The sequence below is a fragment of the Lagenorhynchus albirostris genome, chromosome 1, assembly GCF_949774975.1.
Source record: "Lagenorhynchus albirostris chromosome 1, mLagAlb1.1, whole genome shotgun sequence".
NCBI classification, from domain to species: domain Eukaryota; kingdom Metazoa; phylum Chordata; class Mammalia; order Artiodactyla; family Delphinidae; genus Lagenorhynchus; species Lagenorhynchus albirostris.
This window is the reverse complement of record NC_083095.1, coordinates 103,478,275-103,550,363: the sequence shown is the minus strand read 5'-3', so window position 1 is coordinate 103,550,363 and position 72,089 is coordinate 103,478,275.

The following is a 72,089-nucleotide window of genomic DNA, read 5'->3' as shown; positions in this document are numbered from 1 at the left end:
GGGGAAAGGTGAGTTAGGGTGCTGCATAAAACCAGAGATTGAAATTAGTACAGTTACCGTTCCATAAGCCAAATATGTAATAGACAAGAGCTACTCCTTGCTCAACGAAGTGGACTCAACACCCCATATTAAACACCTAAGAATATACCTGACTAGTAAGAATCTTAAAACCTATGGATTTACATGTCTCCGAAAGAGAATCAAGCGTGTGTACAGCAGCATAAACGCAGCAGTGATAGGATTGGTGAGTTTCGGTGAGCAAATGCAGACCCTTTGAAGTCATATTGCATGGTACCCATTCCATGGGTCTCAACTCTCCAGGTTTAAGGGATTCTTCCTTCAGCTAAAACATGCATGTGGAACCCAGAGTATGATCCACCGTGTGATCGGGAAACGTGTTCAAATATGTCTCAGTTTAAGTCCCCTGGTACTCGGGTGGAACATTCCAGACACTTTACTAACACTCTCCCCACTTGGAGAGTCAGTGCCTTTAACCTCCTGTTTGGCCCAGTTTGCAATTTCTGCGGGAAATGAACAGGAATAGGGAGAACCAATGAGAGACTAGCTGGAGGTGTCTGGACGGGCAAATTTAACTCTCATTTCCCACCAGGAAGAGGAATTAACCAAAGGCTCAGCTTGCCGTGCCGGAACCACACTAGGGCCTGAAGCAATCTTGCAGTGTTGCGGCCAGGTCACAAGAAAGCGAGTTGAACAAAGGAGCTCAGGGGCACTGTCATTCACAAACCTGCAGAGTTATAAATGACAGCTATCGTCCAAAAATATATTGAAGTAAGGCTGCCAAGAGGACTTGAAAGCGGGGCAGAATTGCAGGAAACCGATTTCAGGAGGTAGACTGGAATTGCATGAAAAGCATAGGAAAAGAGGCAGAACGTCCACAATGATGCACTTGGCCAAAAAGGGCGTATGCGTTTTTTCCTGAATATATTCAGGAAAAAACGCATACGCCCTTTTTGGCCAACCAAGCAAGCTTGCAAAGTAAATCTTCACTACAATGAAGTCTCACTGCCCCACGGGCAAAAGGGCCATCTGAAAAAAGTGTAAAATCCAGAAAGGCAGGACAGGCCATGGAGAACTGGGAGCCTTGTTATGCTGATGGGCGGGATGTAAATTGCCAACAGCCACTCTGGAAAAGTGTATGGTGTTTCCTGAAACATCTAAAAAACAAAGCAACAGAGCCTAGGGCACTTCCACTTATGCTCCTATAGCTTAGGGAAATTAAAATCAAAAAGACACAGGCACCCCAAAGTTTGGAACAGCTCTGTTTACAAGATACTCGTTTATGGTACAAGTTCAATATCACAGAAAGCGAAAAATGAATAAAGAATTTGTGGTATTTACGTACAATGCAATATCACTCAGCAATGAAATCTATGTCATCAGGCCCGTAGCACCATAATGAGTGGATTCAGATACGATGATTCTAAGTGAAATAAGTCACACAGAAAAATAAACATCATAAGATATCACTAATACACGGAATGTAAACTTGGCTACACAGGAACTGAATTACAAAACAGAACAGGGTCTCAAATGTAGAAAACCAACTTATGCTTGCTTAAGGGGAAATGTGAGTTGGGGTGCTGCATAAAACCAGAGATTGAAATTAGCACAGATACCGTTCCATAAGCCAAATATGTAATAGACAAGAGCTACTCCTTCCTCAACGAAGTGGACTCAACACCCCATATTAAACGCCTAAGAATATACCTGACTAGTAAGAATCTTAAAACCTATGGATTTACATGTCTCTGAAAGAGAATCAAGCATGTGTACAGCAGCATAAACGCAGCAGTGATAGGATTGGTGAGTTTCGGTGAGCAAATGCAGACCCTTTGAAGTCATATTGCATGGTACCCATTCCATGGGTCTCAACTCTCCAGGTTTAAGGGATTCTTCCTTCAGCTAAAACATGCATGTGGAACCCAGAGTATGATCCACCGTGTGATCGGGAAACGTGTTCAAATATTTCTCAGTTTAAGTCCCCTGGTACTCGGGTGCAACATTCCAGACGCTTTACTAACACTCTCCCCTCTTGGAGAGTCAGTGCCTTTAACCTCCTGTTTGGCCCAGTTTGCAATTTCTGCGGGAAATGAACAGGAATAGGGAGAACCAATGAGAGACTAGCTGGAGGTGTCTGGACGGGCAAATTTAACTCTCATTTCCCACCAGGAAGAGGAATTAACCAAAGGCTCAGCTTGCCGTGCCGGAACCACTCTAGGGCCTGAAGCAATCCTGCGGTGTTGCGGCCAGCTCACAAGAAAGCGAGTTGAACAAAGGAGCTCAGGGGCACTGTCATTCACAAACCTGCAGAGTTATAAATGACAGCTATCGTCCAAAAATATATTGAAGTAAGGCTGCCAAGAGGACTTGAAAGCGGGGCAGAATTGCAGGAAACCGATTTCAGGAGGTAGACTGGAATTGCATGAAAAGCATAGGAAAAGAGGCAGAACGTCCACAATGATGCACTTGGCCAAAAAGGGCATATGCGTTTTTTCCTGAATATATTCAAGAAAAAACGCATACGCCCTTTTTGGCCAACCAAGCAAGCTTGCAAAGGAAATCTGCACTACAATGAAATCTCACTGCCCCCCGGGCAAAATGGCCATCTGAAAAAAGTGTAAAATCCAGAAAGGGAGGACAGGCCATGGAGAACTGGGAGCCTTGTTATGCTGATGGGCGGGATGTAAATTGCCAACAGCCACTCTGGAGAAGTGTATGGTGTTTCCTGAAACATCTAAAAAACAAAGCAACAGAGCCTAGGGCACTTCCACTTATGCTCCTATAGCTTAGGGAAATTCAAATCAAAAAGACACAGCCACCCCAAAGTTTGGGACGGCTCTGTTTACAAGATCCTCGTTTATGGTACAAGTTCAATATCACAGAAAGCGAAAAATGAATAAAGAATTTGTGGTACTTACGTACAATGCAATATCACTCAGCAATGAAATCTATGTCATCAGGCCCGTAACAGCATAATGAGTGGATTCAGGTACGATGATTCTAAGTGAAATATGTCACACAGAAAAAGAAATATCATAAGGTATCACTAATACACGGAATGTAAACTTGGCTACCCAGGAACTGAATTACAAAACAGAACAGGGTCTCAAATGTAGAAAACCAACTTATGCTTGCTTAAGGGGAAAGGTGAGTTAGGGTGCTGCCTAAAACCAGAGATTGAAATTAGTACAGTTACCGTTCCATAAGCCAAATATGTAATAGACAAGAGCTACTCCTTGCTCAACGAAGTGGACTCAACACCCCATATTAAACACCTAAGAATATACCTGACTAGTAAGAATCTTAAAACCTATGGATTTACATGTCTCCGAAAGAGAATCAAGCATGTGTACAGCAGCATAAACGCAGCAGTGATAGGATTGGTGAGTTTCGGTGAGCAAATGCAGACCCTTTGAAGTCATATTGCATGGTACCCATTCCATGGGTCTCAACTCTCCAGGTTTAAGGGATTCTTCCTTCAGCTAAAACATGCATATGGAACCCAAGTATGATCCACCGTGTGATCGGGAAACATGTTCAAATGTGTCTCAGTTTTCGTCCCCTGGTACTCGGGTGCAACATTCCAGACGCTTTACTAACGCTCTCCCCACTTGGAGAGTCAATGCCTTTAAACTCCTGTTTGGCCCAGTTTGCAATTTCTGCGGGTAATGAGCAGGAATAGGGAGAACTAATGAGAGACTAGCTGGAGGTGTCTGGACGGGCAAATTTAACTCTCATTTCCCACCAGGAAGAGGAATTAACCAAAGGCTCAGCTTGCCGTGCCGGACCCACACTAGGGCCTGAAGCAATCCTGCGGTGTTGCGGCCAGCTCACAATAAAGAGAGTTGAAGAAAGGAGCTCAGGGGCACTGTCATTCACAAACCTGCAGAGTTATAAATGACAGCTATCGTCCAAAAATATATTGAAGTAAGGCTGCCAAGAGCACTTGAAAGCGATGCAGAATTGCAGGAAACCGATTTCAGGAGGTAGACTGGAATTGCATGAAAAGCATAGGAAAAGAGGCAGAACGTCCACAATGATGCACTTGGCCAAAAAGGGCGTATGCGTTTTTTCCTGAATATATTCAGGAAAAAACGCATACGCCCTTTTTGGCCAACCAAGCAAGCTTGCAAAGTAAATCTTCACTACAATGAAGTCTCACTGCCCCCCGGGCAAAAGGGCCATCTGAATAAAGTGTAAAATCCAGAAAGGCAGGACAGGCCATGGAGAACTGGGAGCCTTGTTATGCTGATGGGCGGGATGTAAATTGCCAACAGCCACTCTGGAGAAGTGTATGGTGTTTCCTGAAACATCTAAAAAACAAAGCAACAGAGCCTAGGGCACTTCCACTTATGCTCCTATAGCTTAGGGAAATTAAAATCAAAAAGACACAGCCACCCCAAAGTTTGGGACGGCTCTGTTTACAAGAACCTCATTTATGGTACAAGTTCAATATCACAGAAAGCGAAAAATGAATAAAGAATTTGTGGTACTTACGTACAATGCAATATCACTCAGCAATGAAATCTATGTCATCAGGCCCGTAGCACCATAATGAGTGGATTCAGGTACGATGATTCTAAGAGAAATAAGTCACACAAAAAAGAAATATCATAAGGTATCACTAATACACGGAATGTAAACTTGGCTACCCAGGAACTGAATTACAAAACAGAACAGGGTCTCAAATGTAGAAAACCAACTTATGCTTGCTTAAGGGGAAAGGTGAGTTAGGGTGCTGCATAAAACCAGAGATTGAAATTAGTACAGATACCGTTCCATAAGCCAAATATGTAATAGACAAGAGCTACTCCTTGCTCAACGAAGTGGACTCAACACCCCATATTAAACGCCTAAGAATATACCTGACTAGAAAGAATCTTAAAACCTATGGATTTACATGTCTCCGAAAGAGAATCAAGCGTGTGTACAGCAGCATAAACGCAGCAGTGTTAGGATTAGTGAGGTTCGGTGAGCAAATGCAGACCCTTTGAAATCATATTGCATGGTATCCATTCCATGGGTCTCAACTCTCCAGGTTTAAGGGATTCTTCCTTCAGCTAAAACATGCATATGGAACCCAGAGTATGATCGACCGTGTGATCGGGAAACGTGTTCAAATGTGTCTCAGTTTAAGTCCCCTGGTACTCGGGTGCAACATTCCAGACACTTTACTAACACTCTCCCCACTTGGAGAGTCAGTGCCTTTAACCTCCTGTTTGGCCCAGTTTGCAATTTCTGCGGGAAATGAACAGGAATAGGGAGAACCAATGAGAGACTAGCTGGAGGTGTCTGGACGGGCAAATTTAACTCTCATTTCCCACCAGGAAGAGGAATTAACCAAAGGCTCAGCTTGCCATGCCGGAACCACACTAGGGCCTGAAGCAATCTTGCAGTGTTGCGGCCAGGTCACAAGAAAGCGAGTTGAACAAAGGAGCTCAGGGGCACTGTTATTCACAAACCTGCAGAGTTATAAATGACAGCTATCGTCCAAAAATATATTGAAGTAAGGCTGCCAAGAGCACTTGAAAGCGGGGCAGAATTGCAGGAAACCGATTTCAGGAGGTAGACTGGAATTGCATGAAAAGCATAGGAAAAGAGGCAGAACGTCCACAATGATGCACTTGGCCAAAAAGGGCGTATGCGTTTTTTCCGGAATATATTCAGGAAAAAACGCATACGCCCTTTTTGGCCAACCAAGCAAGCTTGCAAAGTAAATCTTCACTACAATGAAGTCTCACTGGCCCACGGGCAAAAGGGACATCTGAAAAAAGTGTAAAATCCAGAAAGGCAGGACAGGCCATGGAGAACTGGGAGCCTTGTTATGCTGATGGGCGGGATGTAAATTGCCAACAGCCACTCTGGAGAAGTGTATGGTGTTTCCTGAAACATCTAAAAAACAAAGCAACAGAGCCTAGGGCACTTCCACTTATGCTCCTATAGCTTAGGGAAATTAAAATCAAAAAGACACAGCCACCCCAAAGTTTGGGACGGCTCTGTTTACAAGAACCTCGTTTATGGTACAAGTTCAATATCACAGAAAGTGAAAAATGAATAAAGAATTTGTGGTACTTACGTACAATGCAATATCACTCAGCAATGAAATCTATGTCATCAGGCCCGTAGCAGCATAATGAGTGGACTCAGGTACGATGATTCTAAGAGAAATAAGTCACACAGAAAAAGAAATATCATAAGGTATCACTAATACACGGAATGTAAACTTGGCTACCCAGGAACTGAATTACAAAACAGAACAGGGTCTCAAATGTAGAAAACCAACTTATGCTTGCTTAAGGGAAAGGTGAGTTGGGGTGCTGCATAAAACCAGAGATTGAAATTAGCACAGATACCGTTCCATAAGCCAAATATGTAATAGACAAGAGCTACTCCTTGCTCAACGAAGTGGACGCAGCACCCCATATTAAACGCCTAAGAATATACCTGACTAGTTATAATCTTAAAACCTATGGATTTACATGTCTCCAAAAGAGAATCAAGCGTGTGTACAGCAGCATAAACGCAGCAGTGATAGGATTGGTGAGGTTCGGTGAGCAAATGCAGACCCTTTGAAGTCATATTGCATGGTACCCATTCCATGGGTCTCAACTCTCCAGGTTTAAGGGATTCTTCCTTCAGCTAAAACATGCATGTGGAACCCAGAGTATGATCCAACATGTGATGGGGAAACGTGTTCAAATATGTCTCAGTTTAAGTCCCCTGGTACTCGGGTGCAACATTCCAGACGCTTTACTAACACTCTCCCCTCTTGGAGAGTCAGTGCCTTTAACCTCCTGTTTGGACAAGTTTGCAATTTCTGCGGGAAATGAACAGTTTGCAATTTCTGTGGGAAATGAACAGGAATAGGGAGAACCAATGAGAGACTAGCTGGAGGTGTCTGGACGGGCAAATTTAACTCTCATTTCCCACCAGGAAGAGGAATTAACCAAAGGCTCAGCTTGCCGTGCCGGAACCACACTAGGGCCTGAAGCAATCCTGCGGTGTTGCGGCCAGCTCACAATAAAGAGTGTTGAAGAAAGGAGCTCAGGGGCACTGTCATTCACAAACCTGCAGAGTTATAAATGACAGCTATCGTCCAAAAATATATTGAAGTAAGGCTGCCAAGAAAACTTGAATGCGGGGCAGAATTGCAGGACACCAATTTCAGGAGGTAGACTGGAATTGCATGAAAAGCATAGGTAAAGAGGCAGAACGTCCACAATGATGCACTTGGCTAAAAAGGGCGTATGCGTTTTTTCCTGAATATATTCAGGAAAAAACGCATACGCCCTTTTTGGCCAACCAAGCAAGCTTGCAAAGGAAATCTGCACTACAATGAAGTCTCACTGCCCCCCGGGCAAAAGGGCCATCTGAAAAAGGTGTAAAATCCAGAAAGGGAGGACAGGCCATGGAGAACTGGGAGCCTTGTTATGCTGATGGGCGGGATGTAAATTGCCAACAGCCACTCTGAGAAACTGTATGGTGTTTCCTGAAACATCTAAAAAACAAAGCAACAGAGTCTAGGGCACTTCCACTTATGCTCCTATAGCTTAGGGAAATTAAAATCAAAAAGACACAGGCACCCCAAAGTTTGGAACAGCTCTGTTTACAAGATACTCGTTTATGGTACAAGTTCAATATCACAGAAAGCGAAAAATGAATAAAGAATTTGTAGTATTTACGTACAATGCAATATCACTCAGCAATGAAATCTATGTCATCAGGCCCGTAGCACCATAATGAGTGGATTCAGATACGATGATTCTAAGTGAAATAAGTCACACAGAAAAATAAACATCATAAGATATCACTAATACACGGAATGTAAACTTGGCTACACAGGAACTGAATTACAAAACAGAACAGGGTCTCAAATGTAGAAAACCAACTTATGCTTGCTTAAGGGGAAATGTGAGTTGGGGTGCTGCATAAAACCAGAGATTGAAATTAGCACAGATACCGTTCCATAAGCCAAATATGTAATAGACAAGAGCTACTCCTTCCTCAACGAAGTGGACTCAACACCCCATATTAAACGCCTAAGAATATACCTGACTAGTAAGAATCTTAAAACCTATGGATTTACATGTCTCTGAAAGAGAATCAAGCATGTGTACAGCAGCATAAACGCAGCAGTGATAGGATTGGTGAGTTTCGGTGAGCAAATGCAGACCCTTTGAAGTCATATTGCATGGTACCCATTCCATGGGTCTCAACTCTCCAGGTTTAAGGGATTCTTCCTTCAGCTAAAACATGCATGTGGAACCCAGAGTATGATCCACCGTGTGATCGGGAAACGTGTTCAAATATTTCTCAGTTTAAGTCCCCTGGTACTCGGGTGCAACATTCCAGACGCTTTACTAACACTCTCCCCTCTTGGAGAGTCAGTGCCTTTAACCTCCTGTTTGGCCCAGTTTGCAATTTCTGCGGGAAATGAACAGGAATAGGGAGAACCAATGAGAGACTAGCTGGAGGTGTCTGGACGGGCAAATTTAACTCTCATTTCCCACCAGGAAGAGGAATTAACCAAAGGCTCAGCTTGCCGTGCCGGAACCACACTAGGGCCTGAAGCAATCTTGTGGTGTTGCGGCCAGCTCACAAGAAAGCGAGTTGAACAAAGGAGCTCAGGGGAACTGTCATTCACAAAGCTGCAGAGTTATAAATGACAGCTATCGTCCAAAAATATATTGAAGTAAGGCTGCCAAGAGGACTTGAAAGCGGGGCAGGATTGCAGGAAACCGATTTCAGGAGGTAGACTGGAATTGCATGAAAAGCATAGGAAAAGAGGCAGAACGTCCACAATGATGCACTTGGCCAAAAAGGGCGTATGCGTTTTTTCCTGAATATATTCAAGAAAACACGCATACGCCCTTTTTGGCCAACCAAGCAAGCTTGCAAAGGAAATCTGCACTACAAAGAAATCTCACTGCCCCACGGGCAAAAGGGCCATCTGAAAAAAGTGTAAAATCCAGAAAGGCACGACAGGCCATGGAGAACTGGGAGCCTTGTTATGCTGATGGGCGGGATGTAAATTGCCAACAGCCACTCTGGAGAAGTGTATGGTGTTTTCTGAAACATCTAAAAAACAAAGCAACAGAGCCTAGGGCACTTCCACTTATGCTCCTATAGCTTAGGGAAATTCAAATCAAAAAGACACAGCCACCCCAAAGTTTGGGACGGCTCTGTTTACAAGATCCTCGTTTATGGTACAAGTTCAATATCACAGAAAGCGAAAAATGAATAAAGAATTTGTGGTACTTACGTACAATGCAATATCACTCAGCAATGAAATCTATGTCATCAGGCCCGTAGCAGCATAATGAGTGGATTCAGGTACGATGATTCTAAGTGAAATATGTCACACAGAAAAAGAAATATCATAAGGTATCACTAATACACGGAATGTAAACTTGGCTACCCAGGAACTGAATTACAAAACAGAACAGGGTCTCAAATGTAGAAAACCAACTTATGCTTGCTTAAGGGGAAAGGTGAGTTAGGGTGCTGCATAAAACCAGAGATTGAAATTAGTACAGTTACCGTTCCATAAGCCAAATATGTAATAAACAAGAGCTACTCCTTGCTCAACGAAGTGGACTCAACACCCCATATTAAACACCTAAGAATATACCTGACTAGTAAGAATCTTAAAACCTATGGATTTACATGTCTCCGAAAGAGAATCAAGCGTGTGTACAGCAGCATAAACGCAGCAGTGATAGGATTGGTGAGTTTCGGTGAGCAAATGCAGACCCTTTGAAGTCATATTGCATGGTACCCATTCCATGGGTCTCAACTCTCCAGGTTTAAGGGATTCTTCCTTCAGCTAAAACATGCATGTGGAACCCAGAGTATGATCCACCGTGTGATCGGGAAACGTGTTCAAATATGTCTCAGTTTAAGTCCCCTGGTACTCGGGTGCAACATTCCAGACACTTTACTAACACTCTCCCCACTTGGAGAGTCAGTGCCTTTAACCTCCTGTTTGGCCCAGTTTGCAATTTCTGCGGGAAATGAACAGGAATAGGGAGAACCAATGAGAGACTAGCTGGAGGTGTCTGGACGGGCAAATTTAACTCTCATTTCCCACCAGGAAGAGGAATTAACCAAAGGCTCAGCTTGCCGTGCCGGAACCACACTAGGGCCTGAAGCAATCTTGCAGTGTTGCGGCCAGGTCACAAGAAAGCGAGTTGAACAAAGGAGCTCAGGGGCACTGTCATTCACAAACCTGCAGAGTTATAAATGACAGCTATCGTCCAAAAATATATTGAAGTAAGGCTGCCAAGAGGACTTGAAAGCGGGGCAGAATTGCAGGAAACCGATTTCAGGAGGTAGACTGGAATTGCATGAAAAGCATAGGAAAAGAGGCAGAACGTCCACAATGATGCACTTGGCCAAAAAGGGCGTATGCGTTTTTTCCTGAATATATTCAGGAAAAAACGCATACGCCCTTTTTGGCCAACCAAGCAAGCTTGCAAAGTAAATCTTCACTACAATGAAGTCTCACTGCCCCACGGGCAAAAGGGCCATCTGAAAAAAGTGTAAAATCCAGAAAGGCAGGACAGGCCATGGAGAACTGGGAGCCTTGTTATGCTGATGGGCGGGATGTAAATTGCCAACAGCCACTCTGGAAAAGTGTATGGTGTTTCCTGAAACATCTAAAAAACAAAGCAACAGAGCCTAGGGCACTTCCACTTATGCTCCTATAGCTTAGGGAAATTAAAATCAAAAAGACACAGGCACCCCAAAGTTTGGAACAGCTCTGTTTACAAGATACTCGTTTATGGTACAAGTTCAATATCACAGAAAGCGAAAAATGAATAAAGAATTTGTGGTATTTACGTACAATGCAATATCACTCAGCAATGAAATCTATGTCATCAGGCCCGTAGCACCATAATGAGTGGATTCAGATACGATGATTCTAAGTGAAATAAGTCACACAGAAAAATAAACATCATAAGATATCACTAATACACGGAATGTAAACTTGGCTACACAGGAACTGAATTACAAAACAGAACAGGGTCTCAAATGTAGAAAACCAACTTATGCTTGCTTAAGGGGAAATGTGAGTTGGGGTGCTGCATAAAACCAGAGATTGAAATTAGCACAGATACCGTTCCATAAGCCAAATATGTAATAGACAAGAGCTACTCCTTCCTCAACGAAGTGGACTCAACACCCCATATTAAACGCCTAAGAATATACCTGACTAGTAAGAATCTTAAAACCTATGGATTTACATGTCTCTGAAAGAGAATCAAGCATGTGTACAGCAGCATAAACGCAGCAGTGATAGGATTGGTGAGTTTCGGTGAGCAAATGCAGACCCTTTGAAGTCATATTGCATGGTACCCATTCCATGGGTCTCAACTCTCCAGGTTTAAGGGATTCTTCCTTCAGCTAAAACATGCATGTGGAACCCAGAGTATGATCCACCGTGTGATCGGGAAACGTGTTCAAATATTTCTCAGTTTAAGTCCCCTGGTACTCGGGTGCAACATTCCAGACGCTTTACTAACACTCTCCCCTCTTGGAGAGTCAGTGCCTTTAACCTCCTGTTTGGCCCAGTTTGCAATTTCTGCGGGAAATGAACAGGAATAGGGAGAACCAATGAGAGACTAGCTGGAGGTGTCTGGACGGGCAAATTTAACTCTCATTTCCCACCAGGAAGAGGAATTAACCAAAGGCTCAGCTTGCCGTGCCGGAACCACTCTAGGGCCTGAAGCAATCCTGCGGTGTTGCGGCCAGCTCACAAGAAAGCGAGTTGAACAAAGGAGCTCAGGGGCACTGTCATTCACAAACCTGCAGAGTTATAAATGACAGCTATCGTCCAAAAATATATTGAAGTAAGGCTGCCAAGAGGACTTGAAAGCGGGGCAGAATTGCAGGAAACCGATTTCAGGAGGTAGACTGGAATTGCATGAAAAGCATAGGAAAAGAGGCAGAACGTCCACAATGATGCACTTGGCCAAAAAGGGCATATGCGTTTTTTCCTGAATATATTCAAGAAAAAACGCATACGCCCTTTTTGGCCAACCAAGCAAGCTTGCAAAGGAAATCTGCACTACAATGAAATCTCACTGCCCCCCGGGCAAAATGGCCATCTGAAAAAAGTGTAAAATCCAGAAAGGGAGGACAGGCCATGGAGAACTGGGAGCCTTGTTATGCTGATGGGCGGGATGTAAATTGCCAACAGCCACTCTGGAGAAGTGTATGGTGTTTCCTGAAACATCTAAAAAACAAAGCAACAGAGCCTAGGGCACTTCCACTTATGCTCCTATAGCTTAGGGAAATTCAAATCAAAAAGACACAGCCACCCCAAAGTTTGGGACGGCTCTGTTTACAAGATCCTCGTTTATGGTACAAGTTCAATATCACAGAAAGCGAAAAATGAATAAAGAATTTGTGGTACTTACGTACAATGCAATATCACTCAGCAATGAAATCTATGTCATCAGGCCCGTAACAGCATAATGAGTGGATTCAGGTACGATGATTCTAAGTGAAATATGTCACACAGAAAAAGAAATATCATAAGGTATCACTAATACACGGAATGTAAACTTGGCTACCCAGGAACTGAATTACAAAACAGAACAGGGTCTCAAATGTAGAAAACCAACTTATGCTTGCTTAAGGGGAAAGGTGAGTTAGGGTGCTGCCTAAAACCAGAGATTGAAATTAGTACAGTTACCGTTCCATAAGCCAAATATGTAATAGACAAGAGCTACTCCTTGCTCAACGAAGTGGACTCAACACCCCATATTAAACACCTAAGAATATACCTGACTAGTAAGAATCTTAAAACCTATGGATTTACATGTCTCCGAAAGAGAATCAAGCATGTGTACAGCAGCATAAACGCAGCAGTGATAGGATTGGTGAGTTTCGGTGAGCAAATGCAGACCCTTTGAAGTCATATTGCATGGTACCCATTCCATGGGTCTCAACTCTCCAGGTTTAAGGGATTCTTCCTTCAGCTAAAACATGCATATGGAACCCAGAGTATGATCCACCGTGTGATCGGGAAACGTGTTCAAATGTGTCTCAGTTTTCGTCCCCTGGTACTCGGGTGCAACATTCCAGACGCTTTACTAACGCTCTCCCCACTTGGAGAGTCAATGCCTTTAAACTCCTGTTTGGCCCAGTTTGCAATTTCTGCGGGTAATGAGCAGGAATAGGGAGAACTAATGAGAGACTAGCTGGAGGTGTCTGGACGGGCAAATTTAACTCTCATTTCCCACCAGGAAGAGGAATTAACCAAAGGCTCAGCTTGCCGTGCCGGACCCACACTAGGGCCTGAAGCAATCCTGCGGTGTTGCGGCCAGCTCACAATAAAGAGAGTTGAAGAAAGGAGCTCAGGGGCACTGTCATTCACAAACCTGCAGAGTTATAAATGACAGCTATCGTCCAAAAATATATTGAAGTAAGGCTGCCAAGAGCACTTGAAAGCGATGCAGAATTGCAGGAAACCGATTTCAGGAGGTAGACTGGAATTGCATGAAAAGCATAGGAAAAGAGGCAGAACGTCCACAATGATGCACTTGGCCAAAAAGGGCGTATGCGTTTTTTCCTGAATATATTCAGGAAAAAACGCATACGCCCTTTTTGGCCAACCAAGCAAGCTTGCAAAGTAAATCTTCACTACAATGAAGTCTCACTGCCCCCCGGGCAAAAGGGCCATCTGAATAAAGTGTAAAATCCAGAAAGGCAGGACAGGCCATGGAGAACTGGGAGCCTTGTTATGCTGATGGGCGGGATGTAAATTGCCAACAGCCACTCTGGAGAAGTGTATGGTGTTTCCTGAAACATCTAAAAAACAAAGCAACAGAGCCTAGGGCACTTCCACTTATGCTCCTATAGCTTAGGGAAATTAAAATCAAAAAGACACAGCCACCCCAAAGTTTGGGACGGCTCTGTTTACAAGAACCTCATTTATGGTACAAGTTCAATATCACAGAAAGCGAAAAATGAATAAAGAATTTGTGGTACTTACGTACAATGCAATATCACTCAGCAATGAAATCTATGTCATCAGGCCCGTAGCACCATAATGAGTGGATTCAGGTACGATGATTCTAAGAGAAATAAGTCACACAAAAAAGAAATATCATAAGGTATCACTAATACACGGAATGTAAACTTGGCTACCCAGGAACTGAATTACAAAACAGAACAGGGTCTCAAATGTAGAAAACCAACTTATGCTTGCTTAAGGGGAAAGGTGAGTTAGGGTGCTGCATAAAACCAGAGATTGAAATTAGTACAGATACCGTTCCATAAGCCAAATATGTAATAGACAAGAGCTACTCCTTGCTCAACGAAGTGGACTCAACACCCCATATTAAACGCCTAAGAATATACCTGACTAGAAAGAATCTTAAAACCTATGGATTTACATGTCTCTGAAAGAGAATCAAGCGTGTGTACAGCAGCATAAACGCAGCAGTGTTAGGATTAGTGAGGTTCGGTGAGCAAATGCAGACCCTTTGAAATCATATTGCATGGTATCCATTCCATGGGTCTCAACTCTCCAGGTTTAAGGGATTCTTCCTTCAGCTAAAACATGCATATGGAACCCAGAGTATGATCGACCGTGTGATCGGGAAACGTGTTCAAATGTGTCTCAGTTTAAGTCCCTTGGTACTCGGGTGCAACATTCCAGACACTTTACTAACACTCTCCCCACTTGGAGAGTCAGTGCCTTTAACCTCCTGTTTGGCCCAGTTTGCAATTTCTGCGGGAAATGAACAGGAATAGGGAGAACCAATGAGAGACTAGCTGGAGGTGTCTGGACGGGCAAATTTAACTCTCATTTCCCACCAGGAAGAGGAATTAACCAAAGGCTCAGCTTGCCATGCCGGAACCACACTAGGGCCTGAAGCAATCTTGCAGTGTTGCGGCCAGGTCACAAGAAAGCGAGTTGAACAAAGGAGCTCAGGGGCACTGTTATTCACAAACCTGCAGAGTTATAAATGACAGCTATCGTCCAAAAATATATTGAAGTAAGGCTGCCAAGAGCACTTGAAAGCGGGGCAGAATTGCAGGAAACCGATTTCAGGAGGTAGACTGGAATTGCATGAAAAGCATAGGAAAAGAGGCAGAACGTCCACAATGATGCACTTGGCCAAAAAGGGCGTATGCGTTTTTTCCTGAATATATTCAGGAAAAAACGCATACGCCCTTTTTGGCCAACCAAGCAAGCTTGCAAAGGAAATCTGCACTACAATGAAGTCTCACTGCCCCCCGGGCAAAAGGGCCATCTGAAAAAAGTGTAAAATCCAGAAAGGCAGGACAGGCCATGGAGAACTGGGAGCCTTGTTATGCTGATGGGCGGGATGTAAATTGCCAACAGCCACTCTGGAGAAGTGTATGGTGTTTCCTGAAACATCTAAAAAACAAAGCAACAGAGCCTAGGGCACTTCCACTTATGCTCCTATAGCTTAGGGAAATTAAAATCAAAAAGACACAGCCACCCCAAAGTTTGGGACGGCTCTGTTTACAAGAACCTCGTTTATGGTACAAGTTCAATATCACAGAAAGTGAAAAATGAATAAAGAATTTGTGGTACTTACGTACAATGCAATATCACTCAGCAATGAAATCTATGTCATCAGGCCCGTAGCAGCATAATGAGTGGACTCAGGTACGATGATTCTAAGAGAAATAAGTCACACAGAAAAAGAAATATCATAAGGTATCACTAATACACGGAATGTAAACTTGGCTACCCAGGAACTGAATTACAAAACAGAACAGGGTCTCAAATGTAGAAAACCAACTTATGCTTGCTTAAGGGAAAGGTGAGTTGGGGTGCTGCATAAAACCAGAGATTGAAATTAGCACAGATACCGTTCCATAAGCCAAATATGTAATAGACAAGAGCTACTCCTTGCTCAACGAAGTGGACGCAGCACCCCATATTAAACGCCTAAGAATATACCTGACTAGTTATAATCTTAAAACCTATGGATTTACATGTCTCCAAAAGAGAATCAAGCGTGTGTACAGCAGCATAAACGCAGCAGTGATAGGATTGGTGAGGTTCGGTGAGCAAATGCAGACCCTTTGAAGTCATATTGCATGGTACCCATTCCATGGGTCTCAACTCTCCAGGTTTAAGGGATTCTTCCTTCAGCTAAAACATGCATGTGGAACCCAGAGTATGATCCACCATGTGATGGGGAAACGTGTTCAAATATGTCTCAGTTTAAGTCCCCTGGTACTCGGGTGCAACATTCCAGACGCTTTACTAACACTCTCCCCTCTTGGAGAGTCAGTGCCTTTAACCTCCTGTTTGGACAAGTTTGCAATTTCTGCGGGAAATGAACAGTTTGCAATTTCTGTGGGAAATGAACAGGAATAGGGAGAACCAATGAGAGACTAGCTGGAGGTGTCTGGACGGGCAAATTTAACTCTCATTTCCCACCAGGAAGAGGAATTAACCAAAGGCTCAGCTTGCCGTGCCGGAACCACACTAGGGCCTGAAGCAATCCTGCGGTGTTGCGGCCAGCTCACAATAAAGAGTGTTGAAGAAAGGAGCTCAGGGGCACTGTCATTCACAAACCTGCAGAGTTATAAATGACAGCTATCGTCCAAAAATATATTGAAGTAAGGCTGCCAAGAAAACTTGAATGCGGGGCAGAATTGCAGGACACCAATTTCAGGAGGTAGACTGGAATTGCATGAAAAGCATAGGTAAAGAGGCAGAACGTCCACAATGATGCACTTGGCTAAAAAGGGCGTATGCGTTTTTTCCTGAATATATTCAGGAAAAAACGCATACGCCCTTTTTGGCCAACCAAGCAAGCTTGCAAAGGAAATCTGCACTACAATGAAGTCTCACTGCCCCCCGGGCAAAAGGGCCATCTGAAAAAGGTGTAAAATCCAGAAAGGGAGGACAGGCCATGGAGAACTGGGAGCCTTGTTATGCTGATGGGCGGGATGTAAATTGCCAACAGCCACTCTGAGAAAGTGTATGGTGTTTCCTGAAACATCTAAAAAACAAAGCAACAGAGTCTAGGGCACTTCCACTTATGCTCCTATAGCTTAGGGAAATTAAAATCAAAAAGACACAGGCACCCCAAAGTTTGGAACAGCTCTGTTTACAAGATACTCGTTTATGGTACAAGTTCAATATCACAGAAAGCGAAAAATGAATAAAGAATTTGTAGTATTTACGTACAATGCAATATCACTCAGCAATGAAATCTATGTCATCAGGCCCGTAGCACCATAATGAGTGGATTCAGATACGATGATTCTAAGTGAAATAAGTCACACAGAAAAATAAACATCATAAGATATCACTAATACACGGAATGTAAACTTGGCTACACAGGAACTGAATTACAAAACAGAACAGGGTCTCAAATGTAGAAAACCAACTTATGCTTGCTTAAGGGGAAATGTGAGTTGGGGTGCTGCATAAAACCAGAGATTGAAATTAGCACAGATACCGTTCCATAAGCCAAATATGTAATAGACAAGAGCTACTCCTTCCTCAACGAAGTGGACTCAACACCCCATATTAAACGCCTAAGAATATACCTGACTAGTAAGAATCTTAAAACCTATGGATTTACATGTCTCTGAAAGAGAATCAAGCATGTGTACAGCAGCATAAACGCAGCAGTGATAGGATTGGTGAGTTTCGGTGAGCAAATGCAGACCCTTTGAAGTCATATTGCATGGTACCCATTCCATGGGTCTCAACTCTCCAGGTTTAAGGGATTCTTCCTTCAGCTAAAACATGCATGTGGAACCCAGAGTATGATCCACCGTGTGATCGGGAAACGTGTTCAAATATTTCTCAGTTTAAGTCCCCTGGTACTCGGGTGCAACATTCCAGACGCTTTACTAACACTCTCCCCTCTTGGAGAGTCAGTGCCTTTAACCTCCTGTTTGGCCCAGTTTGCAATTTCTGCGGGAAATGAACAGGAATAGGGAGAACCAATGAGAGACTAGCTGGAGGTGTCTGGACGGGCAAATTTAACTCTCATTTCCCACCAGGAAGAGGAATTAACCAAAGGCTCAGCTTGCCGTGCCGGAACCACACTAGGGCCTGAAGCAATCTTGTGGTGTTGCGGCCAGCTCACAAGAAAGCGAGTTGAACAAAGGAGCTCAGGGGAACTGTCATTCACAAAGCTGCAGAGTTATAAATGACAGCTATCGTCCAAAAATATATTGAAGTAAGGCTGCCAAGAGGACTTGAAAGCGGGGCAGGATTGCAGGAAACCGATTTCAGGAGGTAGACTGGAATTGCATGAAAAGCATAGGAAAAGAGGCAGAACGTCCACAATGATGCACTTGGCCAAAAAGGGCGTATGCGTTTTTTCCTGAATATATTCAAGAAAACACGCATACGCCCTTTTTGGCCAACCAAGCAAGCTTGCAAAGGAAATCTGCACTACAAAGAAATCTCACTGCCCCACGGGCAAAAGGGCCATCTGAAAAAAGTGTAAAATCCAGAAAGGCAGGACAGGCCATGGAGAACTGGGAGCCTTGTTATGCTGATGGGCGGGATGTAAATTGCCAACAGCCACTCTGGAGAAGTGTATGGTGTTTTCTGAAACATCTAAAAAACAAAGCAACAGAGCCTAGGGCACTTCCACTTATGCTCCTATAGCTTAGGGAAATTCAAATCAAAAAGACACAGCCACCCCAAAGTTTGGGACGGCTCTGTTTACAAGATCCTCGTTTATGGTACAAGTTCAATATCACAGAAAGCGAAAAATGAATAAAGAATTTGTGGTATTTACGTACAATGCAATATCACTCAGCAATGAAATCTATGTCATCAGGCCCGTAGCAGCATAATGAGTGGACTCAGGTACGATGATTCTAAGAGAAATAAGTCACACAGAAAAAGAAATATCATAAGGTATCACTAATACACGGAATGTAAACTTGGCTACCCAGGAACTGAATTACAAAACAGAACAGGGTCTCAAATGTAGAAAACCAACTTATGCTTGCTTAAGGGGAAAGGTGAGTTGGGGTGCTGCATAAAACCAGAGATTGAAATTAGCACAGATACCGTTCCATAAGCCGAATATGTAATAGACAAGAGCTACTCCTTCCTCAACGAAGTGGACTCAACACCCCATATTAAACACCTAAGAATATACCTGACTAGTAAGAATCTTAAAACCTATGGATTTACATGTCTCTGAAAGAGAATCAAGCATGTGTACAGCAGCATAAACGCAGCAGTGATAGGATTGGTGAGTTTCGGTGAGCAAATGCAGACCCTTTGAAGTCATATTGCATGGTACCCATTCCATGGGTCTCAACTCTCCAGGTTTAAGGGATTCTTCCTTCAGCTAAAACATGCATGTGGAACCCAGAGTATGATCCACCGTGTGATCGGGAAACGTGTTCAAATATGTCTCAGTTTAAGTCCCCTGGTACTCGGGTGCAACATTCCAGACACTTTACTAACACTCTCCCCACTTGGAGAGTCAGTGCCTTTAACCTCCTGTTTGGCCCAGTTTGCAATTTCTGCGGGAAATGAACAGGAATAGGGAGAACCAATGAGAGACTAGCTGGAGGTGTCTGGACGGGCAAATTTAACTCTCATTTCCCACCAGGAAGAGGAATTAACCAAAGGCTCAGCTTGCCGTGCCGGAACCACACTAGGGCCTGAAGCAATCTTGCAGTGTTGTGGCCAGGTCACAAGAAAGCGAGTTGAACAAAGGAGCTCAGGGGCACTGTCATTCACAAACCTGCAGAGTTATAAATGACAGCTATCGTCCAAAAATATATTGAAGTAAGGCTGCCAAGAGGACTTGAAAGCGGGGCAGAATTGCAGGACACCGATTTCAGGAGGTAGACTGGAATTGCATGAAAAGCATAGGAAAAGAGGCAGAACGTCCACAATGATGCACTTGGCCAAAAAGGGCGTATGCGTTTTTTCCTGAATATATTCAGGAAAAAACGCATACGCCCTTTTTGGCCAACCAAGCAAGCTTGCAAAGTAAATCTTCACTACAATGAAGTCTCACTGCCCCACGGGCAAAAGGGCCATCTGAAAAAAGTGTAAAATCCAGAAAGGCAGGACAGGCCATGGAGAACTGGGAGCCTTGTTATGCTGATGGGCGGGATGTAAATTGCCAACAGCCACTCTGGAAAAGTGTATGGTGTTTCCTGAAACATCTAAAAAACAAAGCAACAGAGCCTAGGGCACTTCCACTTATGCTCCTATAGCTTAGGGAAATTAAAATCAAAAAGACACAGGCACCCCAAAGTTTGGAACAGCTCTGTTTACAAGATACTCGTTTATGGTACAAGTTCAATATCACAGAAAGCGAAAAATGAATAAAGAATTTGTGGTATTTACGTACAATGCAATATCACTCAGCAATGAAATCTATGTCATCAGGCCCGTAGCACCATAATGAGTGGATTCAGATACGATGATTCTAAGTGAAATAAGTCACACAGAAAAATAAACATCATAAGATATCACTAATACACGGAATGTAAACTTGGCTACACAGGAACTGAATTACAAAACAGAACAGGGTCTCAAATGTAGAAAACCAACTTATGCTTGCTTAAGGGGAAATGTGAGTTGGGGTGCTGCATAAAACCAGAGATTGAAATTAGCACAGATACCGTTCCATAAGCCAAATATGTAATAGACAAGAGCTACTCCTTCCTCAACGAAGTGGACTCAACACCCCATATTAAACGCCTAAGAATATACCTGACTAGTAAGAATCTTAAAACCTATGGATTTACATGTCTCTGAAAGAGAATCAAGCATGTGTACAGCAGCATAAACGCAGCAGTGATAGGATTGGTGAGTTTCGGTGAGCAAATGCAGACCCTTTGAAGTCATATTGCATGGTACCCATTCCATGGGTCTCAACTCTCCAGGTTTAAGGGATTCTTCCTTCAGCTAAAACATGCATGTGGAACCCAGAGTATGATCCACCGTGTGATCGGGAAACGTGTTCAAATATTTCTCAGTTTAAGTCCCCTGGTACTCGGGTGCAACATTCCAGACGCTTTACTAACACTCTCCCCTCTTGGAGAGTCAGTGCCTTTAACCTCCTGTTTGGCCCAGTTTGCAATTTCTGCGGGAAATGAACAGGAATAGGGAGAACCAATGAGAGACTAGCTGGAGGTGTCTGGACGGGCAAATTTAACTCTCATTTCCCACCAGGAAGAGGAATTAACCAAAGGCTCAGCTTGCCGTGCCGGAACCACACTAGGGCCTGAAGCAATCCTGCGGTGTTGCGGCCAGCTCACAAGAAAGCGAGTTGAACAAAGGAGCTCAGGGGCACTGTCATTCACAAACCTGCAGAGTTATAAATGACAGCTATCGTCCAAAAATATATTGAAGTAAGGCTGCCAAGAGGACTTGAAAGCGGGGCAGGATTGCAGGAAACCGATTTCAGGAGGTAGACTGGAATTGCATGAAAAGCATAGGAAAAGAGGCAGAACGTCCACAATGATGCACTTGGCCAAAAAGGGCGTATGCGTTTTTTCCTGAATATATTCAAGAAAAAACGCATACGCACTTTTTGGCCAACCAAGCAAGCTTGCAAAGGAAATCTGCACTACAATGAAATCTCACTGCCCCCCGGGCAAAAGGGCCATCTGAAAAAAGTGTAAAATCCAGAAAGGCAGGACAGGCCATGGAGAACTGGGAGCCTTGTTATGCTGATGGGTGGGATGTAAATTGCCAACAGCCACTCTGGAGAAGTGTATGGTGTTTCCTGAAACATCTAAAAAACAAAGCAACAGAGCCTAGGGCACTTCCACTTATGCTCCTATAGCTTAGGGAAATTAAAATCAAAAAGACACAGCCACCCCAAAGTTTGGGACGGCTCTGTTTACAAGATCCTCGTTTATGGTACAAGTTCAATATCACAGAAAGCGAAAAATGAATAAAGAATTTGTGGTATTTACGTACAATGCAATATCACTCAGCAATGAAATCTATGTCATCAGGCCCGTAGCAGCATAATGAGTGGACTCAGGTACGATGATTCTAAGAGAAATAAGTCACACAGAAAAAGAAATATCATAAGGTATCACTAATACACGGAATGTAAACTTGGCTACCCAGGAACTGAATTACAAAACAGAACAGGGTCTCAAATGTAGAAAACCAACTTATGCTTGCTTAAGGGGAAAGGTGAGTTGGGGTGCTGCATAAAACCAGAGATTGAAATTAGCACAGATACCGTTCCATAAGCCGAATATGTAATAGACAAGAGCTACTCCTTCCTCAACGAAGTGGACTCAACACCCCATATTAAACACCTAAGAATATACCTGACTAGTAAGAATCTTAAAACCTATGGATTTACATGTCTCTGAAAGAGAATCAAGCATGTGTACAGCAGCATAAACGCAGCAGTGATAGGATTGGTGAGTTTCGGTGAGCAAATGCAGACCCTTTGAAGTCATATTGCATGGTACCCATTCCATGGGTCTCAACTCTCCAGGTTTAAGGGATTCTTCCTTCAGCTAAAACATGCATGTGGATCCCAGAGTATGATCCACCATGTGATCGGGAAACGTGTTCAAATGTGTCTCAGTTTTCGTCCCCTGGTACTCGGGTGCAACATTCCAGACGCTTTACTAACACTCTCCCCTCTTGGAGAGTCAGTGCCTTTAACCTCCTGTTTGGCCCAGTTTGCAATTTCTGCGGGAAATGAACAGGAATAGGGAGAACCAATGAGAGACTAGCTGGAGGTGTCTGGACGGGCAAATTTAACTCTCATTTCCCACCAGGAAGAGGAATTAACCAAAGGCTCAGCTTGCCATGCCGGAACCACACTAGGGCCTGAAGCAATCCTGCGGTGTTGCGGCCAGCTCACAATAAAGAGAGTTGAAGAAAGGAGCTCAGGGGCACTGTCATTCACAAACCTGCAGAGTTATAAATGACAGCTATCGTCCAAAAATATATTGAAGTAGGGCTGCCAAGAGCACTTGAAAGCGGGGCAGAATTGCAGGACACCGATTTCAGGAGGTAGACTGGAATTGCATGAAAAGCATAGGAAAAGAGGCAGAACGTCCACAATGATGCACTTGGCCAAAAAGGGCGTATGCGTTTTTTCCTGAATACATTCAGGAAAAAACGCATACGCACTTTTTGGCCAACCAAGCAAGCTTGCAAAGGAAATCTGCACTACAATGAAGTCTCACTGCGCCCCGGGCAAAAGGGCCTTCTGAAAAAAGTGTAAAATCCAGAAAGGCAGGACAGGCCATGGAGAACTGGGAGCCTTGTTATGCTGATGGGCTGGATGTAAATTGCCAACAGCCACTCTGGAGAAGTGTATGGTGTTTCCTGAAACATCTAAAAAACAAAGCAACAGAGCCTAGGGCACTTCCACTTATTCTCCTATAGCTGAGGGAAATTAAAATCAAAAAGACACAGCCACCCCAAAGTTTGGGATGGCTCTGTTTACAAGAACCTCGTTTATGGTACAAGTTCAATATCACAGAAATTGAAAAATGAATAAAGAATTTGTGGTACTTACGTACAATGCAATATCACTCAGCAATGAAATCTATGTCATCAGGCCCGTAGCAACATAATGAGTGGACTCAGGTACGATGATTCTAAGAGAAATAGGTCACACAGAAAAAGAAATATCATAAGATATCACTAATACACGGAATGTAAACTTGGCTACCCAGGAACTGAATTACAAAACAGAACAGTGTCTCAAATGTAGAAAACCAACCTATGCTTGCTTAAGAGGAAAGGTGAGTTAGGGTGCTGCATAAAACCAGAGATTGAAATTAGTACAGATACCGTTCCATAAGCCAAATATGTAATAGACAAGAGCTACTCCTTCCTCAACGAAGTGGACTCAACACCCCATATTAAACGCCTAAGAATATACCTGACTAGTAAGAATCTTAAAACCTATGGATTTACATGTCTCCGAAAGAGAATCAAGCATGTGTACAGCAGCATAAACGCAGCAGTGATAGGATTGGTGAGTTTCGGTGAGCAAATGCAGACCCTTTGAAGTCATATTGCATGGTACCCATTCCATGGGTCTCAACTCTCTAGGTTTAAGGGATTCTTCCTTCAGCTAAAACATCCATATGGAACCCAGAGTATGATCCACCGTGTGATCGGGAAACGTGTTCAAATGTGTCTCAGTTTTCGTCCCCTGGTACTCGGGTGCAACATTCCAGACGCTTTACTAACACTCTCCCCACTTGGAGAGTCAGTGCCTTTAACCTCCTGTTTCGCCCAGTTTGCAATTTCTGCGGGAAATGAACAGGAATAGGGAGAACCAATGAGAGACTAGCTGGAGGTGTCTGGACGGGCAAATTTAACTCTCATTTCCCACCAGGAAGAGGAATTAACCAAAGGCTCAGCTTGCCGTGCTGGAACCACACTAGGGCCTGAAGCAATCCTGCGGTGTTGCGGCCAGCTCACAAGAAAGCGAGTTGAACAAAGGAGCTCAGGGGCACTGTCATTCACAAACCTGCAGAGTTATAAATGACAGCTATCGTCCAAAAATATATTGAAGTAAGGCTGCCAAGAGGACTTGAAAGCGGGGCAGAATTACAGGAAACCGATTTCAGGAGGTAGACTGGAATTTCATGAAAAGCATAGGAAAAGAGGCAGAACGTCCACAATGATGCACTTGGCCAAAAAGGGCGTATGCGTTTTTTCCTGAATATATTCAGGAAAAAACGCATACGCCCTTTTTGGCCAACCAAGCAAGCTTGCGAAGGAAATCTGCACTACAATGAAGTCTCACTGCCCCACGGGCAAAAGGGCCATCTGAAAAAAGTGTAAAATCCAGAAAGACAGGACAGGCCATGAAGAACAGGGAGCCTTGTTATGCTGATGGGCGGGATGTAAATTGCCAACAGCCACTCTGGAGAAGTGTATGGTGTTTCCTGAAACATCTAAAAAACAAAGCAACAGAGCCTAGGGCACTTCCACTTATGCTCCTATAGCTTAGGGAAATTAAAATCAAAAAGACAGAGCCACCCCAAAATTTGGGACGGCTCTGTTTACAAGAACCTCGTTTATGGTACAAGTTCATTATCACAGAAAGCGAAAAATGAATAAAGAATTTGTGGTACTTACGTACAATGCAATATCACTCAGCAATGAAATCTATGTCATCAGGCCCGTAGCAGCATAATGTGTGGATTCAGGTACGATGATTCTAAGTGAAATATGTCACACAGAAAAAGAAATATCATAAGGTATCACTAATACACGGAATGTAAACTTGGCTACACAGGAACTGAATTACAAAACAGAACAGGGTCTCAAATGTAGAAAACCAACTTATGCTTGCTTAAGGAAAAGGTGAGTTGGGGTGCTGCATAAAACCAGAGATTGAAATTAGCACAGATACCGTTCCATAAGGCAAATAAGTAATAGACAAGAGCTACTCCTTCCTCAACGAAGTGGACTCAACACCCCATATTAAATGCCTAAGAATATACCTGACTAGTAAGAATCTTAAAACCTATGGATTTACATGTCTCTGAAAGAGAATCAAGCATGTGTACAGCAGCATAAACGCAGCAGTGATAGGATTGGTGAGTTTCGGTGAGCAAATGCAGACCCTTTGAAGTCATATTGCATGGTACCCATTCCATGGGTCTCAACTCTCCAGGTTTAAGGGATTCTTCCTTCAGCTAAAACATGCATGTGGAACCCAGAGTATGATCCACCGTGTGATCGGGAAACGTGTTCAAATATGTCTCAGTTTAAGTCCCCTGGTACTCGGGTGCAACATTCCAGACGCTTTACTAACACTCTCCCCACTTGGAGAGTCAGTGCCTTTAACCTCCTGTTTGGCCCAGTTTGCAATTTCTGCGGGAAATGAACAGGAATAGGGAGAACCAATGAGAGACTAGCTGGAGGTGTCTGTACGGGCAAATTTAACTCTCATTTCCCACCAGGAAGAGGAATTAACCAAAGGCTCAGCTTGCCGTGCCGGAACCACACTAGGGCCTGAAGCAATCCTGCGGTGTTGCGGCCAGCTCACAATAAAGAGTGTTGAAGAGAGGAGCTCAGGGGCACTGTCATTCACAAACCTGCAGAGTTATAAATGACAGCTATCGTCCAAAAATATATTGAAGTAAGGCTGCCAAGAGCACTTGAATGCGGGGCAGAATTGCAGGACACCGATTTCAGGAGGTAGACTGGAATTGCATGAAAAGCATAGGTAAAGAGGCAGAACGTCCACAATGATGCACTTGGCTAAAAAGGGCGTATGCGTTTTTTCCTGAATATATTCAGGAAAAAACGCATACGCCCTTTTTGGCCAACCAAGCAAGCTTGCAAAGGAAATCTGCACTACAATGAAGTCTCACTGCCCACCGGGCAAAAGGGCCATCTGAAAAAAGTGTAAAATCCAGAAAGGCAGGACAGGCCATGGAGAACTGGGAGCCTTGTTATGCTGATGGGCGGGATGTAAATTGCCAACAGCCACTCTGGAGAAGTGTATGGTGTTTCCTGAAACATCTAAAAAACAAAGCAACAGAGCCTAGGGCACTTCCACTTATGCTCCTATAGCTTAGGGAAATTCAAATCAAAAAGACACAGCCACCCCAAAGTTTGGGACGGCTCTGTTTACAAGGTACTCGTTTATGGTACAAGTTCAATATCACAGAAAGCGAAAAATGAATAAAGAATTTGTGGTATTTACGTACAATGCAATATCACTCAGCAATGAAATCTATGTCATCAGGCCCGTAGCACCATAATGAGTGGATTCAGATACGATGATTCTAAGTGAAATAAGTCACACAGAAAAATAAACATCATAAGATATCACTAATACACGGAATGTAAACTTGGCTACACAGGAACTGAATTACAAAACAGAACAGGGTCTCAAATGTAGAAAACCAACTTATGCTTGCTTAAGGGGAAATGTGAGTTGGGGTACTGCATAAAACCAGAGATTGAAATTAGCACAGATACCGTTCCATAAGCCAAATATGTAATAGACAAGAGCTACTCCTTCCTCAACGAAGTGGACTCAACACCCCATATTAAACGCCTAAGAATATACCTGACTAGTAAGAATCTTAAAACCTATGGATTTACATGTCTCTGAAAGAGAATCAAGCATGTGTACAGCAGCATAAACGCAGCAGTGATAGGATTGGTGAGTTTCCGTGAGCAAATGCAGACCCTTTGAAGTCATATTGCATGGTACCCATTCCATGGGTCTCAACTCTCCAGGTTTAAGGGATTCTTCCTTCAGCTAAAACATGCATGTGGAACCCAGAGTATGATCCACCGTGTGATCGGGAAACGTGTTCAAATATTTCTCAGTTTAAGTCCCCTGGTACTCGGGTGCAACATTCCAGAGGCTTTACTAACACTCTCCCCTCTTGGAGAGTCAGTGCCTTTAACCTCCTGTTTGGCCCAGTTTGCAATTTCTGCGGGAAATGAACAGGAATAGGGAGAACCAATGAGAGACTAGCTGGAGGTGTCTGGACGGGCAAATTTAACTCTCATTTCCCACCAGGAAGAGGAATTAACCAAAGGCTCAGCTTGCCGTGCCGGAACCACACTAGGGCCTGAAGCAATCCTGCGGTGTTGCGGCCAGCTCACAAGAAAGCGAATTGAACAAAGGAGCTCAGGGGCACTGTCATTCACAAACCTGCAGAGTTATAAATGACAGCTATCGTCCAAAAATATATTGAAGTAAGGCTGCCAAGAGGACTTGAAAGCGGGGCAGAATTGCAGGAAACCGATTTCAGGAGGTAGACTGGAATTGCATGAAAAGCATAGGAAAAGAGGCAGAACGTCCACAATGATGCACTTGGCCAAAAAGGGCGTATGCGTTTTTTCCTGAATATATTCAAGAAAAAACGCATACGCACTTTTTGGCCAACCAAGCAAGCTTGCAAAGGAAATCTGCACTACAATGAAATCTCACTGCATCCCGGGCAAAAGGGCCATCTGAAAAAAGTGTAAAATCCAGAAAGGCAGGACAGGCCATGGAGAACTGGGAGCCTTGTTATGCTGATGGGCGGGATGTAAATTGCCAACAGCCACTCTGGAGAAGTGTATGGTGTTTCCTGAAACATCTAAAAAACAAAGCATGAGAGCCTAGGGCACTTCCACTTATGCTCCTATAGCTTAGGGAAATTCAAATCAAAAAGACACAGCCACCCCAAAGTTTGGGACGGCTCTGTTTACAAGATCCTCGTTTATGGTACAAGTTCAATATCACAGAAAGCGAAAAATGAATAAAGAATTTGTGGTACTTACGTACAATGCAATATCACTCAGCAATGAAATCTATGTCATCAGGCCCGTAACAGCATAATGAGTGGATTCAGGTACGATGATTCTAAGTGAAATATGTCACACAGAAAAAGAAATATCATAAGGTATCACTAATACACGGAATGTAAACTTGGCTACCCAGGAACTGAATTACAAAACAGAACAGGGTCTCAAATGTAGAAAACCAACTTATGCTTGCTTAAGGGGAAAGGTGAGTTAGGGTGCTGCATAAAACCAGAGATTGAAATTAGTACAGATACCGTTCCTTAAGCCAAATATGTAATAGACAAGAGCTACTCCTTGCTCAACGAAGTGGACTCAACACCCCATATTAAACACCTAAGAATATACCTGACTAGTAAGAATCTTAAAACCTATGGATTTACATGTCTCCAAAAGAGAATCAAGCGTGTGTACAGCAGCATAAACGCAGAAGTGATAGGATTAGTGAGGTTCGGTGAGCAAATGCAGACCCTTTGAAGTCATATTGCATGGTACCCATTCCATGGGTCTCAACTCTCCAGGTTTAAGGGATTCTTCCTTCAGCTAAAACATGCATGTGGAACCCAGAGTATGATCCACCATGTGATCGGGAAACGTGTTCAAATGTGTCTCAGTTTTCGTCCCCTGGTACTCGGGTGCAACATTCCAGACGCTTTACTAACACTCTCCCGACTTGGAGAGTCAGTGCCTTTAACGTCGTGTTTGGCCCAGTTTGCAATTTCTTCGGGAAATGAACAGGAATAGGGAGAACCAATGAGAGACTAGCTGGAGGTGTCTGGACGGGCAAATTTAACTCTCATTTCCCAACAGGAAGAGGAATTAACCAAAGGCTCAGCTTGCCGTGCCGGAACCACACTAGGGCCTGAAGCAATCCTGCGGTGTTGCGGCCAGCTCACAATAAAGAGTGTTGAAGAAAGGAGCTCAGGGGCACTGTAATTCACAAACCTGCAGAGTTATAAATGACAGCTATCGTCCAAAAATATATTGAAGTAAGGCTGCCAAGAGCACTTGAATGCGGGGCAGAATTGCAGGACACCGATTTCAGGAGGTAGACTGGAATTGCATGAAAAGCATAGGTAAAGAGGCAGAACGTCCACAATGATGCACTTGGCTAAAAAGGGCGTATGCGTTTTTTCCTGAATATATTCAGGAAAAAACGCATACGCCCTTTTTGGCCAACCAAGCAAGCTTGCAAAGGAAATCTGCACTACAATGAAGTCTCACTGCCCACCGGGCAAAAGGGCCATCTGAAAAAAGTGTAAAATCCAGAAAGGCAGGACAGGCCATGGAGAACTGGGAGCCTTGTTATGCTGATGGGCGGGATGTAAATTGCCAACAGCCACTCTGGAGAAGTGTATGGTGTTTCCTGAAACATCTAAAAAACAAAGCAACAGAGCCTAGGGCACTTCCACTTATGCTCCTATAGCTTAGGGAAATTCAAATCAAAAAGACACAGGCACCCCAAAGTTTGAAACAGCTCTGTTTACAAGATACTCGTTTATGGTACAAGTTCAATATCACAGAAAGCGAAAAATGAATAAAGAATTTGTGGTATTTACGTACAATGCAATATCACTCAGCAATGAAATCTATGTCATCAGGCCCGTAGCACCATAATGAGTGGATTCAGGTACGATGAGTCTAAGTGAAATAAGTCACACAGAAAAATAAACATCATAAGATATCACTAATACACGGAATGTAAACTTGGCTACACAGGAACTGAATTACAAAACAGAACAGGGTCTCAAATGTAGAAAACCAACTTATGCTTGCTTAAGGGGAAATGTGAGTTGGGGTGCTGCATAAAACCAGAGATTGAAATTAGCACAGATACCGTTCCATAAGCCAAATATGTAATAGACAAGAGCTACTCCTTCCTCAACGAAGTGGACTCAACACCCCATATTAAACGCCTAAGAATATACCTGACTAGTAAGAATCTTAAAACCTATGGATTTACATGTCTCTGAAAGAGAATCAAGCATGTGTACAGCAGCATAAACGCAGCAGTGATAGGATTGGTGAGTTTCGGTGAGCAAATGCAGACCCTTTGAAGTCATATTGCATGGTACCCATTCCATGGGTCTCAACTCTCCAGGTTTAAGGGATTCTTCCTTCAGCTAAAACATGCATGTGGAACCCAGAGTATGATCCACCGTGTGATCTGGAAACGTGTTCAAATATTTCTCAGTTTAAGTCCCCCGGTACTCGGGTGCAACATTCCAGACGCTTTACTAACACTCTCCCCTCCTGGAGAGTCTGTGCCTTTAACCTCCTGTTTGGCCCAGTTTGCAATTTCTGCGGGAAATGAACAGGAATAGGGAGAACCAATGAGAGACTAGCTGGAGGTGTCTGGACGGGCAAATTTAACTCTCATTTCCCACCAGGAAGAGGAATTAACCAAAGGCTCAGCTTGCCGTGCCGGAACCACACTAGGGCCTGAAGCAATCCTGCGGTGTTGCGGCCAGCTCACAAGAAAGAGTGTTGAACAAAGGAGCTCAGGGGCACTGTCATTCACAAACCTGCAGAGTTATAAATGACAGCTATCGTCCAAAAATATATTGAAGTAAGGCTGCCAAGAGGACTTGAAAGTGGGGCAGAATTGCAGGAAACCGATTTCAGGAGGTAGACTGGAATTGCATGAAAAGCATAGGAAAAGAGGCAGAACGTCCACAATGATGCACTTGGCCAAAAAGGGCGTATGCGTTTTTTCCTGAATATATTCAAGAAAAACGCATACGCCCTTTTTGGCCAACCAAGCAAGCTTGCAAAGGAAATCTGCACTACAATGAAATCTCACTGCCCCCCGGGCAAAAGGGCCATCTGAAAAAAGTGTAAAATCCAGAAAGGCAGGACAGGCCATGGAGAACTGGGAGCCTTGTTATGCTGATGGGCGGGATGTAAATTGCCAACAGCCACTCTGGAGAAGTGTATGGTGTTTCCTGAAACATCTAAAAAACAAAGCAACAGAGCCTAGGGCACTTCCACTTATGCTCCTATAGCTTAGGGAAATTCAAATCAAAAAGACACAGCCACCCCAAAGTTTGGGACGGCTCTGTTTACAAGATCCTCGTTTATGGTACAAGTTCAATATCACAGAAAGCGAAAAATGAATAAAGAATTTGTGGTACTTACGTACAATGCAATATCACTCAGCAATGAAATCTATGTCATCAGGCCCATAACAGCATAATGAGTGGATTCAGGTACGATGATTCTAAGTGAAATATGTCACACAGAAAAAGAAATATCATAAGGTATCACTAATACATGGAATGTAAACTTGGCTACCCAGGAACTGAATTACAAAACAGAACAGGGTCTCAAATGTAGAAAACCAACTTATGCTTGCTTAAGGGGAAAGGTGAGTTAGGGTGCTGCATAAAACCAGAGATTGAAATTAGTACAGATACCGTTCCATAAGCCAAATATGTAATAGACAAGAGCTACTCCTTGCTCAACGAAGTGGACTCAACACCCCATATTAAACACCTAAGAATATACCTGACTAGTAAGAATCTTAAAACCTATGGATTTACATGTCTCCGAAAGAGAATCAAGCGTGTGTACAGCAGCATAAACGCAGAAGTGATAGGATTAGTGAGGTTCGGTGAGCAAATGCAGACCCTATGAAGTCATATTGCATGGTACCCATTCCATGGGTCTCAACTCTCCAGGTTTAAGGGATTCTTCCTTCAGCTAAAACATGCATGTGGAACCCAGAGTATGACCCACCGTGTGATCGGGAAACGTGTTCAAATATGTCTCAGTTTAAGTCCCCTGGTACTCGGGTGCAACATTCCAGACACTTTACTAACACTCTCCCCACTTGGAGAGTCAGTGCCTTTAACCTCCTGTTTGGCCCAGTTTGCAATTTCTGCGGGAAATGAACAGGAATAGGGAGAACCAATGAGAGACTAGCTGGAGGTGTCTGGACGGGCAAATTTAACTCTCATTTCCCACCAGGAAGAGGAATTAACCAAAGGCTCAGCTTGCCGTGCCGGAACCACACTAGGGCCTGAAGCAATCTTGCAGTGTTGCGGCCAGGTCACAAGAAAGCGAGTTGAACAAAGGAGCTCAGGGGCACTGTCATTCACAAACCTGCAGAGTTATAAATGACAGCTATCGTCCAAAAATATATTGAAGTAGGGCTGCCAAGAGGACTTGAAAGCGGGGCAGAATTGCAGGAAACCGATTTCAGGAGGTAGACTGGAATTGCATGAAAAGCATAGGAAAAGAGGCAGAACGTCCACAATGATGCACTTGGCCAAAAAGTGCGTATGCGTTTTTTCCTGAATATATTCAGGAAAAAACGCATACGCCCTTTTTGGCCAACCAAGCAAGCTTGCAAAGGAAATCTGCACTACAATGAAGTCTCACTGCCCCCCGGGCAAAAGGGCCATCTGAAAAAAGTGTAAAATCCAGAAAGGCAGGACAGGCCATGGAGAACTGGGAGCCTTGTTATGCTGATGGGCGGGATGTAAATTGCCAACAGCCACTCTGGAGAAGTGTATGGTGTTTCCTGAAACATCTAAAAAACAAAGCAACAGAGCCTAGGGCACTTCCACTTATGCTCCTATAGCTTAGGGAAATTCAAATCAAAAAGACACAGCCACCCCAAAGTTTGGGACGGCTCTGTTTACAAGATCCTCGTTTATGGTACAAGTTCAATATCACAGAAAGCGAAAAATGAATAAAGAATTTGTGGTATTTACATACAATGCAATATCACTCAGCAATGAAATCTATGTCATCAGGCCCGTAGCAGCATAATGAGTGGACTCAGGTACGATGATTCTAAGAGAAATAAGTCACACAGAAAAAGAAATATCATAAGGTATCACTAATACACGGAATGTAAACTTGGCTACCCAGGAACTGAATTACAAAACAGAACAGGGTCTCAAATGTAGAAAACCAACTTATGCTTGCTTAAGGGAAAGGTGAGTTGGGGTGCTGCATAAAACCAGAGATTGAAATTAGCACAGATACCGTTCCATAAGCCAAATATGTAATAGACAAGAGCTACTCCTTCCTCAACGAAGTGGACTCAACACCCCATATTAAACGCCTAAGAATATACCTGGCTAGTAAGAATCTTAAAACCTATGTATTTATATGTCTCCAAAAGAGAATCAAGTGTGTGTACAGCAGCATAAACGCAGCAGTGATAGGAATAGTGAGGTTCGGTGAGCAAATGTAGACCCTTTGAAGTCATATTGCATGGTACCCATTCCATGGGTCTCAACTCTCCAGGTTTAAGGGATTCTTCCTTCAGCTAAAACATGCATGTGGAACCCAGAGTATGATCCACCGTGTGATGGGGAAACGTGTTCAAATATGTCTCAGTTTAAGTCCCCTGGTACTCGGTTGCAACATTCCAGATGCTTTACTAACACTCTCCCCTCTTGGAGAGTCAGTGCCTTTAACCTCCTGTTTGGCCCAGTTTGCAATTTCTGCGGGAAATGAACAGGAATAGGGAGAACCAATGAGAGACTAGCTGGAGGTGTCTGGACGGGCAAATTTAACTCTCATTTCCCACCAGGAAGAGGAATTAACCAAAGGCTCAGCTTGCCATGCCGGAACCACACTAGGGCCTGAAGCAATCTTGCAGTGTTGCGGCCAGGTCACAAGAAAGCGAGTTGAACAAAGGAGCTCAGGGGCACTGTTATTCACAAACCTGCAGAGTTATAAATGACAGCTATCGTCCAAAAATATATTGAAGTAAGGCTGCCAAGAGCACTTGAAAGCGGGGCAGAATTGCAGGAAACCGATTTCAGGAGGTAGACTGGAATTGCATGAAAAGCATAGGAAAAGAGGCAGAACGTCCACAATGATGCACTTGGCCAAAAAGGGCGTATGCGTTTTTTCCTGAATATATTCAGGAAAAAACGCATACGCCCTTTTTGGCCAACCAAGCAAGCTTGCAAAGGAAATCTGCACTACAATGAAGTCTCACTGCCCCCCGGGCAAAAGGGCCATCTGAAAAAAGTGTAAAATCCAGAAAGGCAGGACAGGCCATGGAGAACTGGGAGCCTTGTTATGCTGATGGGCGGGATGTAAATTGCCAACAGCCACTCTGGAGAAGTGTATGGTGTTTCCTGAAACATCTAAAAAACAAAGCAACAGAGCCTAGGGCACTTCCACTTATGCTCCTATAGCTTAGGGAAATTAAAATCAAAAAGACACAGCCACCCCAAAGTTTGGGACGGCTCTGTTTACAAGAACCTCGTTTATGGTACAAGTTCAATATCACAGAAAGCGAAAAATGAATAAAGAATTTGTGGTACTTACGTACAATGCAATATCACTCAGCAATGAAATCTATGTCATCAGACCCGTAGCAGCATAATGAGTGGACTCAGGTACGATGATTCTAAGAGAAATAAGTCACACAGAAAAAGAAATATCATAAGGTATCACTAATACACGGAATGTAAACTTGGCTACCCAGGAACTGAATTACAAAACAGAACAGGGTCTCAAATGTAGAAAACCAACTTATGCTTGCTTAAGGGGAAAGGTGAGTTGGGGTGCTGCATAAAACCAGAGATTGAAATTAGCACAGATACCGTTCCATAAGCCAAATATGTATTAGACAAGAGCTACTCCTTCCTCAACGAAGTGGACTCAACACCCCATATTAAACGCCTAAGAATATACCTGACTAGTAAGAATCTTAAAACCTATGGATTTACATGTCTCCAAAAGAGAATCAAGCGTGTGTACAGCAGCATAAACGCAGCAGTGATAGGATTAGTGAGGTTCGGTGAGCAAATGCAGACCCTTTGAAGTCATATTGCATGGTACCCATTCCATGGGTCTCAACTCTCCAGGTTTAAGGGATTCTTCCTTCAGCTAAAACATGCATGTGGAACCCAGAGTATGATCCACCGTGTGATCGGGAAACGTGTTCAAGTATGTCTCAGTTTAAGTCCCCTGGTACTCGGGTGCAACATTCCAGACGCTTTACTAACTCTCCCCACTTGGAGAGTCAGTGCCTTTAACGTCGTGTTTGGCCCAGTTTGCAATTTCTGCGGGAAATGAACAGGAATAGGGAGAACCAATGAGAGACTAGCTGGAGGTGTCTGGACGGGCAAATTTAACTCTCATTTCCCACCAGGAAGAGGAATTAACCAAAGGCTCAGCTTGCCGTGCCGGAACCACACTAGGGCCTGAAGCAATCTTGCGGTGTTGCGGCCAGCTCACAAGAAAGCGAGTTGAAGAAAGGAGCTCAGGGGCACTGTCATTCACAAACCTGCAGAGTTATAAATGACAGCTATCGTCCAAAAATATATTGAAGTAAGGCTGCCAAGAGCACTTGAAAGCGGGGCAGAATTGCAGGAAACCGATTTCAGGAGGTAGACTGGAATTGCATGAAAAGCATAGGAAAAGAGGCAGAACGTCCACAATGATGCACTTGGCCAAAAAGGGCGTATGCGTTTTTTCCTGAATATATTCAGGAAAAAACGCATACGCCCTTTTTGGCCAACCAAGCAAGCTTGCAAAGGAAATCTGCACTACAATGAAGTCTCACTGCCCCCCAGGCAAAAGGGCCATCTGAAAAAAGTGTAAAATCCAGAAAGGCAGGACAGGCCATGGAGAACTGGGAGCCTTGTTATGCTGATGGGCGGGATGTAAATTGCCAACAGCCACTCTGGAGAAGTGTATGGTGTTTCCTGAAACATCTAAAAAACAAAGCAACAGAGCCTAGGGCACTTCCACTTATGCTCCTATAGCTTAGGGAAATTCAAATCAAAAAGACACAGCCACCCCAAAGTTTGGGACGGCTCTGTTTACAAGAACCTCGTTTATGGTACAAGTTCATTATCACAGAAAGCGAAAAATGAATAAAGAATTTGTGGTACTTACGTACAATGCAATATCACTCAGCAATGAAATCTATGTCATCAGGCCCGTAGCAGCATAATGAGTGGACTCAGGTACGATGATTCTAAGAGAAATAAGTCACACAGAAAAAGAAATATCATAAGGTATCACTAATACACGGAATGTAAACTTGGCTACCCAGGAACTGAATTACAAAACAGAACAGGGTCTCAAATGTAGAAAACCAACTTATGCTTGCTTAAGGGAAAGGTGAGTTGGGGTGCTGCATAAAACCAGAGATTGAAATTAGCACAGATACCGTTCCATAAGCCAAATATGTAATAGACAAGAGCTACTCCTTCCTCAACGAAGTGGACTCAACACCCCATATTAAATGCCTAAGAATATACCTGACTAGTAAGAATCTTAAAACCTATGGATTTACATGTCTCCAAAAGAGAATCAAGCGTGTGTACAGCAGCATAAACGCAGCAGTGATAGGATTAGTGAGGTTCGGTGAGCAAATGCAGACCCTTTGAAGTCATATTGCATGGTACCCATTCCATGGGTCTCAACTCTCCAGGTTTAAGGGATTCTTCCTTCAGCTAAAACATGCATGTGGAACCCAGAGTATGATCCACCGTGTGATCGGGAAACGTGTTCAAATATGTCTCAGTTTAAGTCCCCTGGTACTCGGGTGCAACATTCCAGACGCTTTACTAACACTCTCCCCACTTGGAGAGTCAGTGCCTTTAACGTCCTGTTTGGCCCAGTTTGCAATTTCTGCGGGAAATGAACAGGAATAGGGAGAACCAATGAGAGACTAGCTGGAGGTGTCTGGACGGGCAAATTTAACTCTCATTTCCCACCAGGAAGAGGAATTAACCAAAGGCTCAGCTTGCCGTGCCGGAACCACACTAGGGCCTGAAGCAATCTTGCGGTGTTGCGGCCAGCTCACAAGAAAGCGAGTTGAACAAAGGAGCTCAGGGGCACTGTCATTCACAAACCTGCAGAGTTATAAATGACAGCTATCGTCCAAAAATATATTGAAGTAGGGCTGCCAAGAGGACTTGAAAGCGGGGCAGAATTGCAGGAAACCGATTTCAGGAGGTAGACTGGAATTGCATGAAAAGCATAGGAAAAGAGGCAGAACGTCCACAATGATGCACTTGGCCAAAAAGCGCGTATGCGTTTTTCCCTGAATATATTCAGGAAAAAACGCATACGCCCTTTTTGGCCAACCAAGCAAGCTTGCAAAGGAAATCTGCACTACAATGAAGTCTCACTGCCCCCCGGGCAAAAGGGCCATCTGAAAAAAGTGTAAAATCCAGAAAGGCAGGACAGGCCATGGAGAACTGGGAGCCTTGTTATGCTGATGGGCGGGATGTAAATTGCCAACAGCCACTCTGGAGAAGTGTATGGTGTTTCCTGAAACATCTAAAAAACAAAGCAACAGAGCCTAGGGCACTTCCACTTATGCTCCTATAGCTTAGGGAAATTAAAATCAAAAAGACACAGCCACCCCAAAGTTTGGGACGGCTCTGTTTACAAGAACCTCGTTTATGGTACAAGTTCAATATCACAGAAAGCGAAAAATGAATAAAGAATTTGTGGTACTTACGTACAATGCAATATCACTCAGCAATGAAATCTATGTCATCAGGCCCGTAGCAGCATAATGAGTGGACTCAGGTACGATGATTCTAAGAGAAATAAGTCACACAGAAAAAGAAATATCATAAGGTATCACTAATACACGGAATGTAAACTTGGCTACACAGGAACTGAATTACAAAACAGAACAGGGTCTCAAATGTAGAAACCCAACTTATGCTTGCTTAAGGGAAAGGTGAGTTGGGGTGCTGCATAAAACCAGAGATTGAAATTAGCACAGATACCGTTCCATAAGCCAAATATGTAATAGACAAGAGCTACTCCTTGCTCAACGAAGGGGACTCAACACCCCATATTAAACGCCTAAAACTATACCTGAATAGTAAGAATCTTAAAACCTATCGATTTATATGTCTCCGAAAAGGAATCAAGCGTGTGTACAGCAGCATATACGCAGCAGTGATAGGATTGGTGAGTTTCGGTGAGCAAATGCAGACCCTTTGAAATCATATTGCATGGTACCCATTCCATGGGTCACAACTCTCCAGGTTTAAGGGATTCCTCCTTCAGCTAAAACATGCATGTGGAACCCAGAGTATGATCCACCATGTGATCGGGAAACGTGTTCAAATGTGTCTCAGTTTTCGTCCCCTGGTACACGGGTGCAACATTCCAGACGCTTTACTAACACTCTCCCCACTTGGAGAGTCAGTGCCTTTAACCTCCTGTTTGGCCCAGTTGGCAATTTCTGCGGGAAATTTACAGGAATAGGGAGAACCAATGAGAGACTAGCTGGAGGTGTCTGGACGGGCAAATTTAACTCTCATTTCCCACCAGGAAGAGGAATTAACCAAAGGCTCAGCTTGCCGTGCCGGAACCACACTAGGGCCTGAAGCAATCTTGCGGTGTTGCGGCCAGCTCACAAGAAAGCGAGTTGAAGAAAGGAGCTCAGGGGCACTGTCATTCACAAACCTGCAGAGTTATAAATGACAGCTATCGTCCAAAAATATATTGAAGTAAGGCTGCCAAGAGCACTTGAAAGCGGGGCAGAATTGCAGGAAACCGATTTCAGGAGGTAGACTGGAATTGCATGAAAAGCATAGGAAAAGAGGCAGAACGTCCACAATGATGCACTTGGCCAAAAAGGGCGTATGCGTTTTTTCCTGAATATATTCAGGAAAAAACGCATACGCCCTTTTTGGCCAACCAAGCAAGCTTGCAAAGGAAATCTGCACTACAATGAAGTCTCACTGCCCCCCGGGCAAAAGGGCCATCTGAAAAAAGTGTAAAATCCAGAAAGGCAGGACAGGCCATGGAGAACTGGGAGCCTTGTTATGCTGATGGGCGGGATGTAAATTGCCAACAGCCACTCTGGAGAAGTGTATGGTGTTTCCTGAAACATCTAAAAAACAAAGCAACAGAGCCTAGGGCACTTCCACTTATGCTCCTATAGCTTAGGGAAATTAAAATCAAAAAGACACAGCCACCCCAAAGTTTGGGACGGCTCTGTTTACAAGAACCTCGTTTATGGTACAAGTTCATTATCACAGAAAGCGAAAAATGAATAAAGAATTTGTGGTACTTACGTACAATGCAATATCACTCAGCAATGAAATCTATGTCATCAGGCCCGTAGCAGCATAATGAGTGGACTCAGGTACGATGATTCTAAGAGAAATAAGTCACACAGAAAAAGAAATATCATAAGGTATCACTAATACACGGAATGTAAACTTGGCTGCCCAGGAACTGAATTACAAAACAGAACAGGGTCTCAAATGTAGAAAACCAACTTATGCTTGCTTAAGGGCAAAGGTGAGTTGGGGTGCTGCATAAAACCAGAGATTGAAATTAGCACAGATACCGTTCCATAAGCCAAATATGTAATAGACAAGAGCTACTCCTTCCTCAACGAAGTGGACTCAACACCCCATATTAAATGCCTAAGAATATACCTGACTAGTAAGAATCTTAAAACCTATGGATTTACATGTCTCCAAAAGAGAATCAAGCGTGTGTACAGCAGCATAAACGCAGCAGTGATAGGATTAGTGAGGTTCGGTGAGCAAATGCAGACCCTTTGAAGTCATATTGCATGGTACCCATTCCATGGGTCTCAACTCTCCAGGTTTAAGGGATTCTTCCTTCAGCTAAAACATGCATGTGGAACCCAGAGTATGATCCACCGTGTGATCGGGAAACGTGTTCAAATATGTCTCAGTTTAAGTCCCCTGGTACTCGGGTGCAACATTCCAGACGCTTTACTAACACTCTCCCCACTTGGAGAGTCAGTGCCTTTAACGTCCTGTTTGGCCCAGTTTGCAATTTCTGCGGGAAATGAACAGGAATAGGGAGAACCAATGAGAGACTAGCTGGAGGTGTCTGGATGGGCAAATTTAACTCTCATTTCCCACCAGGAAGAGGAATTAACCAAAGGCTCAGCTTGCCGTGCCGGAACCACACTAGGGCCTGAAGCAATCTTGCAGTGTTGCGGCCAGGTCACAAGAAAGCGAGTTGAACAAAGGAGCTCAGGGGCACTGTCATTCACAAACCTGCAGAGTTATAAATGACAGCTATCGTCCAAAAATATATTGAAGTAGGGCTGCCAAGAGGACTTGAAAGCGGGGCAGAATTGCAGGAAACCGATTTCAGGAGGTAGACTGGAATTGCATGAAAAGCATAGGAAAAGAGGCAGAACGTCCACAATGATGCACTTGGCCAAAAAGTGCGTATGCGTTTTTTCCTGAATATATTCAGGAAAAAACGCATACGCCCTTTTTGGCCAACCAAGCAAGCTTGCAAAGGAAATCTGCACTACAATGAAGTCTCACTGCCCCCCGGGCAAAAGGGCCATCTGAAAAAAGTGTAAAATCCAGAAAGGCAGGACAGGCCATGGAGAACTGGGAGCCTTGTTATGCTGATGGGCGGGATGTAAATTGCCAACAGCCACTCTGGAGAAGTGTATGGTGTTTCCTGAAACATCTAAAAAACAAAGCAACAGAGCCTAGGGCACTTCCACTTATGCTCCTATAGCTTAGGGAAATTCAAATCAAAAAGACACAGCCACCCCAAAGTTTGGGACGGCTCTGTTTACAAGATCCTCGTTTATGGTACAAGTTCAATATCACAGAAAGCGAAAAATGAATAAAGAATTTGTGGTATTTACATACAATGCAATATCACTCAGCAATGAAATCTATGTCATCAGGCCCGTAGCAGCATAATGAGTGGACTCAGGTACGATGATTCTAAGAGAAATAAGTCACACAGAAAAAGAAATATCATAAGGTATCACTAATACACGGAATGTAAACTTGGCTACCCAGGAACTGAATTACAAAACAGAACAGGGTCTCAAATGTAGAAACCCAACTTATGCTTGCTTAAGGGAAAGGTGAGTTGGGGTGCTGCATAAAACCAGAGATTGAAATTAGCACAGATACCGTTCCATAAGCCAAATATGTAATAGACAAGAGCTACTCCTTGCTCAACGAAGGGGACTCAACACCCCATATTAAACGCCTAAAACTATACCTGAATAGTAAGAATCTTAAAACCTATCGATTTATATGTCTCCGAAAAGGAATCAAGCGTGTGTACAGCAGCATATACGCAGCAGTGATAGGATTGGTGAGTTTCGGTGAGCAAATGCAGACCCTTTGAAATCATATTGCATGGTACCCATTCCATGGGTCACAACTCTCCAGGTTTAAGGGATTCCTCCTTCAGCTAAAACATGCATGTGGAACCCAGAGTATGATCCACCATGTGATCGGGAAACGTGTTCAAATGTGTCTCAGTTTTCGTCCCCTGGTACACGGGTGCAACATTCCAGACGCTTTACTAACACTCTCCCCACTTGGAGAGTCAGTGCCTTTAACCTCCTGTTTGGCCCAGTTGGCAATTTCTGCGGGAAATTTACAGGAATAGGGAGAACCAATGAGAGACTAGCTGGAGGTGTCTGGACGGGCAAATTTAACTCTCATTTCCCACCAGGAAGAGGAATTAACCAAAGGCTCAGCTTGCCGTGCCGGAACCACACTAGGGCCTGAAGCAATCTTGCGGTGTTGCGGCCAGCTCACAAGAAAGCGAGTTGAAGAAAGGAGCTCAGGGGCACTGTCATTCACAAACATGCAGAGTTATAAATGACAGCTATCGTCCAAAAATATATTGAAGTAAGGCTGCCAAGAGCACTTGAAAGCGGGGCAGAATTGCAGGAAACCGATTTCAGGAGGTAGACTGGAATTGCATGAAAAGCATAGGAAAAGAGGCAGAACGTCCACAATGATGCACTTGGCCAAAAAGGGCGTATGCGTTTTTTCCTGAATATATTCAGGAAAAAACGCATACGCCCTTTTTGGCCAACCAAGCAAGCTTGCAAAGGAAATCTGCACTACAATGAAGTCTCACTGCCCCCCGGGCAAAAGGGCCATCTGAAAAAAGTGTAAAATCCAGAAAGGCAGGACAGGCCATGGAGAACTGGGAGCCTTGTTATGCTGATGGGCGGGATGTAAATTGCCAACAGCCACTCTGGAGAAGTGTATGGTGTTTCCTGAAACATCTAAAAAACAAAGCAACAGAGCCTAGGGCACTTCCACTTATGCTCCTATAGCTTAGGGAAATTAAAATCAAAAAGACACAGCCACCCCAAAGTTTGGGACGGCTCTGTTTACAAGAACCTCGTTTATGGTACAAGTTCATTATCACAGAAAGCGAAAAATGAATAAAGAATTTGTGGTACTTACGTACAATGCAATATCACTCAGCAATGAAATCTATGTCATCAGGCCCGTAGCAGCATAATGAGTGGACTCAGGTACGATGATTCTAAGAGAAATAAGTCACACAGAAAAAGAAATATCATAAGGTATCACTAATACACGGAATGTAAACTTGGCTGCCCAGGAACTGAATTACAAAACAGAACAGGGTCTCAAATGTAGAAAACCAACTTATGCTTGCTTAAGGGCAAAGGTGAGTTGGGGTGCTGCATAAAACCAGAGATTGAAATTAGCACAGATACCGTTCCATAAGCCAAATATGTAATAGACAAGAGCTACTCCTTCCTCAACGAAGTGGACTCAACACCCCATATTAAATGCCTAAGAATATACCTGACTAGTAAGAATCTTAAAACCTATGGATTTACATGTCTCCAAAAGAGAATCAAGCGTGTGTACAGCAGCATAAACGCAGCAGTGATAGGATTAGTGAGGTTCGGTGAGCAAATGCAGACCCTTTGAAGTCATATTGCATGGTACCCATTCCATGGGTCTCAACTCTCCAGGTTTAAGGGATTCTTCCTTCAGCTAAAACATGCATGTGGAACCCAGAGTATGATCCACCGTGTGATCGGGAAACGTGTTCAAATATGTCTCAGTTTAAGTCCCCTGGTACTCGGGTGCAACATTCCAGACGCTTTACTAACACTCTCCCCACTTGGAGAGTCAGTGCCTTTAACGTCCTGTTTGGCCCAGTTTGCAATTTCTGCGGGAAATGAACAGGAATAGGGAGAACCAATGAGAGACTAGCTGGAGGTGTCTGGATGGGCAAATTTAACTCTCATTTCCCACCAGGAAGAGGAATTAACCAAAGGCTCAGCTTGCCGTGCCGGAACCACACTAGGGCCTGAAGCAATCCTGCGGTGTTGCGGCCAGCTCACAATAAAGAGAGCTGAAGAAAGGAGCTCAGGGGCACTGTCATTCACAAACCTGCAGAGTTATAAATGACAGCTATCGTCCAAAAATATATTGAAGTAAGGCTGCCAAGAGCACTTGAAAGCGGGGCAGAATTGCAGGAAACCGATTTCAGGAGGTAGACTGGAATTGCATGAAAAGCATAGGAAAAGAGGCAGAACGTCCACAATGATGCACTTGGCCAAAAAGGGCGTATGCGTTTTTTCCTGAATATATTCAGGAAAAAACGCATACGCCCTTTTTGGCCAACCAAGCAAGCTTGCAAAGGAAATCTGCACTACAATGAAGTCTCACTGCCCCACGGGCAAAAGGGCCATCTGAAAAAAGTGTAAAATCCAGAAATGCAGGACAGGCCATGGAGAACTGGGAGCCTTGTTATGCTGATGGGCGGGATGTAAATTGCCAACAGCCACTCTGGAGAAGTGTATGGTGTTTCCTGAAACATCTAAAAAACAAAGCAACAGAGCCTAGGGCACTTCCACTTATGCTCCTATAGCTTAGGGAAATTAAAATCAAAAAGACACAGCCACCCCAAAGTTTGGGACGGCTCTGTTTACAAGAACCTCGTTTATGGTACAAGTTCAATATCACAGAAAGCGAAAAATGAATAAAGAATTTGTGGTACTTACGTACAATGCAATATCACTCAGCAATGAAATCTATGTCATCAGACCCGTAGCAGCATAATGAGTGGACTCAGGTACGATGATTCTAAGAGAAATAAGTCACACAGAAAAAGAAATATCATAAGGTATCACTAATACACGGAATGTAAACTTGGCTACCCAGGAACTGAATTACAAAACAGAACAGGGTCTCAAATGTAGAAAACCAACTTATGCTTGCTTAAGGGGAAAGGTGAGTTGGGGTGCTGCATAAAACCAGAGATTGAAATTAGCACAGATACCGTTCCATAAGCCAAATATGTATTAGACAAGAGCTACTCCTTCCTCAACGAAGTGGACTCAACACCCCATATTAAACGCCTAAGAATATACCTGACTAGTAAGAATCTTAAAACCTATGGATTTACATGTCTCCAAAAGAGAATCAAGCGTGTGTACAGCAGCATAAACGCAGCAGTGATAGGATTAGTGAGGTTCGGTGAGCAAATGCAGACCCTTTGAAGTCATATTGCATGGTACCCATTCCATGGGTCTCAACTCTCCAGGTTTAAGGGATTCTTCCTTCAGCTAAAACATGCATGTGGAACCCAGAGTATGATCCACCGTGTGATCGGGAAACGTGTTCAAGTATGTCTCAGTTTAAGTCCCCTGGTACTCGGGTGCAACATTCCAGACGCTTTACTAACTCTCCCCACTTGGAGAGTCAGTGCCTTTAACGTCGTGTTTGGCCCAGTTTGCAATTTCTGCGGGAAATGAACAGGAATAGGGAGAACCAATGAGAGACTAGCTGGAGGTGTCTGGACGGGCAAATTTAACTCTCATTTCCCACCAGGAAGAGGAATTAACCAAAGGCTCAGCTTGCCGTGCCGGAACCACACTAGGGCCTGAAGCAATCTTGCGGTGTTGCGGCCAGCTCACAAGAAAGCGAGTTGAAGAAAGGAGCTCAGGGGCACTGTCATTCACAAACCTGCAGAGTTATAAATGACAGCTATCGTCCAAAAATATATTGAAGTAAGCCTGCCAAGAGGACTTGAAAGCGGGGCAGAATTGCAGGAAACCGATTTCAGGAGGTATACTGGAATTGCATGAAAAGCATAGGAAAAGAGGCAGAACGTCCACAATGATGCACTTGGCCAAAAAGGGCGTATGCGTTTTTTCCTGAATATATTCAGGAAAAAACGCATACGCCCTTTTTGGCCAACCAAGCAAGCTTGCAAAGGAAATCTGCACTACAATGAAGTCTCACTGCCCCCCAGGCAAAAGGGCCATCTGAAAAAAGTGTAAAATCCAGAAAGGCAGGACAGGCCATGGAGAACTGGGAGCCTTGTTATGCTGATGGGCGGGATGTAAATTGCCAACAGCCACTCTGGAGAAGTGTATGGTGTTTCCTGAAACATCTAAAAAACAAAGCAACAGAGCCTAGGGCACTTCCACTTATGCTCCTATAGCTTAGGGAAATTCAAATCAAAAAGACACAGCCACCCCAAAGTTTGGGACGGCTCTGTTTACAAGAACCTCGTTTATGGTACAAGTTCATTATCACAGAAAGCGAAAAATGAATAAAGAATTTGTGGTACTTACGTACAATGCAATATCACTCAGCAATGAAATCTATGTCATCAGGCCCGTAGCAGCATAATGAGTGGACTCAGGTACGATGATTCTAAGAGAAATAAGTCACACAGAAAAAGAAATATCATAAGGTATCACTAATACACGGAATGTAAACTTGGCTACCCAGGAACTGAATTACAAAACAGAACAGGGTCTCAAATGTAGAAAACCAACTTATGCTTGCTTAAGGGAAAGGTGAGTTGGGGTGCTGCATAAAACCAGAGATTGAAATTAGCACAGATACCGTTCCATAAGCCAAATATGTAATAGACAAGAGCTACTCCTTCCTCAACGAAGTGGACTCAACACCCCATATTAAATGCCTAAGAATATACCTGACTAGTAAGAATCTTAAAACCTATGGATTTACATGTCTCCAAAAGAGAATCAAGCGTGTGTACAGCAGCATAAACGCAGCAGTGATAGGATTAGTGAGGTTCGGTGAGCAAATGCAGACCCTTTGAAGTCATATTGCATGGTACCCATTCCATGGGTCTCAACTCTCCAGGTTTAAGGGATTCTTCCTTCAGCTAAAACATGCATGTGGAACCCAGAGTATGATCCACCATGTGATCGGGAAACGTGTTCAAATATGTCTCAGTTTAAGTCCCCTGGTACTCGGGTGCAACATTCCAGACGCTTTACTAACACTCTCCCCACTTGCAGAGTCAGTGCCTTTAACGTCCTGTTTGGCCCAGTTTGCAATTTCTGCGGGAAATGAACAGGAATAGGGAGAACCAATGAGAGACTAGCTGGAGGTGTCTGGACGGGCAAATTTAACTCTCATTTCCCACCAGGAAGAGGAATTAACCAAAGGCTCAGCTTGCCGTGCCGGAACCACACTAGGGCCTGAAGCAATCTTGCGGTGTTGCGGCCAGCTCACAAGAAAGCGAGTTGAACAAAGGAGCTCAGGGGCACTGTCATTCACAAACCTGCAGAGTTATAAATGACAGCTATCGTCCAAAAATATATTGAAGTAGGGCTGCCAAGAGGACTTGAAAGCGGGGCAGAATTGCAGGAAACCGATTTCAGGAGGTAGACTGGAATTGCATGAAAAGCATAGGAAAAGAGGCAGAACGTCCACAATGATGCACTTGGCCAAAAAGCGCGTATGCGTTTTTCCCTGAATATATTCAGGAAAAAACGCATACGCCCTTTTTGGCCAACCAAGCAAGCTTGCAAAGGAAATCTGCACTACAATGAAGTCTCACTGCCCCCCGGGCAAAAGGGCCATCTGAAAAAAGTGTAAAATCCAGAAAGGCAGGACAGGCCATGGAGAACTGGGAGCCTTGTTATGCTGATGGGCGGGATGTAAATTGCCAACAGCCACTCTGGAGAAGTGTATGGTGTTTCCTGAAACATCTAAAAAACAAAGCAACAGAGCCTAGGGCACTTCCACTTATGCTCCTATAGCTTAGGGAAATTAAAATCAAAAAGACACAGCCACCCCAAAGTTTGGGACGGCTCTGTTTACAAGAACCTCGTTTATGGTACAAGTTCAATATCACAGAAAGCGAAAAATGAATAAAGAATTTGTGGTACTTACGTACAATGCAATATCACTCAGCAATGAAATCTATGTCATCAGGCCCGTAGCAGCATAATGAGTGGACTCAGGTACGATGATTCTAAGAGAAATAAGTCACACAGAAAAAGAAATATCATAAGGTATCACTAATACACGGAATGTAAACTTGGCTACACAGGAACTGAATTACAAAACAGAACAGGGTCTCAAATGTAGAAACCCAACTTATGCTTGCTTAAGGGAAAGGTGAGTTGGGGTGCTGCATAAAACCAGAGATTGAAATTAGCACAGATACCGTTCCATAAGCCAAATATGTAATAGACAAGAGCTACTCCTTCCTCAACGAAGTGGACTCAACACCCCATATTAAACGCCTAAGAATATACCTGACTAGTAAGAATCTTAAAACCTATGGATTTACATGTCTCCAAAAGAGAATCAAGCGTGTGTACAGCAGCATAAACGCAGCAGTGATAGGATTAGTGAGGTTCGGTGAGCAAATGCAGACCCTTTGAAGTCATATTGCATGGTACCCATTCCATGGGTCTCAACTCTCCAGGTTTAAGGGATTCTTCCTTCAGCTATAACATGCATGTGGAACCCAGAGTATGATCCACGTGTGATCGGGAAACGTGTTCAAATGTGTCTCAGATTTCGTCCCCTGGTACTCGGGTGCAACATTCCAGACGCTTTACTAACACTCTCCCCACTTGGAGACTCAGTGCCTTTAACCTCCTGTTTGGCCCAGTTTGCAATTTCTGCGGGAAATGAACAGGAATAGGGAGAACCAATGAGAGACTAGCTGGAGGTGTCTGGATGGGCAAATTTAACTCTCATTTCCCACCAGGAAGAGGAATTAACCAAAGGCTCAGCTTGCCGTGCCGGAACCACACTAGGGCCTGAAGCAATCCTGCGGTGTTGCGGCCAGCTCACAATAAAGAGAGCTGAAGAAAGGAGCTCAGGGGCACTGTCATTCACAAACCTGCAGAGTTATAAATGACAGCTATCGTCCAAAAATATATTGAAGTAAGGCTGCCAAGAGCACTTGAAAGCGGGGCAGAATTGCAGGAAACCGATTTCAGGAGGTAGACTGGAATTGCATGAAAAGCATAGGAAAAGAGGCAGAACGTCCACAATGATGCACTTGGCCAAAAAGGGCGTATGCGTTTTTTCCTGAATATATTCAGGAAAAAACGCATACGCCCTTTTTGGCCAACCAAGCAAGCTTGCAAAGGAAATCTGCACTACAATGAAGTCTCACTGCCCCACGGGCAAAAGGGCCATCTGAAAAAAGTGTAAAATCCAGAAATGCAGGACAGGCCATGGAGAACTGGGAGCCTTGTTATGCTGATGGGCGGGATGTAAATTGCCAACAGCCACTCTGGAGAAGTGTATGGTGTTTCCTGAAACATCTAAAAAACAAAGCAACAGAGCCTAGGGCACTTCCACTTATGCTCCTATAGCTTAGGGAAATTAAAATCAAAAAGACACAGCCACCCCAAAGTTTGGGACGGCTCTGTTTACAAGAACCTCGTTTATGGTACAAGTTCAATATCACAGAAAGCGAAAAATGAATAAAGAATTTGTGGTACTTACGTACAATGCAATATCACTCAGCAATGAAATCTATGTCATCAGACCCGTAGCAGCATAATGAGTGGACTCAGGTACGATGATTCTAAGAGAAATAAGTCACACAGAAAAAGAAATATCATAAGGTATCACTAATACACGGAATGTAAACTTGGCTACCCAGGAACTGAATTACAAAACAGAACAGGGTCTCAAATGTAGAAAACCAACTTATGCTTGCTTAAGGGGAAAGGTGAGTTGGGGTGCTGCATAAAACCAGAGATTGAAATTAGCACAGATAACGTTCCATAAGCCAAATATGTATTAGACAAGAGCTACTCCTTCCTCAACGAAGTGGACTCAACACCCCATATTAAACGCCTAAGAATATACCTGACTAGTAAGAATCTTAAAACCTATGGATTTACATGTCTCCAAAAGAGAATCAAGCGTGTGTACAGCAGCATAAACGCAGCAGTGATAGGATTAGTGAGGTTCGGTGAGCAAATGCAGACCCTTTGAAGTCATATTGCATGGTACCCATTCCATGGGTCTCAACTCTCCAGGTTTAAGGGATTCTTCCTTCAGCTAAAACATGCATGTGGAACCCAGAGTATGATCCACCGTGTGATCGGGAAACGTGTTCAAGTATGTCTCAGTTTAAGTCCCCTGGTACTCGGGTGCAACATTCCAGACGCTTTACTAACACTCTCCCCACTTGGAGACTCAGTGCCTTTAACGTCGTGTTTGGCCCAGTTTGCAATTTCTGCGGGAAATGAACAGGAATAGGGAGAACCAATGAGAGACTAGCTGGAGGTGTCTGGACGGGCAAATTTAACTCTCATTTCCCACCAGGAAGAGGAATTAACCAAAGGCTCAGCTTGCCGTGCCGGAACCACACTAGGGCCTGAAGCAATCTTGCGGTGTTGCGGCCAGCTCACAAGAAAGCGAGTTGAAGAAAGGAGCTCAGGGGCACTGTCATTCACAAACCTGCAGAGTTATAAATGACAGCTATCGTCCAAAAATATATTGAAGTAAGGCTGCCAAGAGCACTTGAAAGCGGGGCAGAATTGCAGGAAACCGATTTCAGGAGGTAGACTGGAATTGCATGAAAAGCATAGGAAAAGAGGCAGAACGTCCACAATGATGCACTTGGCCAAAAAGGGCGTATGCGTTTTTTCCTGAATATATTCAGGAAAAAACGCATACGCCCTTTTTGGCCAACCAAGCAAGCTTGCAAAGGAAATCTGCACTACAATGAAGTCTCACTGCCCCCCGGGCAAAAGGGCCATCTGAAAAAAGTGTAAAATCCAGAAAGGCAGGACAGGCCATGGAGAACTGGGAGCCTTGTTATGCTGATGGGCGGGATGTAAATTGCCAACAGCCACTCTGGAGAAGTGTATGGTGTTTCCTGAAACATCTAAAAAACAAAGCAACAGAGCCTAGGGCACTTCCACTTATGCTCCTATAGCTTAGGGAAATTAAAATCAAAAAGACACAGCCACCCCAAAGTTTGGGACGGCTCTGTTTACAAGAACCTCGTTTATGGTACAAGTTCATTATCACAGAAAGCGAAAAATGAATAAAGAATTTGTGGTACTTACGTACAATGCAATATCACTCAGCAATGAAATCTATGTCATCAGGCCCGTAGCAGCATAATGAGTGGACTCAGGTACGATGATTCTAAGAGAAATAAGTCACACAGAAAAAGAAATATCATAAGGTATCACTAATACACGGAATGTAAACTTGGCTGCCCAGGAACTGAATTACAAAACAGAACAGGGTCTCAAATGTAGAAAACCAACTTATGCTTGCTTAAGGGCAAAGGTGAGTTGGGGTGCTGCATAAAACCAGAGATTGAAATTAGCACAGATACCGTTCCATAAGCCAAATATGTAATAGACAAGAGCTACTCCTTCCTCAACGAAGTGGACTCAACACCCCATATTAAATGCCTAAGAATATACCTGACTAGTAAGAATCTTAAAACCTATGGATTTACATGTCTCCAAAAGAGAATCAAGCGTGTGTACAGCAGCATAAACGCAGCAGTGATAGGATTAGTGAGGTTCGGTGAGCAAATGCAGACCCTTTGAAGTCATATTGCATGGTACCCATTCCATGGGTCTCAACTCTCCAGGTTTAAGGGATTCTTCCTTCAGCTAAAACATGCATGTGGAACCCAGAGTATGATCCACCGTGTGATCGGGAAACGTGTTCAAATATGTCTCAGTTTAAGTCCCCTGGTACTCGGGTGCAACATTCCAGACGCTTTACTAACACTCTCCCCACTTGGAGAGTCAGTGCCTTTAACGTCCTGTTTGGCCCAGTTTGCAATTTCTGCGGGAAATGAACAGGAATAGGGAGAACCAATGAGAGACTAGCTGGAGGTGTCTGGACGGGCAAATTTAACTCTCATTTCCCACCAGGAAGAGGAATTAACCAAAGGCTCAGCTTGCCGTGCCGGAACCACACTAGGGCCTGAAGCAATCTTGCGGTGTTGCGGCCAGCTCACAAGAAAGCGAGTAGAACAAAGGAGCTCAGGGGCACTGTCATTCACAAACCTGCAGAGTTATAAATGACAGCTATCGTCCAAAAATATATTGAAGTAGGGCTGCCAAGAGGACTTGAAAGCGGGGCAGAATTGCAGGAAACCGATTTCAGGAGGTAGACTGGAATTGCATGAAAAGCATAGGAAAAGAGGCAGAACGTCCACAATGATGCACTTGGCCAAAAAGCGCGTATGCGTTTTTCCCTGAATATATTCAGGAAAAAACGCATACGCCCTTTTTGGCCAACCAAGCAAGCTTGCAAAGGAAATCTGCACTACAATGAAGTCTCACTGCCCCCCGGGCAAAAGGGCCATCTGAAAAAAGTGTAAAATCCAGAAAGGCAGGACAGGCCATGGAGAACTGGGAGCCTTGTTATGCTGATGGGCGGGATGTAAATTGCCAACAGCCACTCTGGAGAAGTGTATGGTGTTTCCTGAAACATCTAAAAAACAAAGCAACAGAGCCTAGGGCACTTCCACTTATGCTCCTATAGCTTAGGGAAATTAAAATCAAAAAGACACAGCCACCCCAAAGTTTGGGACGGCTCTGTTTACAAGAACCTCGTTTATGGTACAAGTTCAATATCACAGAAAGCGAAAAATGAATAAAGAATTTGTGGTACTTACGTACAATGCAATATCACTCAGCAATGAAATCTATGTCATCAGGCCCGTAGCAGCATAATGAGTGGACTCAGGTACGATGATTCTAAGAGAAATAAGTCACACAGAAAAAGAAATATCATAAGGTATCACTAATACACGGAATGTAAACTTGGCTACCCAGGAACTGAATTACAAAACAGAACAGGGTCTCAAATGTAGAAAACCAACTTATGCTTGCTTAAGGGGAAAGGTGAGTTGGGGTGCTGCATAAAACCAGAGATTGAAATTAGCACAGATACCGTTCCATAAGCCAAATATGTATTAGACAAGAGCTACTCCTTCCTCAACGAAGTGGACTCAACACCCCATATTAAACGCCTAAGAATATACCTGACTAGTAAGAATCTTAAAACCTATGGATTTACATGTCTCCAAAAGAGAATCAAGCGTGTGTACAGCAGCATAAACGCAGCAGTGATAGGATTAGTGAGGTTCGGTGAGCAAATGCAGACCCTTTGAAGTCATATTGCATGGTACCCATTCCATGGGTCTCAACTCTCCAGGTTTAAGGGATTCTTCCTTCAGCTAAAACATGCATGTGGAACCCAGAGTATGATCCACCGTGTGATCGGGAAACGTGTTCAAATATGTCTCAGTTTAAGTCCCCTGGTACTCGGGTGCAACATTCCAGACGCTTTACTAACACTCTCCCCACTTGGAGAGTCAGTGCCTTTAACGTCCTGTTTGGCCCAGTTTGCAATTTCTGCGGGAAATGAACAGGAATAGGGAGAACCAATGAGAGACTAGCTGGAGGTGTCTGGACGGGCAAATTTAACTCTCATTTCCCACCAGGAAGAGGAATTAACCAAAGGCTCAGCTTGCCGTGCCGGAACCACACTAGGGCCTGAAGCAATCTTGCGGTGTTGCGGCCAGCTCACAAGAAAGCGAGTTGAACAAAGGAGCTCAGGGGCACTGTCATTCACAAACCTGCAGAGTTATAAATGACAGCTATCGTCCAAAAATATATTGAAGTAGGGCTGCCAAGAGGACTTGAAAGCGGGGCAGAATTGCAGGAAACCGATTTCAGGAGGTAGACTGGAATTGCATGAAAAGCATAGGAAAAGAGGCAGAACGTCCACAATGATGCACTTGGCCAAAAAGGGCGTATGCGTTTTTCCCTGAATATATTCAGGAAAAAACGCATACGCCCTTTTTGGCCAACCAAGCAAGCTTGCAAAGGAAATCTGCACTACAATGAAGTCTCACTGCCCCCCGGGCAAAAGGGCCATCTGAAAAAAGTGTAAAATCCAGAAAGGCAGGACAGGCCATGGAGAACTGGGAGCCTTGTTATGCTGATGGGCGGGATGTAAATTGCCAACAGCCACTCTGGAGAAGTGTATGGTGTTTCCTGAAACATCTAAAAAACAAAGCAACAGAGCCTAGGGCACTTCCACTTATGCTCCTATAGCTTAGGGAAATTAAAATCAAAAAGACACAGCCACCCCAAAGTTTGGGACGGCTCTGTTTACAAGAACCTCGTTTATGGTACAAGTTCAATATCACAGAAAGCGAAAAATGAATAAAGAATTTGTGGTACTTACGTACAATGCAATATCACTCAGCAATGAAATCTATGTCATCAGGCCCGTAGCAGCATAATGAGTGGACTCAGGTACGATGATTCTAAGAGAAATAAGTCACACAGAAAAAGAAATATCATAAGGTATCACTAATACACGGAATGTAAACTTGGCTACCCAGGAACTGAATTACAAAACAGAACAGGGTCTCAAATGTAGAAAACCAACTTATGCTTGCTTAAGGGAAAGGTGAGTTGGGGTGCTGCATAAAACAAGAGATTGAAATTAGCACAGATACCGTTCCATAAGCCAAATATGTAATAGACAAGAGCTACTCCTTCCTCAACGAAGTGGACTCAACACCCCATATTAAACGCCTAAGAATATACCTGACTAGTAAGAATCTTAATACCTATGGATTTACATGTCTCCAAAAGAGAATCAAGCGTGTGTACAGCAGCATAAACGCAGCAGTGATAGGATTAGTGAGGTTCGGTGAGCAAATGCAGACCCTTTGAAGTCATATTGCATGGTACCCATTCCATGGGTCTCAACTCTCCAGGTTTAAGGGATTCTTCCTTCAGCTAAAACATGCATGTGGAACCCAGAGTATGATCCACCGTGTGATCGGGAAACGTGTTCAAGTATGTCTCAGTTTAAGTCCCCTGGTACTCGGGTGCAACATTCCAGACGCTTTACTAACACTCTCCCCACTTGGAGACAGAGTGCCTTTAACGTCGTGTTTGGCCCAGTTTGCAATTTCTGCGGGAAATGAACAGGAATAGGGAGAACCAATGAGAGACTAGCTGGAGGTGTCTGGACGGGCAAATTTAACTCTCATTTCCCACCAGGAAGAGGAATTAACCAAAGGCTCAGCTTGCCGTGCCGGAACCACACTAGGGCCTGAAGCAATCCTGCGGTGTTGCCGCCAGCTCATAATAAAGAGAGCTGAAGAAAGGAGCTCAGGGGCACTGTCATTCACAAACCTGCAGAGTTATAAATGACAGCTATCATCCAAAAATATATTGAAGTAAGGCTGCCAAGAGCACTTGAAAGCGGGGCAGAATTGCAGGACACCGATTTCAGGAGGTAGACTGGAATTGCATGAAAAGCATAGGAAAAGAGGCAGAACGTCCACAATGATGCACTTGGCCAAAAAGGGCGTATGCGTTTTTTCCTGAATGTATTCAGGAAAAAACGCATACGCCCTTTTTGGCCAACCAAGCAAGCTTGCAAAGGAAATCTGCACTACAATGAAGTCTCACTGCCCCCCGGGCAAAAGGGCCATCTGAAAAAAGTGTAAAATCCAGAAAGGCAGGACAGGCCATGGAGAACTGGGAGCCTTGTTATGCTGATGGGCGGGATGTAAATTGCCAACAGCCACTCTGGAGAAGTGTATGGTGTTTCCTGAAACATCTAAAAAACAAAGCAACAGAGCCTAGGGCACTTCCACTTATGCTCCTATAGCTTAGGGAAATTAAAATCAAAAAGACACAGCCACCCCAAAGTTTGGGACGGCTCTGTTTACAAGAACCTCGTTTATGGTACAAGTTCAATATCACAGAAAGCGAAAAATGAATAAAGAATTTGTGGTACTTACGTACAATGCAATATCACTCAGCAATGAAATCTATGTCATCAGGCCCATAGCAGCATAATGAGTGGACTCAGGTACGATGATTCTAAGAGAAATAAGTCACACAGAAAAAGAAATATCATAAGGTATCACTAATACACGGAATGTAAACTTGGCTACCCAGGAACTGAATTAAAAAACAGAACAGGGTCTCAAATGTAGAAAACCAACTTATGCTTGCTTAAGGGGAAAGGTGAGTTGGGGTGCTGCATAAAACCAGAGATTGAAATTAGCACAGATACCGTTCCATAAGCCAAATATGTAATAGACAAGAGCTACTCCTTCCTCAACGAAGTGGACTCAACACCCCATATTAAACGCCTAAGAATATACCTGACTAGTAAGAATCTGAAAACCTATGGATTTACATGTCTCCAAAAGAGAATCAAGCGTGTGTACAGCAGCATAAACGCAGCAGTGATAGGATTAGTGAGGTTCGGTGAGCAAATGCAGACCCTTTGAAGTCATATTGCATGGTACCCATTCCATGGGTCTCAACTCTCCAGGTTTAAGGGATTCTTCCTTCAGATAAAACATGCATGTGGAACCCAGAGTATGATCCACCGTGTGATCGGGAAACGTGTTCAAATATTTCTCAGTTTAAGTCCCCTGGTACTCGGGTGCAACATTCCAGACGCTTTACTAACACTCTCCCCACTTGGAGAGTCAGTGCCTTTAACCTCCTGTTTGGCCCAGTTTGCAATTTCTGCGGGAAATGAACAGGAATAGGGAGAACCAATGAGAGACTAGCTGGAGGTGTCTGGACGGGCAAATTTAACTCTCATTTCCCACCAGGAAGAGGAATTAACCAAAGGCTCAGCTTTCCGTGCCGGAACCAAACTAGGGCCTGAAGCAATCTTGCGGTGTTGCGGCCAGCTCACAAGAAAGCGAGTTGAACAAAGGAGCTCAGGGGCACTGTCATTCACAAACCTGCAGAGTTATAAATGACAGCTATCGTCCAAAAATATATTGAAGTAAGGCTGCCAAGAGGACTTGAAAGCGGGGCAGAATTGCAGGAAACCGATTTCAGGAGGTAGACTGGAATTGCATGAAAAGCATAGGAAAAGAGGCAGAACGTCCACAATGATGCACTTGGCCAAAAAGGGCGTATGCGTTTTTTCCTGAATATATTCAGGAAAAAACGCATACGCCCTTTTTGGCCAACCAAGCAAGCTTGCAAAGGAAATCTGCACTACAATGAAGTCTCACTGCCCCCCGGGCAAAAGGGCCATCTGAAAAAAGTGTAAAATCCAGAAAGGCAGGACAGGCCATGGAGAACTGGGAGCCTTGTTATGCTGATGGGCGGGATGTAAATTGCCAACAGCCACTCTGGAGAAGTGTATGGTGTTTCCTGAAACATCTAAAAAACAAAGCAACAGAGCCTAGGGCACTTCCACTTATGCTCCTATAGCTTAGGGAAATTCAAATCAAAAAGACACAGCCACCCCAAAGTTTGGGACGGCTCTGTTTACAAGAACCTCGTTTATGGTACAAGTTCAATATCACAGAAAGCGAAAAATGAATAAAGAATTTGTGGTATTTACGTACAATGCAATATCACTCAGCAATGAAATCTATGTCATCAGGCCCGTAGCAGCATAATGAGTGGACTCAGGTACGATGATTCTAAGAGAAATAAGTCACACAGAAAAAGAAATATCATAAGGTATCACTAATACACGGAATGTAAACTTGGCTACCCAGGAACTGAATTACAAAACAGAACAGGGTCTCAAATGTAGAAAACCAACTTATGCTTGCTTAAGGGGAAAGGTGAGTTGGGGTGCTGCATAAAACCAGAGATTGAAATTAGCACAGATACCGTTCCATAAGCCAAATATGTAATAGACAAGAGCTACTCCTTCCTCAACGAAGTGGACTCAACACCCCATATTAAACGCCTAAGAATATACCTGACTAGTAAGAAGATTAAAACCTATGGATTTACAGGTCTCCAAAAGAGAATCAAGCGTGTGTACAGCAGCATAAACGCAGCAGTGATAGGAATAGTGAGGTTCGGTGAGCAAATGTAGACCCTTTGAAGTCATATTGCATGGTACCCATTCCATGGGTCTCAACTCTCCAGGTTTAAGGGATTCTTCCTTCAGCTAAAACATGCATGTGGAACCCAGAGTATGATCCACCGTGTGATCGGGAAACGTGTTCAAATATGTCTCAGTTTAAGTCCCCTGGTACTCGGTTGCAACATTCCAGACGCTTTACTAACACTCTCCCCTCTTGGAGAGTCAGTGCCTTTAACCTCCTGTTTGGCCAAGTTTGCAATTTCTGCGGGAAATGAACAGTTTGCAATTTCTGTGGGAAATGAACAGGTATAGGGAGAACCAATGATAGACTAGCTGGAGGTGTCTGGAGGGGCAAATTTAACTCTCATTTCCCACCAGGAAGAGGAATTAACCAAAGGCTCAGCTTGCCGTGCCGGAACCACACTAGGGCCTGAAGCAATCCTGCGGTGTTGCGGCCAGCTCACAAGAAAGCGAGTTGAACAAAGGAGCTCAGGGGCACTGTCATTCACAAACCTGCAGAGTTATAAATGACAGCTATCGTCCAAAAATATATTGAAGTAAGGCTGCCAAGAGGACTTGAAAGCGGGGCAGAATTACAGGAAACCGATTTCAGGAGGTAGACTGGAATTTCATGAAAAGCATAGGAAAAGAGGCAGAACGTCCACAATGATGCACTTGGCCAAAAAGGGCGTATGCGTTTTTTCCTGAATGTATTCAGGAAAAAACGCATACGCCCTTTTTGGCCAACCAAGCAAGCTTGCAAAGGAAATCTGCACTACAATGAAGTCTCACTGCCCCACGGGCAAAAGGGCCATCCGAAAAAAGTGTAAAATCCAGAAAGACAGGACAGGCCATGGAGAACTGGGAGCCTTGTTATGCTGATGGGCGGGATGTAAATTGCCAACAGCCACTCTGGAGAAGTGTATGGTGTTTCCTGAAACATCTAAAAAACAAAGCAACAGAGCCTAGGGCACTTCCATTTATGCTCCTATAGCTTAGGGAAATTCAAATCAAAAAGACACAGCCACCCCAAAGTTTGGGACGGCTCTGTTTACAAGATCCTCGTTTATGGTACAAGTTCAATATCACAGAGAGCGAAAAATGAATAAAGAATTTGTGGTACTTACGTACAATGCATTTATGGTACAAGTTCAATATCACAGAGAGCGAAAAATGAATAAAGAATTTGTGGTACTTACGTACAATGCAATATCACTCAGCAATGAAATCTATGTCATCAGGCCCGTAGCACCATAATGAGTGGATTCAGATACGATGATTCTAAGTGAAATAAGTCACACAGAAAAAGAAATATCATAAGTTATCACTAATACACGGAATGTAAACTTGGATACCCAGGAACTGAATTACAAAACAGAACAGGGTCTCAAATGTAGAAAACCAACTTATGCTTGCTTAAGGGGAAAGGTGAGTTGGGGTGCTGCATAAAACCAGAGATTGAAGTTAGCACAGATACCGTTCCATAAGCCAAATATATAATAGACAAGAGCTACTCCTTCTTCAACGAAGTGGACTCAACACACCATATTAAACACCTAAGAATATACCTGACTAGTAAGAATCTTAAAACCTATGGATTTACATGTCTCCAAAAGAGAATCAAGCGTGTGTACAGCAGCATAAACGCAGCAGTGATAGGATTGGTGAGGTTCGGTGAGCAAATGCAGACCCTTTGAAGTCATATTGCATGGTACCCATTCCATGGGTCTCAACTCTCCAGGTTTAAGGGATTCTTCCTTCAGCTAAAACATGCATATGGAACCCAGAGTATGATCCACCGTGTGATCGGGAAACGTGTTCAAATGTGTCTCAGTTTTCATCCCCTGGTACTCGGGTGCAACATTCCAGACGCTTTACTAACACTCTCCCCACTTGGAGAGTCAGTGCCTTTAACCTCCTGTTTGGCCCAGTTTGCAATTTCTGCGGGAACTGAACAGGAATAGGGAGAACCAATGAGAGACTAGCTGGAGGTGTCTGGACGGGCCAATTTAACTCTCATTTCCCACCAGGAAGAGGAGTTAACCAAAGGCTCAGCTGGCCATGCCGGAAACACACTAGGGCCTGAATCAATCTTGCGGTGTTGCGGCCAGCTCACAAGAAAGCGAGTTGAACAAAGGAGCTCTGGGGCACTGTAATTCACAAACCTGCAGAGTTATAAATGACAGCTATCGTCCAAAAATATATTGAAGTAAGGCTGCCAAGAGCACTTGAAAGCGGGGCAGAATTGCAGGAAACCGATTTCAGGAAGTAGACTGGAATTGCATGAAAAGCATAGGAAAAGAGGCAGAACGTCCACAATGATGCACTTGGCCAAAAAGGGCGTATGCGTTTTTTCCTGAATATATTCAGGTAAAAACGCATACGCCCTTTTTGGCCAACCAAGCAAGCTTGCAAAGGAAATCTGCTCTACAATGAAGTCTCACTGCCCCCCGGGCAAAAGGGCCATCTGAAAAATGTGTACAATCCAGAAAGGCAGGACAGGCCATGGAGAACTGGGAGCCTTGTTATGCTGATGGGCGGGATGTAAATTGCCAACAGCCACTCTGGAGAAGTGTATGGTGTTTCCTGAAACATTTAAAAAACAAAGCTACAGAGCCTAGGGCACTTACACTTATGCTCCTATAGCTTAGGGAAATTCAAATCAAAAAGACACAGCCACCCAAAATTTGGGACGGCTCTGTTTACAAGAACCTCGTTTATGGTACAAGTTCATTATCACAGAAAGCGAAAAATGAATAAAGAATTTGTGGTACTTACGTACAATACAATATCACTCAGCAATGAAATCTATGTCATCAGGCCCGTAGCAGCATAATGAGTGGATTCAGGTACGATGATTCTAAGTGAAATATGTCACACAGAAAAAGAAATATCATAAGGTATGACTAATACAAGGAATGTAAACTTGGCTACTCAGGAACTCAATTACAAAACAGAACAGGGTCTCAAATGTAGAAAACCAACTTATGCTTGCTTAAGGGAAAGGTGAGTTGGGGTGCTGCATAAAACCAGAGATTAAAATTAGCACAGATACCGTTCCATAAGCCAAATATGTAATAGACAAGAGCTACTCCTTGCTCAACGAAGTGGACTCAACACCCCATATTAAACGCCTAAGAATATACCTGACTAGTAAGAATCTTAAAACCTATGGATTTACATGTCTCTGAAAGAGAATCAAGCATGTGTACAGCAGCATAAATGAAGCAGTGATAGGATTGGTGAGGTTCGGTGAGCAAATGCAGACCCTTTGAAATCATATAGCATGGTACCCATTCCATGGGTCTCAACTCTCCAGGTTTAAGGGATTCTTCCTTCAGCTAAAACATGCATGTGGAACCCAGAGTATGATCCACCGTGTGATCGGGAAACGTGTTCAAATGCGTCTCAGTTTTCGTCCCCTGGTACTCGGGTGCAACATTCCAGACGCTTTACTAACACTCTCCCAACTTGGAGAGTCAGTGCCTTTAACGTCGTCTTTGGCCCAGTTTGCAATTTCTGCGAGAAATGAACAGGAATACGGAGAACCAATGAGAGACTAGCTGGAGGTGTCTTGACGGGCAAATTTAACTCTCATTTCCCACCAGGAAGAGGAATTAACCAAAGGCTCAGGTTGCCGTGCCGGAACCACACTAGGGCCTGAAGCAATCCTGCGGTGTTTCGGCCAGCTCACAATAAAGAGAGTTGAAGAAAGGAGCTCAGGGGCACTGTCATTCACAAACCTGCAGAGTTATAAATGACAGCTATCGTCCAAAAATATATTGAAGTAAGGCTGCCAAGAGCACTTGAAAGCGGGGCAGAATTGCAGGACACCGATTTCAGGAGGTAGACTGGAATTGCATGAAAAGCATAGGAAAAGAGGCAGAACGTCCACAATGATGCACTTGGCCAAAAAGGGCGTATGCGTTTTTTCCTGAATATATTCAGGAAAAAACGTATACGCACTTTTTGGCAAACCAAGCAAACTTGCAAAGGAAATCTGCACTACAATGAAGTCTCACTGCCCCCCGGGCAAAAGGGCCATCTGAAAAATGTGTAAAATCCAGAAAGGCAGGACAGGCCATGGAGAACTGGGAGCCTTGTTATGCTGATGGGCGGGATGTAAATTGCCAACAGCCACTCTGGAGAAGTGTATGGTGTTTCCTGAAACATCTAAAAAACAAAGCAACAGAGCCTAGGGCACTTCCTCGTATGGTCCTATAGCTTAGGGATATTCAAATCAAAAACACACAGCCACCCCAATGTTTGGGACGGCTCTGTTTACAAGAACCTCGTTTATGGTACAAGTTCAATATCACAGAAAGCGAAAAATGGATAAAGATTTTGTGGTACTTACGTACAATGCAATATCACTCAGCAATGAAATCTATGTCATCAGGCCCATAGCAGCATAATGAGTGGATTCAGGTACGATGATTCTAAGTGAAATAAGTCACACAGAAAAAGAAACATCATAAGATAACACTAATACACGGAATGTAAACTTGGCTACACTGGAACTGAATTACAAAACAGAACAGGGTCTCAAATGTAGAAAACCAACTTATGCTTGCTTAAGGGGAAAGGTGAGTTGGGGTGCTGCATAAAACAAGAGATTGAAATTAGCACAGATACCGTTCCATAAGCCAAATATATAATAGACAAGAGCTACTCCTTGCTCAACGAAGTGGACTCAACACCCCATATTAAACGCCTAAGAATATTCCTGACTAGTAAGAATCTTAAAACCTATAGATTTACATGTCTCCGAAAGAGAATCAAGCGTGTGTACAGTGGCATAAACGCAGCAGTGATACGATTGGTGAGTTTCGGTGAGCAAATGCAGACCCTTTGAAGTCATATTGCATGAAACCCATTCCATGGGTCTCAACTCTCCAGGTTTAAGGGATTCTTCCTTCAGCTAAAACATGCATGTGGAACCCAGAGTATGATCCACCGTGTGATCGGGAAACTTGTTCATATGTGTCTCAGTTTTTGTACCTGGTACTCGGGTGAAACATTCCAGATGCTTTACTAACACTCTCCCCACTTGCAAAGTCAGTGCCTTTAAACTTCTGTTTGGCCCAGTTTGCAATTTCTGCGGGAAATGAACAGGAATAGGGAGAACCAATGAGAGACTAGCTGGAGGTGTCTGGACGGGCAAATTTAACTCTCATTTCCCACCAGGAAGAGGAATTAACCAAAGGCTCAGCGTGCCATGCCGGAAGCAACTAGGGCCTGAGGCAATCCTGCGGTGTTGCGGCCAGCTCACAAGAAGGACAGTTGAAGAAAGCAGCTTAGGGGCACTCTCATTCACAGACCTGCAGAGTTATAAATGACAGCTATCGTCCAAAAATATATTGAAGTAAGGCTGCCATGAGGACTTGAATGTGGGGCAGAGTTGCAGGAAACTGATTTCAGGAGGTAGACTGGAATTGCATGTAAAGCATAGGAAAAGAGGCAGAACGTCCACAATGATGCACTTGGCCAAAAAGGGCGTATGCGTTCTTTCCTGAATATATTCAGGAAAAAACCCATACGCCCTTTTTGGCCAAGCAAGCAAGCTTGCAAAGGAAATCTGCACTACAATGAAGTCTCACTGCCCCCGGGATCAAAAGGGCCATCTGAAAAAAGTGTAAAATCCAGAAAGGCAGGACAGGCCATGGAGAACTGGGAGCATTGTTATGCTGATGGGCGGGATGTAAATTGCCAACAGCCACTCTGGGGAAATGTATGGTGTTTCCTGAAACATCCAAAAAACAAAGCAAGAGAGCCTAGGGCACTTCCACTTATGGTCCAATAGCTTAGGGAAATTTAAATCATAAAGACATAGCCACCCCAAAGTTTGGGCCGGCTCTGTTTACAAGAACCTCGTTTACAGTACAGTTCAATATCGCAGAAAGTGAAAAATGGATAAAGAAGTTGTGGTACTTACGTACAATGCAATATCACTCAGCAATGAAATCTATGTCATCAGGCCCATAGCAGCATAATGAGTGGATTCAGGTACGATGATTCTAAGTGAAATAAGTCACACAGAAAAAGAAACGTCATAAGATATCACTACTACACGGAATGCAAACTTGGCTACACAGGAACTGAATTACAAAACAGAACAGGGTCTCAAATGTAGAAAACCAACTTATGCTTGCTTAAGGGGAAAGGTGAGTTGGGGTGCTGCATAAAACCAGAGATTGAAATTAGCACAGATACCATACCATAAGCAAAATATGTAATAGACAAGAGCTACTCCTTGCTCAACGAAGTGGACTCAACACCCCATATTAAACGCCTAAGAATATACCTGACTAGTAAGAATCTTAAAACCTATGGATTTATATGTGTCTGAAAGAGAACGAATCTTGTGTACAGCGGCATAAACACAGCAGTGATAGGATTGGTGAGGTTCGGTGAGCAAATGCAGACCCTTTGAAGTCATATTGTATGGTACCCATTCCATGGGTCTCAACTCTCCAGGTTTAAGGGATTCTTCCTTCAGCTAAAACATGCATGAGACATGCAGAGTATGATCCACCATGTGATCGGGAAACGTGTTCAAATGTGTCTCAATTTTCGTCCCTGGTACTCGGGTGCAACATTCCAGATGCTTTACTAACACTCTCCCCACTTGGAGAGTCAGTGCCTTTAACCTCCTGTTTGGCCCAGTTTGCAATTTCTGCGGGAAATGAACAGGAATAGGGAGAACCAATGAGAGACTAGCTGGAAGTGTCTGGACGGGCAAATTTAACTCTCATTTCCCACCAGGAAGAGGAATTAACCAAAGGCTCAACATGCCATGCCGGAACCACGCTAGGGCCTGAAGGTATCCTGCGGTGTTGCGGCCAGCTCACAAGAAAGAGAGTTGAAGAAAGGAGCTCAGGGGCACTGTCATTCACAAACCTGCAGAGTTATAAATGACAGCTATGGTCCAAAAATATATTGAAATAAGGCTGGCAAGAGGACTTGAATGTGGGGCAGAATTGCAGGAAACCGATTTCAAAAGGTACACGGGAGTCGCTCTTAAAACATAGGAAAAGAGACAGAACTTGGAAAATAATGCACTTGGCAAAAAATGGCATATATGTTTTATCCAGATCTCTCATAACTGAGGGCAGGAGATTAACGGCAGGCTCCAACTGCCACCTGAGGGCTCACGTTGCCAAGGCTACGTGAGCAAGCCAGGCAGGAGTTACCTCACAGCAGAGGTCCCACCTCACAGAAGGGTGAGAAACCCAGCCAACTTCAGACTCTCACCAGAGGGCCCACATCACCAAGGGGATGGGAACCAGGCAGGAGTGTCTTCACACCAGTGGGGCCACATCATCGAAAGGTGAGGTACTCAGCACATGTGTCCTCAAACCAGAGGACCCACATCACCAAAGGCCTCGGAGTGAGGCAGGCAGGAGTAGCCTCACAACACTGGGCCCTTAGAATAAAAAAGTGAGGAATCCAGCAGTTGGAACCTCCCAGCAGGCTGCCCAGTGCACCGAGGCTATGGGATCCAGACCACAGTGAACTCACAGAAGAGGGCCCATGTCATGAAACTGAGCAACCCAGCCATTGGGACCTCAGAGCAGGAGGCCCACATCCCCATGGGGATGGAAATCTGGTAGGAGTGTCCTCGCACCACTGAGAACGTATCAGAAAATTTTGGGAGACCAGCAGTTAGGGCCTGACGCCAGAGGACCCTCATCACCAAGGGAAGGAGGCTCCCAGCAGGCTCCAACTGCCACCAGAGGGCTGACGTCGCCAAGGCGATGTGTGCCAACCAGGCACGAATGACCTCACAGCAGAGGGCCCACCTCAGAGAAGTGTGACGAACCCAGTCAGGATCAGACTCGCACCAGAGGGCCCACATCAACAAGGGGATGGGAACCAGGCAGGAGTGTCCCCACACCAGTGGGACAACATCATCGAAAGGTGAGGATCCCAGCACATGTAGCCTCAAACCAGAGGAACCACATCGTCAAGGGGTTCAGAATTAGGCTGGCAGGACCGGCCTCACAACACAGGGTCCATAGAATATAAAAGTTGAGGAATCCAGCAGTTGGAACCTCCCAGCAAGTGGCCCAGAGCACCGAGGCTATGGGATCCAGGCCGCAGTGAACTCACAGCAGAGGGCCCACATCATGAACCTGTGAGCAGCCCAGCCATTGGGACCTCAGAACAGAAGGCCCACATCCCCATTGGGATGGGAACCTGGCAGGAGTGGCCTTGCACCACTTAGCACATATCAGAAAGTGTTAGGAGCCCAACAGTTAGGGCCTGACGCCAGGGGGCCCTCATAACTGAGGGGAGGAGACTCCCAGCAGGTTCCAACTGCCAACAGAGGGCCCACGTCTACAAGGTGGCATGCGCCAGCCAGGCAGTAGTGACCTCACCGCAGAGGGCCTATCTCACAGAAGGGTGAGGAACCGAGGCAGGATGAGATTCTCGCCAGAGGGCCCACAACACCAAGGGGATGGGAACCAGTCAGGACTGTCCTCCCACCAGTGGGGCCACATCATCGAAAGGTGAGGAACCCAGCACATGCGGCCTCAGATCAGAGGACATACATCACAAAGGGGATGGGAGTGAGGCAGGTAGGAGTAGCCTAAAAACAGAGGGCCCAAAGAATAAAAAAGGTGAGGAATCCAGCATTTGGAACCTCCCAGCAGGCGGCCGAGAGCACAGAAGCTATGGGATGCAGGCAGGAGTGAACTAACACCAGAGAGCCCACATCATGAAACTGTGAGCAACCCAGGCGTTGGGACCTCAGAGCAGAAAGCCCACATCCCCATGGGGATGGGAACCTGACAGGAGTGTCCTGGCATCACTGGGCTCACATCAGAAAACGTGGGGAGCCCAGCAGTTAGGGCCTGATGCTAGAGGGCCATCATCACCGAGGGCAGGATGCTCCCAGCAGGTTCCATGTGCCAACAGAGGGCCCACGTCACCAAGGTGATGTGTGCAAGTCAGGCAGGATTGACCTCACAGCAGAGGGCCTACCTCACAGAAGAGTAAGGAACCCAGCCAGGATAAGACTGTCACCAGAAGGCCCACATCACCAAGGGGATGGGAACCAGGCAGGAGTGTCCTCACACCAGTGGGGCCACATCATTGAAAGTTGCGGAACCCAGCACATGTGACCTCAAACCAGAGGACCCACATCACGAAGGGGTTGCGAGTGAGGCAGGCAGGAGGAACATCACAACACAGGACCCATAGAATACAAAAGTTGAGGAATCGAGCAGTTGGAACCTCCCAGCAGGCAGCCCAGAGCACAGAGGCTATGGCATCCAGGCCAGAGTGAACTAAGAGCAGAGAGCCCACATCATGAAACTGTGAACAACCCAGCCGTTGGGACCTCAGAGCAGAAGGCCCACATCCCAATGGGGATGTGAACCTGGATGGAGTGTCCTCGAACCACTGGGCGCACATCACAAAATGTGGGGAGCCCAGCAGTTAGGGCCTGACGCCAGAGGGCCCTCATCATCGAGGAGAGGAGGCTCCCAGCAGGCTCCAAGTGCCACCAGAGGGCTCATGTCCACAAGGCGAGGTGAGCAAGCCAGGCAGGAGTGACCTCAAAGCAGATGGCTAACCTCACAGAAGGGTGAGGAACCCAGCCAGGATCAGACTCTCAACAGAGGGCCCACATCACCAAGGGGATGGGAACCAGGCAGGAGTCTCCTAAGACCATTGGTCCCACATCATCGAAAGGTGAGGAACCCAGCACATGTGGCCTCAAACCAGACGACACACATCACGAAGGGGCTGGGAGTGAGGCAGGCAGGAGGATCCTCACAACAGAGGGCCTAAAAAATTAAAAAAGTGAGGAATCCAGCAGTTGGAACCTCCCAGCAGGCGGCCAAGAGCACAGAGGCTATGGGATCCAGGCCACAGTCAACTAACACCAGAGAGCCCACATCATGAAATTGTGATCAACCCAGCCGTTGGAACCTCAGAGCAGAAGGCCCACATCCCCATGGAGATGGGAACCTAAGAGGAGTGCCTGAGCATCACTGGGCTCACTAAGAAAAGTTGGGGAGCCCAGCAGTTAGGGCCTGACGTCAGAGGGCCCTCATCACAGAGGTGAGGAGGCTCCCAGCAGGGTCCAAGTGCCACCAGAGGGCTCATGTCAACAAGGCGAGGTGAGCAAGCCAGGCAAGAGTTACCTGATAGTAGAGGGCCCACCTCACAGATGGGTGAGGAACCCAGCCAGGATCAGACTCTCACCAGAGGACCCACATCACAAAGGGGATGGGAACCAGTCAGGATTATCCTCACACCAGTGGGGCCTCATCATCTTAAGGTGAGGAACCCAGCACATGTGTCCTCAAACCAGAGGACCCACATCACCAAGGGCCTTGGAGTGAGGCAGGCAGGAGTAGCCTCACAACACAGGGCACATAATATAAAAAACGTGAGGATTCCAGCATTTAGACCTTCCAGCAGGCGGCTCAGAACACCGAGGCTATGGGATCCAGGCCGCAGTGAACTCACATCAGAGGGCCCACATCATAAAACTGTGAGCAACCCAGGCATTGGGACCTCAGCGCAGAAGGCCCACATCCCCATGGGAATGGGAACCTGGCTGGAGAGTCCTCGCACCACTGGGCGCACATCAGAAAATGTGGGGAGCCCACCATTTAGGGCCTGACGCCAGAGGGCCGTCATCACCGAGAGGAGGAGGCACCCTGCATGCTCCAACTGCCACCAGAGGGCTCACGTCTCCAAGGTGACGTGTGCCAGCCAGGCAGGAGTGACCTCACAGCAGAGGGCCTACCTCACAGAACGTTGAGGAACCCAGCCAGGATCAGACTCTCACCTGAGGGCCCACATCAGCAAGGGGATGGGAACCAGTCAGGACTGTCTTCCCTCCAGTGGGGCCACATCATCGAAAGGTTCGGAACCCAGCACATGTGGCCTCAAATCTGAGGACACGTATCACAAAGGGAATGGGAGTGAGGCAGGCAGGAGTAGCCTAAAAACAGAGGGCCCAAAGAATAAGAAAGGTGAGGAATCCAGCAGTTGGAACCTCCCAGCAGGCGACCGAGAGCACAGAAGTTATGGGATGCAGGCAGGAGTGAACTAACAGCAGAGAGCCCACATCATGGTACTGTGAGCAAGCCAGCCGTTTTGACCTCAGAGCAGAAGGCCCATATCCCCATGGGGATGGGAACATGGCATGAGTGTCCTCACTCACTTGGCACACATCAGATAATGTGGGGAGCCCAGCAGTTAGGGCCTGATGCCAGAGGGCCCTCATCATCGAGGGGAGGAGGCTCCCAGCAGGCTCCAAGTGCCACCAGAGGGCTCATGTCCACAAGGCGACGTGTGCCAGACAGGCAGGAGTGACCTCACAGCAGAGGGCCCACCTCACAGATGGGTGAGGAACCCAGCCAGGATCAGACTCTCAACAGAGGGCCCACATCACCAAGGGGATGTGAACCAGGCAGGATTCTCCTAAGACCATTGGTCCCACATCATCGAAAGGTGAGGAACCCAGCACATGTGGCCTCAAACCAGAGGACACACATCACGAAGGGGCTGGGAGTGAGGCAGGCAGGAGGATCCTCACAATAGAGAGCCCAAAAAATTAAAAAAGTGAGGAATCCAGCAGTTGGAACCTCCCAGCAAGCGGCCAAGAGCACAGAGGCTATGGGATCCAGGCCTCTGTGAACTATCACCAGAGAGCCCACATCATGAAAATGTGAACAACCCAGCCGTTGGAACCTCAGAGCAGAAGGCCCACATCCCCATGGAGATGGGATCCTAAGAGGAGTGCCCAAGCATCATTGGGCTCACTAAGAAAAGTTGGTGAGCCCAGCAGTTAGGGCCTGACCCAAGAGGGCCCTCATCACCGGTGGAAGGAGATTCCCAGCATGCTCCAACTGCCACCACACGGCTGACTTCACCAAGGCAATGTGTGCCAGCCATGCAGGAGTGACCTATCAGCAGAGGGTCTCCCTCACAGAAGGGTGAGGAACACAGCCAGGAACAGACTCTCACCAGGGGGTTCACATAACCACGTGGATGAGAACCAGGCAGGAGTGTCCTCACACTAGTGGGGCCACATCATCGAAAGGTGAGGAACCCAACAAAGGTGGCCACAAACCAGAGGACCCACATCACCAAGGGGTTGAGAGTGAGGTAGGTGTCTGGACGGGCATATTTAACACTCATTTCCCACCAGGAAGAGGAATTAACCAAAGGCTCAGCGTGCCATGCCAGAAGCAGATTAGGACCTGAAGCAGCCTTGCAGGTTTGCAGCCAGCTCACAAGAAATTGAGTTGAAGAAAGGAGCTCAGGGGCCCTGTAATTCACAAACCTGCAGAGTTATAAATGACAGATAACGTCCAAAAATATATTGAAGTAAGGCTGCGAAGAGGACTTGAAAGCGGGGCAGAATTGCAGGAAACCGATTTCAGGAGGTAGACTGGATTTGCATTTAAAGCATAGGAAAAGAGGCAGAACATCGACAATGATGCACTTGGCAAAAAAGGGCGTATGAGTTTGTTCCTGAATATATTCAGGAAAAAACACATACACCCTTTTTGGCAAACCAAGCAAGCTTGCAATGGAAATCCGAACTACTATGAAGTGTCACTTCCCCCCGGTCTAAAGGGCCATCTGAAAAAAGTGTAAAATCCAGAAAGGCAAGATAGGCCATGGGGAAAAAGGAGCCTTGTTATGCTGATGGGCGGGATGTAAATTGCCAACAGCCACTCTGGAGAAGTGTATGGTGTTTCCTGATACATCTCAAAAACAAAGCAACAGAGTCTAGGGCATTTCCACTTATGGTCCTATAGCTTAGGGAAATTAAAATCAAAAAGACACAGCCACCCCAAAATTTGGGATGGCTCTGTTTACAGGAACCTCTTCTACGGTACAAGTTAAATATCCCAGAGAACAAATAATTGATAAAGAAGTTGCGGTACTTACGTACAACAGAATACCACTCAGCAATGAAATCTGTGCCACCAGGCCTGTACCAGCATAATGAGTGGATTCAGATACGATGATTCTAAGTGAAATAAGTCACACAGAAAAAGAAACATCATAAGGTATCACTAATACACGGAATGTAAACTTGGCTACACATGAACTGAATTACAAAACAGAACAGGGTCTCAAGTTTAGAAAACCAACTTATGCTTGCTTAAGGGGAAAGGTGAGTTGGGGTGCTGCATAAAACCAGAGTTTGAAATTAGCACAGATAGCATTCCATAGGCCAAATATGTAATAGACAAGACCTACCCCTTGCTCAACGAAATGGACTCAACAATGAGGTATCACCTCACACCTGTTAGAATGGGCATCATCTGAAAATCTACAAACAACAAATGCTGGAAAGGGTGTGGAGAAAAGGAAGCCTCTTCCACTATTGTTGGGAATATAAATTGATACAGTCACTATGGAGAACAATATGGAGTTTCTTAAGAAACTAATAATAGAATTACCATATGATACAGCAATCCCAGTACTGGACATATACCCAGACAAAACCATAAATCAAAAAGAGACATTCACCGCAATGTTCATTGCATCACTATTTACAATATCGAGGTAATGGAAGCAACCTAAATGCCCACAGACAGACGAATGCATAAAGATGTGGTACATATATAAAATGGAATATTACTAAGCCATGAAAGGAATGAAATTGGGTCATTTGTAGAGACGTCGATGGATCTAGAGACTGTCATACAGAGTGAAGTAAGTCAGAAAGAGAAAAACAAATCTTGTATATTCATGCATCTATGTGGAACCTTGAAAAACTGTACAGATTAACCGTTTTGCAAGGCATAAATAGAGCAACAGATGTAGACAACAAACGTATGGACAACAAGGGGGGAAAGCTCTTGGAGGGGTGGTGGTGGGAGGAGTTGAGAGATTGGGATTGGCATGTAAACATTTATATGTATAAAATAGATAACCAATAAGAACCTGCTGTATAAAAATATAAAATAAAATTCAAAATTAAAAAGAAATAAAATTTAAAAAATAAAACAAAAAAAACAATTATTCCCTTCACATACATGTATTTATATGAATAAATTATTTCCATGCTTATATCTGTAAATACGAAAAAGAGGAATAAAATCTACCTTGAACCAAAAATGAAAAAGAGAAAAAAAAAACAGAACCCACCAGTTACTCAGAGGAAAACCGTAGCAGGGCACTTGCTCCAGTTGTAAACAATTCTGAAGTTGGTCAGTGGTGGGGAATCGTCTCCCATTCAGCCAGCAGCCCCCACACAACAAGCGTCCTCATTGCAAAGCTGGGGCACCGTGCCGTGGCATCTGTGAGTAAACGTGAGCTGAGCCCCAGGCCAGTTGCTGCTGAACTGTTCCCACCCTTCCCAAGTAAAACACCTGAATATATACAAGGACTTGAAAGCCTAGAGGAAGGGCCATGGAGCCACACGAGTGACAGCATGCCAGCTGACTTGGTGCCTGCAGGCCAGCCAGGATGGTCCTGGCCCTGGGTGCTCTTCTGGAAGATTTCCATTTCCCTGCCTGAGATACCCGTCCTGTCCCTGCCCCCACTGCTTTTTTCCTTCCTCACCTCTGCCCAGGGAGAAATTCCAGCAGCAGGCATGGGTGACACATCCTCTTCTTTAGCAGGTGGCAGCCTGGCAACTGCTGCAGAAAGTCCAGCAGAGCCCCACTCACACTGGGCCACCCACAAAGCCGTGGCCTCTCACTCCCTCCCACCAGCCCAGCCCCGAGACTGCTGACAGGGCAGAGAAAATGGCGTCAGGCACAGCTGCAGGGGCTTTTGCTGCCTGGAGTGGTATTTATATTGATCTCAACCCAGGCACACCTGGGGAGGGCTGGCCGGCACGGTAAGGCTGCCCAGGTCAGCCAATCATCACCTCTCAGGGACTCACAGTTGCAGAAAATGGAACTTGCTGAACCGGCCAGGTCCAA